Source organism: Sceloporus occidentalis, unplaced genomic scaffold, assembly GCF_023333645.1.
Source record: "Sceloporus occidentalis isolate IW3139 unplaced genomic scaffold, rSceOcc1.0.p SCAF_11, whole genome shotgun sequence".
Lineage (NCBI taxonomy): Eukaryota > Metazoa > Chordata > Lepidosauria > Squamata > Phrynosomatidae > Sceloporus > Sceloporus occidentalis.
Window position 1 is genome coordinate 738069 of NW_028316991.1, and position 55407 is coordinate 793475.

The 55407-nt window shown below is 40.0% G+C and overlaps 2 protein-coding genes across 5 annotated transcripts; one reads left to right on the forward strand and one right to left on the reverse strand.

The window, feature by feature from the left end:
• Positions 1-5527: 5527 nt before the first annotated feature.
• On the reverse strand, positions 5528-16479 carry LOC149305402 (acyl-protein thioesterase 1-like). Of its 4 annotated transcripts, none has more exons than XM_089477175.1 (9): positions 16411-16479; positions 14058-14089; positions 13209-13274; positions 12409-12456; positions 9443-9513; positions 8796-8869; positions 7548-7649; positions 6231-6407; positions 5528-5581 (listed from the first exon to the last, which is right to left on the reverse strand). In XM_089477175.1, exons 1-9 carry the CDS (start codon positions 16477-16479, stop codon positions 5528-5530), a joined length of 693 nt encoding a protein of 230 aa, XP_089333301.1. The 4 variants fall into 4 exon arrangements, with proteins under 4 accessions (XP_089333301.1, XP_089333303.1, XP_089333304.1 ...); XM_089477177.1 differs by having other exon boundaries at positions 6231-6373; positions 7532-7649; XM_089477178.1 differs by lacking the exon at positions 12409-12456.
• Positions 16480-25654: 9175 nt separating this feature from the next.
• Positions 25655-34327, forward strand: LOC149305403 (large ribosomal subunit protein uL15m). The gene is made up of 5 exons (XM_089477487.1): positions 25655-25759; positions 26888-27045; positions 28342-28507; positions 32437-32560; positions 33990-34327. Exons 1-5 carry the CDS (start codon positions 25655-25657, stop codon positions 34325-34327), a joined length of 891 nt encoding a protein of 296 aa, XP_089333613.1.
• Positions 34328-55407: the final 21080 nt, after the last annotated feature.

The following is a 55407-nucleotide window of genomic DNA, read 5'->3' on the forward strand; positions in this document are numbered from 1 at the left end:
GCAAAACACTACGTCGCACGTTGATGTCACTGTATAGAGGCGCGTTTCCGCTTCCTGCTGTCAATAAGGAAGCGTTCACTACTGCAGGCGTTAAAAAGGAGGGAGTGAGCGTTTGTAAACCGGATTAAATCTGGCCTTGATCACCATACTGTAGTCCTAGACATGCGAACTGGGTGTCATGGTCGTGGATATGAGTATTTTCTGCGTGGGTTGTGTAGTCATATAATTAAATCTGGTTTGAGAAATATGTTTTTTTTTCTTGCACTTTAGCAGTAAATGAGGCATCGTATTTGTCTTAAACTTGGCCTTTATAGTTGGGTTAGGTTATACAAAAATATATTTCACTTAATTTAAGGGGCCCCAAGAATGTATATTTAAGTACATTTCTATTAATTAAATTTTTTAAAAAAAATCAATTAAATTATTTAATACAAATATAATCACAAACCCTTTTAAGAGAGGCTATAGTTCCAGAGCTGTCCTGCATCCAGAGGTTAACTCGATCCATGGGAGTGCCTTCTCCATATGCAAGTGGGGAGTCCACTAGAGAAATTAGTTCACCAGGTTGCCTGAATATAAATTTTTCCATTATTACTATAATATTAAATCTAACATTTAAAAAAAAATATATACAAAATAATTGTTTATTATAAAGCTCCAGGTGTATATCTCCAGATCTGCCTCACTGAGGCTATGGCTCTTGTGCTGTATATCTTAATGTAATTAGAGTAAAACAACATAAAATGTACAGAAAGAATAATAATGACAAATAAACACACAAAAAAGCAAGAATTCTGCGCATACCAAGTAAATACTATTAAAGAGCACGTAAAGCATAACTATTGGGGATTCTGTCACACCAATTGGCTAAATAATTAGTGGCTTTTTCGATTTTTGAGAATGACACAAATATTAATTTTCACAAAGTCTGTGATTTAGATGATGGCAATTTGCATATACTCCAGAATGTTATGAAGAGTGATCAGTCCCTCTTTGCCATGAAAATGAACTTAGTCCCCAAAAAACATTTCCGCTGCATTTCAGCCCTCCCCAAAAGGACCAGCGGACATCATGTCAGTGATTGTCTCGTGAACACAGGTGGGAGTGTTGACGTGGACAAGGATGGAGATCACTCTGATTAAGTTGGAATACCAGACTGGAAGCTTTAAAAGGAGGGTGGTGTGGAGCTTGGCATCATTGTTCTTCCTCTGTTAACCATGGTTGCCTGCAAGGAAACATTTGCTGTCATCATTGCTTTGCACAAAAAGGGCTTCACAGGCAAGCACATTGCTGCTAGTAAGATTGCACCTAAATCAACCATTTATCGGATCATCAAGAACGTCAAGGAAAGGGGTTCAATTGTTGTGAAGAATGCGCCAGGACTGGCTCCTTAAATTCAGCTGCAGGATGGGAGGGCGCCACCAGTGCAGAGCTTGCTTAGGAATGGCAGCAGGCAGGTGTGAGTGCATCTGCATTCACAGCAAGGTGAAAACGTTTTGAGGGACAGACTGATATTCTGCAAAAGGTACAGGGACTGCCAAGGACTGGGGTAAAGTCATTTTCTCTGATAAATTCCCTTTTCAATGGGGTCATCTGGAAAAAAGCGTATCCGGAGAAGATAATGTGAGCGCTACCATCAGTCCTGTGTAAAGCATCCTGAGACCATTCATGTGTGGGGTTGCTTCTCAGCCAAGGGTGTGGGCTTTCTCACAATTGTGCCCAAGAACACAGCCATGAATCAAGAATGGTACAAACACATCCTTCAAGAGCAACTTCTCCCAACCATCCAAGAACAGTTTGGTGACTAACAATTGGTTTTATAGCGTAATGGAGCACCTTCCCATAAGGCACAAATTGTTACTTATGAAATGCTTGTAATTATACTTCAGTATACCATAGTAACATCTGACAAATATCTAAGAACACTGAAGTGGCAAACTTTTTGAAGACCAATACTTGTGTCCTTCTCAAAACTTTTGGCCACGACTATCCAGTGCAGTCCCACCTATTCAGCTCCTTGGCATGCAATATAAGATAGTACTCTCCAAACTTGGGATACTTTGAGGCAGTGGCAGGCTAAGCAGTATAAGGGTAAGAAGTAATAGGGAGGGCTTGGAAGTCCAATATTACTGAATTACACAGCCCACATTGTTGAAACTATGTTGCATCAATACCAAGTGTTTCCATTGATCTAATGGGGGGGGGGGTTACTTCCTCGTCAGTGATTGGCTGATAATCTTCATAAAGACAGTAGACTGTCCATTTAATATAGCTCCTGAATCGTCTTGTGTTTTTGGAACACAGATTATCTTAACAATATATATATTTTTATTTTGGGAAAAATCATTTTTACATTGAGGTTTTTGTCTGCATGTTTAAAGAACAAGTGTCTTGCCATCATTATTCAAGAACATTAATAAGGTCTGAGTCTTTAATCTTGCTAGAGTGACCATTATAAAAAAAATGTACAGCTATCTTGAATCTGTAATGAATTTTTTTTTTTTTTTTTTTACTGTGTATCCTTCTACTGAATATGTTAAACTTCTAAATTCCAGATTTTGGAGACCTTGCAAGTGTCACTCTTTTCTATCCTGAACTAAGGGTAACTAAATCAGTAACGTGAGGCAGAGTCATGGAAGGGGGAAGGTACAGTTTTTAAAGCTAAATCAACAGCAAAATGCCCACTTACCGTCAAAAATAAAATACACTGTTGAATATAATTGATAAACGTCATGCCCTTGAGGCAATTTACGTTACAATCTGGAGCCAATTTTACTATGGTTACATACACACCGTGTATTGTTGCAAACATCAGGTAATCTAAATGATACAGAACCTGTGTCCGGCGACAGTGTTTACCGCAGCATGGATACCATGTTGATTTTGCATGATTTTCAATTTCATTTTGAAAATAAGGCAATTCCCACTACGTTTAAGTTTTTCAACAACAAAATAAGTCAGGGTCATGTTGGAATATATTTGTGCCAACCTGTATGTAGTCATGGACAATTCTAGGCCATGTTTTTCTAGCGCTACAGCTGAAGACAGTAAAGGTTATAAATAGTGATTAATACTTGCTTGGTAGCCTCAAGTGAAAAGTTTTGAAACATATTGATATATATATTTTAGAAGCATATGTTTGGTTAATGTGAGTACAAGGTGTCCTACAGTGTATTATGATGACTACTCAACCATTCCACTTATTGATTCCTTGGAGGAATGTTTTTTTTTACTGGTTCTGGGGTCTGCATTAGGTCTGATTTATATTGCCATATCTCTAAAGCATCCTTTTACTACTGGTTTGTAATTGTAATAGCCTTTTCAAATGCCACTTTTTACTTTTCACAGCATTTCAGCTCCGTTTTTTTTTAAACTATGGTAAAATAATCTCAATCATCAAATATGAGTTTGGTTTATCTTCCTGACCATGGTTGGAACATATTGGCCATTCCTGGGTTATACATTTCACCAGCTATGAATTGCAGAGAGTTTCTTCAAAAGTTATGTAGGAACAGTTTAATTGCAAAAGTAAAGCAGCAACACGAGTTAACGGTGTAAGATGTAAAGCCAGAAATACCCCCCCGCCCCCCACATTTTATTTGTGACAATCAGGGGGCTTTCATATGGCAAGTTGGGCACAAATTAAACACATTTCATGCAGATTGTCATAGCTGCCCTAAAAGAAGGCAAATTCTAATGCAGAACTAGAACTTACCCCACCATTAAAGTCTGCCAAACATCCTTCAAAAAGGCAATTTAGCCCCCCCCCCCCAAAAATATGCATAAAGTTCAGTTAAAGCATGAAAACTTAAAAAAACCCAAAACACAATAGTCATTTAATATGCAATTTTATTTGTCAATACATATGGCTTAATCAGTGTCTTAGAGTGTATAAGTTGCACAAATGAAATGCATATTGGCTAGAATGTGCAAGAAATGCTTCTGTAGTTTCAGTGCCTCAAGAAATGGACAAAAAACAAACATAAAACTGCATTAGAAAGTCAGGTTTTATATTGAGATCAAATAAAACAGATGTTTTAACACCAGAATTAAAAGTGGTCTTACATTTACATACTAAAATACACTTTTAAAGAGAAATAGAATTTCAGCTGTTAGAAACCTAGTGGAAGCAGCACTTTCACAGCTATACTTTAAACATTTTAAAAGGTTTGAGATTCATTACAAATATCAGGTCCATTCACCAATAACCAATTTTTCTTTTAAATTACAAAAGCTGTTGGCTAAAAAAAAAACCCAAACACGTTAGTACCTAACTGCTTGCCTGGCGGAGAATATTGATACTAGTAGTGAGTAATCATTAGAAAGAAAACAGTGTTGGCATTCACAACTTTGTACTATGTTCTTTGAGTTTCAATGTAAGAATGACAGGAGATTCAGTCGCAGAGGAGAATGATGATGAATGTGTAGCTGCATCTTGCATCTCTGCTCCTTTAACAAAAAACCTCAACTGGTCAGGAATACCTTTTGCAGATTTTCCATCAGGTATCACATTCTTGTATCTCTGTCCTATGAAGTTACAGCCAACTACAAAAAGACTAGTTGAAGTAATGTCCACAGAAAATGACATTTTCCAACCCAACCTCTTACGATGCTTCACAAACGTGAGAAAACAAAAAAGGCTTACTGGGACATTTATAGTACTGTAAATACAAACATATGACCATGAATACATAAGTTAACCTTAAATAAAACCATTTTAAACATATGATTTTGGCTACACAATGTTTTGATATATTGTATTTCCTTTAATTATTGCCAATTTGAACTGATGCACTTCATTGCCCTGCTGTGAGCCTGGCTTAAGAGTTCAAGCCTTGTTGAAGGCTGGAGCTGTAATCACTAGATGGAAATCACATACAGTACAGTTTTCACTTTTTTTTTTTTTTTTTTTAAGTGAAATTATTTCCAGTTTTATAACAGTTTTATAACATAGGCCATCATAAAAAAAACTAATGTTAATTGTTTAGATTCAGAATCATTATAGATGTTTATATTTTCACCTATCAAGGTAGGGGCTCTTTTGGATGTATTACACTACAATTTAGCTCAGTTTCTGTAATGCAGGTTGTTTAATAACGTTAAAATTATACCATAAAGAGGCCAGTTCTAATGATGTATGTGTTCTATATCAGTCTCATGAAAAATTGTTTATATCAGCCACCAACACAGTATATTATGTGGAGAACCAAATGGCAGAAAAACAATGACATAACAGCAAACAGAATTGGGTTTATGCCCCATGGTTCTTTATGGTAGATTAATGAAGTCTCAGCTATGAAGTGTTAAAGACATTTTGTTTGAAATAATGGTTATTAGCTTTTACACAATTTGATGTCTGCTTACAATCAATCCTAATTCTACATTAGGCTTGGACATCCTCTGTTCCAGTGGACAAAATGGGTTTCCTCCACCGCGAATGATTTTTCCAATTTACTGTCTTGCTTAAAAGGTTTAGAGTATAGTGACCGTCGCTGGTATACTTTTCAAGAAGGCATCTAAGAGAAGATCAATTAGTGGGAGGTAGTTGTTTCTCAATAAACTGTTTAATGTCTGCCATTTCCTGTTGGTGGGGGAAAAAAAAAAAAAAAAGATAAACAAAATTGTACAGCAACACAAATGGTTACATTAATATTCAGTAATACTTTTATAGATATTGCCATCCTTAAAGTCCTAGTGACATTGTAAGAAGTACAGCGGGCGAGAAGCTTCTACACGAGATCAATAATTTTATCTTCTTTCTGTTGAGGCTCACTTTTGAAGTGTAGGATTTAAATGCACAACTTTTTGTCATCATTTAAAAGGCCCTCTAGTGCATGTTTAATCAGTAAAAATGACACTTGCATAAGCCTCACCGGAAAGAGACTTGTTTAAGTAGCGCCACCACAAAAGGAAAGACTGGGACTTTGGCATTTGGAGATATACAATGAAAAAGTTCTCGGAATACATAGGTACGACAAGATGGAAAATCCTGACAACGCTTTGGTATCAAACATTTTAGCAGATTTCATTTTACAAGTGCCAAGAATAAAAAAAAAAAAAAAAAAACCCACAACATCTCATCCTGTTATTAGAGACTAATCTATGCAATGGTGCTTACGCTTGAAACTGAATTACAATAATCTCTGCTTCAACAAAAATCTTAGCACTGCTGAACCCCAATACACAGCAAAGTTGTCCTGGATGCAATTCAAAATTAAACAGTTACTCACCTGGGTGCACGAGCTGTGTGTCAACCCCGCATATGTCTTGAAACTGACGTGTGTTGGATTTATTACAGTCTTTAGTTTCTCTGACGTTAGAGAACCAAACAAGAGTGGAACCAGTGGATCACTTTCTCCATGACATTGAAGAACTGGTACATCTTTGTTGGCACTATTTACAGCAGCCTAAAATATTAAAGTACTACTAAAAAAATAAGATAAAACCATTTACAGTACTACCAGATTTCCCTCAGTATAACAAAAATAAATAAAAAGGACAGGGGTGGAATTAAAAGTTGTCTACCATGTATATTATGGGGGGGTGGGGTTCTCGTGGAAATAAAAAAAAAAAAAAATCTTTAAATATTAGAAATGGTTTCTTCACGCACAAAGACTTCTTGGATCCTCATTATTAAACATTAAATCGTAAGATGGCTCAAGACTAAGTTAAGGTCCCAACATGGTATGAGAGATATATAGGGCTTTAGCGTTAATGAAGCTTGCAAAAGGCAACCGATCCACGGATGAAGAGCTAGTCCTGGACATGGTTATAATATCTATGGGCATGGGTTTACCTTCAGATGACAGAAGGGGGGGGGGGAAATCTCTTGTAATCCAGCCCATTGTGACCTTCTGGTTAACCCTTGCTTATTTAGGTAAGCCTCAATAGTCAAAGTCTGAACATTTAACATTTTTTAGATGTTCTCCTCTCACCATCAGGACCAATGTACCTTGCAAAGAGTTGATATAGCGATGATCTTTCTAGTTGGTCCCTACTACTTGGATGGTCAAGGTTTCCCTTAACAGCTCCTCAGTCTCTTGTATGGTTGTCTATATATAATACAGCTCTGGGTTGGCAATGACACTTCCACCTGGAGCCACTCACTGCTTAACCAACTTTTAGATGCCAGGACATGTCCTGAAACCTACACTAGTTGTGCAGCTGTACTGCATCCTGTCACCTAGCGACATAGTGGTGTGAAGACAAGGCTCAATGCATAACGCTACATGATGATGAGACTATAGACTAACCACCTGGCCAGGACACAGAGGAGGGAAACCTCTACAGCGCAGGAACTTTGAAAGTATCATTGGAAGGCATCATGTGTTCTACTCATAGTTGTAAAATTAAGATGAACAGGCACACACTGTCACTATGTAACTAGGACCCCTGTAGGACCATGCATTTTTCAAAAGAACTTGTTCATGTAAAATATGCATCCACCCCTGAAATGCCCTATAACAGAGAAGCATTGTACACTATGTTACTCAATCATTTTAATACAACACATATTGTTCATGCAAAGTACAAACATTATTTGATACCTGAGGAAAGGAAGACCTCAGTGGAAGCCAACAGCTCAGTGCAATAACACCCGCTAGCTTCTGACTTGATGTAAGGGCAGTGTACAGTGACAATGCCCCCCCCTAGTCATGGAAAATAAAGTATTAGAGATACACTGAAGCAACAGACACCAGCTTCTAAAGCATACAATACATTTTTCTTAAATTTACAAGATAAAATATAAAAAGAAAATTTGTTTTTTGCCCCCATCAATTGCAAAATCCTACTCATTTCTCAATCAAGGTATCACCAAAATCCTAATACATGCACAAATCATTTAACTTCTCTAACCCTCTTATTGGGACTGTAGATGTTCAGATTTCCCCAGTTGATATTGCATGCATAAGATTAATTTGCCTTAATCATCCAAGGCTAGTCCCCTCTGCCAATTCCTCTGCTGCTACTATTTGCCAAGACACAAGCTAAGATAATCATACGATGCAAAACACGCCCCCCCCCCCCCCCACAATTCTTGAGAAGTTTAAATTTTTATTTAAAGTCAAACCAATCATACATTGCATTTTGCACCGGCTTGAAGGTTTTGTGGAACCTTTTGAGGTACCTTTACACACTATATGACCGGTGTTTCAGCCACATTGCCAACAGATGTATAAATTCAGGCACGTCCATAGAAACATTCTTGAATAGGTCATACTGAAGGTATGCTATAGCATACCAAGACAGTTTAGACAACTGTAAGCTTCCACATTTGTGGCAGCAGTTAGGGAAAGGCCCTTTCCAGTTCAGCAGGACTATGCACAAAGCAAGGCCCATAAAGACACAGTGCGAGGAGTTTGGTGTGCAGGTAATAATTCCTCCACAGAGCCCCGACCTTGACCACATTGAACGCCCATAAGATAAACTGGGACACCGATTGCGAGCAGGGTCTTAGTGTCCAACATCAGTGCCTGACTTCACAAATACTCTTTTGGCTGAATGTTGGATTAGTCCCACAGACATACTCCAAAATTTGGTGCAAAGCCTTCCCAGAACAGTTGCGGCTGTTATAGCTGCAAATGAGGGGCCGACTCCATATCAATGACCATGGTTTTGTAGTGGGATGTTCAACAAGCTCATATATTATTGTTCCGGTGTCCACATAGCTTTGGTCATTTAGTGTATTTATATATCTCATAGTTGAGTATAAACCACAGATATGCTTCCAGCATGACAGCAAGCACAGACACCCACAAAGCCTTCATGGTACACATAAATAGCTTCTCTCCTACCTGAGAAAATCCTCCCAAAATAATTCTGTTTGAAGGGATCCCATTCTTGACTTCTTGGTCTATTAAAGCTTTAACTGAAAATAAGATTTTGTTATATATGTTACAAGTCCAAGAAGGCAGGCACAAATACTGTGAGCCTCAGAAACCATACACTGCCCCCATAAACAATCTTTTCTAGGACAAGCACTGGTTTTCACATAGGCCCAAACCCACCACAGTGTTAGATGTTGCGGTAGTCTTTGTTAATATACATGCACAGCCATGAAAAGGTAAATCGAAACTGTGGACGGTTGCTCTACAGTGATGTTATGTCTCAATATAGTATACAGCATGTAATCCTTCAAGCATTAAACTAAACATGACAAGCTGTATTACAAATCATAAACCTGTTTTACTAGCAAGTGTATACCCCAAAAAAATTATAGTATTAATGTCTCGCCAGCTGGTATGGCACAGAACTATCAGTTCAAAATGAAGAACCTGCAGGCATAATAGCCAGATATAAGCATCATACTGCTCACAGGTTTTAACATAGGTAGAAAACAGACTTATGTAAAGTCAATTGATATGGTACATCAGAATATGGTTTTATATCCCCGATTTTAATTTTTGATCTATACACAAAATTAGCCAGGGAAAATACATACTGTTCTCCGCAGCCCGTCTGATACCGGCATCATCTTCCTGCGCATCGGGGGACAGCCCATATATGTCAAACCTAAGGAGCATTAGATTATTAAAAATGAGAAACTGTCACCTACCTAACCTTTAGCACCTTGAAATTAACTTGCATTAATATTACTCATAGCAAATGATCATGTTCTTTCGGTCAACGGGTTGAGATATTTCCAAGAGTCACTACTTGGAAAGCCACCACTTGGCAGAACCAGCATTACTTTTGTTTTTCATGTCCTCAACTACCCTCATCCTCTCCAAAAAAAGCCCAAAATAAAGATACTTTTACAAAAAAAGGGAGAGAAATAACTACTGTCCAGAGTCATTTAAGCACCAAACCCTTAAATGATTTGACGAATAAACACCCAAAGTATTAATTGCACTCGTGTGACATGCTCCTCAGGATTTTCAACAATTATAATTATGTCAAGTAAACGCAACATTACTATGCTAAGATGTGCTATTCTAGAAGGCTCGAGGAACCGTGAAATTTATATCATGGTGTTTCCAGACAACGCTAAGCTTGGTTTGCCCTGTGGACACCATAAATTTTTAATTACAGAGTCATTTATAATTTAATTAGCGGGAAGCAGATATGCTTAAGTCTCCTGGTACTGCTGCAGCAGGAAGAACATAGCTATCAAGGAAATTAAACGGCTCCCAAACAGAAACGTGACATAATAAAAGACCAAAATTCCAACTCTCCAAACAAAGCAAGCGTGGAGTACAACAACCGTTTAATTAAATTAGAAGGGCTGGATTTATTCTCATTTTAAAAAAGGCACAGGAAACCCTGCTATGCGATTCCCTCAGACAATACAGAACAAAGATCTCTTCTTTAATAAGTCTCTGCTATAATTAAAGGCAGGACAAATTAATACTAGTAATAAATGATTAAAAACGCACCCTAGCAAACACATATTTCTAGCTTTGGGATATCACCAATTGACCACGCCAGCCACTTATTCTGCGATTGACCACGCCAGCCACTTATTCTGTGATGGGAGATTAATTTAGATTTTAGTCGCTAAAACGTTGCACGGTATAGCACATATGTGCAGATGCAAGAGGTTGTAACAAACATAATTCTCGCATTGCATTTGGAGGCATTAGTTATCTATGACAAGGGCCTGAATAAATGCCAAGTTAATAAATACAGTGGCATATGGCAACACTTGCTAAGCTAGCCAAAAGAAAGGATCACTAATACTTGGCCTACATTCAGGAAAGAAAGCTGTAAAATAAAGCTCTTCTGATGCCACTCTGAAGACTGCAACCCCAAAGCCAGGCATTTAGGTCAACATGGACAATTATACGCGATACAACATTCAATACTAAATTTTTTTAGTAACCACTTGCAAATTTATAGAGGAGATTAAACAGCTAAGAGGACTGTGCACAGGCCAGCAACCAATGTTACATTTTGATGTTAAGATTCCTTGAAGAATAAATGATAATTCAGTAGAAGTGTGTGCAGATCGATACAGCAACAATAAAACGGTTTCCAGGTGGCATCCAGTGCATACAGTAGGGAAGACATTTTAGCATCCAAGTGTGCCACTCAAGAATACAATCGGACGCCAAAGAGCACAGAGAGATAAAATGTATTCCAGCAGCATAAAGTATTAAATAACCGAAAAACACAGGAAACGCAATGTAGTTACAGGCATAAGGATGGGGTAAAGAGATGTATCTGCAGGTCAGAAATCAGAAGTTTAAAAAGGCAAGGAGTCTTAAAGTGAAAGTTAGAAAACTAAACGTAAAAATCCCATAACACACAAAAAATATTAAAAATGGTGAACCGTGTAACAATATACAGAACTAATGTGCCATCTAGATTGCAAGCTTGTTTGAGCAGTTCCTTCCTCCTGTCAAATTGATTTTATATATTACTTATGTCCTGTGTACCTGTTGTGCAGAGCTGTGGAATATAATGGCGCTATATAAAACAGTAAATAATGTGACTAATGACCTCGTTTTATTTGAGGTATAGATTGCCTTTTCAGTTTACATACCAGATTTTTGGCTTTTCGGTGGCCTTTGAGTGCCATATTTTCAGGCTTAGTCGCCTACCCTGCTTTATGTTAGGATTGCGTGCAGCCCACTCAACAAAGATCAACACATGCTGCATCAGCTTCATCAACACATTCACCAGCCTAGAACACGGCTTTGGGGGCAGTGGAGTTAAATCACACACGATATGCAAATTACAGAATAAGGAGTTTATTTTTTCTTAAGATATTTCAGTAGTCCATGCCAAGTCTATGCAATCGATGGGCAGTTATGTGCTCTGTCAGACCACTTTAGTTGCCTTTGACAGGGAAGGCAACTAACTGGGAAGTGTTTAGGGTAAGAAGAGCTCACAACATGACACAATGCTATTTGGGTGCTATACTATTAATGTTTATGGGTCCCTGAGGTGGATCAATTGGAGAGCAGGGTGGGCCAATGCTCCATTCCCCATTCTAGTGGGAAATCCATGCCGGCTTTTGCAAGAGACTAGAAGGCTGCAGGATCCAGTCCAGGATTCCTATGAGGCCTGCATTAGGCACAAGTGCTTGCCAATAAAACCCCCTGGATGATCAGGGAGAATGTTGTGGGAAGCGGAAAATCCCTGAGCGAAGTGTGGAAATACCTGCCTGGATCTTTATGTGTTGTCTGGGGGATGGTTTCCAGAGCTTAGCTTGACTGGGTCTTAACAGGGAGGTCTAGTTAGTGGGTGTTTGGGACAGATTTTGTTTTGTGGCCCTAGAGGACTGTGCGTCAGATCCCTAAATGTGACACTTATGGCCCTTCTAGCAGCGGTAATTGTATAAGGATCTGCCAAGCCCCCCCCTCCCAAAAAGAGTGTTACTTTGGATGCAGAGGTTCTATTAATCAATATCCTCACCTGTGATCAAACACGATGAGATGGAAACAGGAAGGGAAAAGTACTCACCAGGAAGGCATAGCCATATTCATGTTTAAGGAAACGGGCATTACGGGTCTGGAACATCAAACCAACAATTAATACAAAGCTGCATGTTTTGTACAGAAAATGATACACAAGGTACTTTAAATATTATCTACTACTATGGTATACATCATAAATACGCTTATTCCTTTATTTTAAAAAAACCATCTCGCTGCATTTTCTTATTTGAAAGCATTTTGGCAGGGCCTCTTAATCCAGACAATCTCCATCATCACAGAATGGGCAATACCTTCAAGGTCTTCTAGTTTAAAAGGTACCCCACTCACATGACACATCACACCCCATCGCTATTTATTATGATCTCTAGTGCTTTCCTGTACCCTGTGCAGCAACAGAAAACAGCAGGTGGAAGTAGTAGCTCCTGGGGTAAGACTGCTGTGATGTAATACGCAGAGGAAGGCTTTGGAGGAACAAAAGGACCGTTTCCAGGCAACTTTAGTAAATCAATATATTTTCATATGACACAGAGCATTAAGGAGAACAATAAAACTTATCTCTACACCTCCTTAAAAGAACGCTCCAGCCTTCACACGCAGTTTAATGAATGCAACAGTCAGAAATTGGTCACATTGTAAAGTATCAGGACAATTAGATATTAAAGTTACAAAAGCAGTTAAATAAATGAGGCAATGGCCTTGATACATGGAGCAATAAAAAGTAAAACAAGCAGAAATTAAGGTTATTTTTGGAACACAACCACAGCATTAAAATAAATGTAAGTTTGGAACAGCAGTGAAAGCTACATACTAAATCATTACACTTACGCATGCGGACAAATGTACTTGACATGTGGACTCCTAATACTTGCCATTGCTTCTGCCCAGCCATGCCTATCGAATAAATACATTAAAAAAAAAAAAAATTAAGTTAGTCAAACTCAAGAAGCATCCCTAAATCTACAGGAAATATATTTCAGTCACAAAAGACCATATTCCTAGGAAAACTATTTAGATGGACTTAATTGTTTTGTCTCCCCCCCAAAATATGGATACTTCACGTGGTCAAGTGCAATCTGATATTTCAAGGATACATGAGTAAACCTACGATTGTTGATTTTTTTTCTCTAAATACCAAACAAGAGTTTCGACTATAGTGACCCTTTATTATAGCATCAAGCGTACGTGGAGTACGTGACCAATGTGTGCTTGTAGGCAAATATGAAGTCAACTACAACTACAAAATAAACATTGCTTCCCTGTAAGCGTTGTGGTTAGTTTTAGAAAGATCACAAATGTTAAGACATTTTTCACCATTAACACTTATTTTTTTAAATTAATACAGAATAAAGTGTTTATTTAGTGCATCAATATTTTCATCTATATGCTCCAGGGAAGATAACTCCAACATCCCAAGCAGAGGCTGGTATGATGCAAAAAACCTGCGTAACCCAATAGTGCTTATGACGCTAACTTCATAACTTGAAACCAACACAAGCACGTCTCCTATGTCACATATGTGCATTTTCATGTCTGCTCAGATTAAATATTTACTTTATTAATATAATAAAAGAATATAACTATCAGCTACTCAAAAAGGTACACAATATGCCTAAAAGTAATAAAAATGTTCATGTCTTGCTTTTGTAACAGATTGTAGCCAACATAGATGCATACCCAGTATCTCCCAAGCCGTGCAGGAATATAACCTAGAATGAAAAACAAAATAATGAATATAAAGACATATTAGCATTCACATAAATACATTTATCAAAACGGTTCAGTCTATTAAGGGTAGTCAAGTTACTGCATGGCAAATGAATACAAACCAGGTTAGAAGTTCCCCTAAACATTAGGTAAATAGTATAAGGGGACTACTAATACTTCTCTCCTATAAATATCATAGCCCGCACTGCAGCGAACTCTGCAGGTCCATCAAAAATGCAGTTAGCCAGTATTTTGAAATAATATACAAATTATGGCAGAATATTATTATTGAAATATGTAATTGTGTATAGGTGTGGGTCAGCGCACCACGTCACTGTTGTCTGCTGGTATTGCTTCTAGTTGTGGGACACAATAGGAGATTTGGAGCTGCTTTCCATACAATGGACGCAAAGTCTACTTTTCCTTTTATATTATTAAAATATATGGTTAATAAAACAATGAAATGTTTTGGCATAATTCATAATATTGCTATATTTTCTTTTGTGTGATCACCTGTCCTTTACCATAAAGAATACATTTACAATTGTCTTAAGAAAATCCTCGATTGGTCTGGCCAAGCAAATGTGTCTGTGATAAACAGAGACTACTCATAATTATTATTACAGAAGCCTGTATTACTCATTACAGTATCCACGAGGCAACCAAGAAGAAAATCGAATTAAGCAATTACAGATTCAAATACCCTATTTCAAAAACGGAAAAAAAGGGAGTCAACCGTGATACATTATGTGTTCTAGAGCCCACAATACAATTTAAAGACGGTAAATATGCAGGAGCGGTTTCTGAACATACCCTGAAAGAAAAAAAAAAAAAATACAAAAGCAAAATATGACATCACAGCTATCCAAGTTCATTGTACAAGCCAAAGGGCGTGGGTCAATACTATACTACAAAACGGAAGAGCAGATGGCTCAGTCTTCATTTTAAACCTCCAATTCTAAAGAACGTGTAACGAAAGACAAATCTCTTCACCATCTGTCTGTAAGAATAAAGAGCCGGGAGAAAGAGTAAAAAGACGTAGCTCGTGAAAGACTGTTGTGGGGGAGAAGGTGACATGTTTTCGGTAGATGTGCGAACAGGCGTACATAGGTAGGTGGGTGATTAATAGACTTTGTATTTTGGGTATACCGGTTTAAATTAGACATTACCCCCGAGGCGGACGTTCAGGGGGTTTGCACTTGTATGGTACAATGCGATTAATGGCGGGTTTTAGAATTGTGAAGGTGGTAAAAGACTGAGTTTTCTTTTCTCTCTCTCTCCCTCCCTTCTCCCTCAAGATTGTAAGCAGGACCCTCTTTACCCAGTGTATTATCTTTTATATAGCGCCAACAATTTATGCAGAACCCAACAAAGACAAATCAATACATTAGGGGTCTTGCTCACAAGCTTACAATCTAGAGGGGATGGCTGTAGAAGGACACAGGGCATGGAGGGAGAGCGAGCGCGAAAGGATCATAGACGAACACGTAGATCGCGTTAGCGGCAGATAAGGCGCTTCTGATGGAAGAGATTGTACGCTTCTCTGATATAAAAGAGAGTTCTGAGGTTTTCCTTGATCGCCAAGCTTGTCTTAGTTGGTCGGTTCAGGTTTCATCTTTATTGTAACTCTGACTGTATCTACCGTAAGAGCTGCATATGATCGATTTATATCGCACCGTTATATTCCACAGCGCTGTGTTGTTGGAGCTATATAAAACTATACATTAATGTATTCATGCAGTAACGGCTATAAAGAAACCTCATGAAGTATCAGAGGAGAAAACCTCTAACCTTGTTTACAAAACACCATCAAATGTTATTTAGATCTCCAATGTTTAGTAAACAGCATATTACAGACCATAGAGTGTTTTTTTTTTCTCTATGGAGAATTCTTCAGAGCAGTTAGATATTTTCAAACACACGAATGACCTTGTAACAGTCCCCAGCGTGATGAGGACACCGAAGTGCTGGAGTTAGAGCTACAAGATAGGCAGAGCCACGTAAAGTACACGAGAAAGCCCTAAACAACCGGAATGGCGAGTACAGGGAAGAGTGCGGTGTTCATGTACAGAGACACCTCTCCGCGTGACAGCGGAGCCCGCACCGTATAACGCATGACTTCGCATCGGACCGCAGACTTCCCCAGCTCTGTAACCGGTGGGCATGTTTGGGGTCCCCTGTAGTTCGCGAGGCCGCCGCAGGCGGTGTAAAGGGGTGTGTCAGTAATGGCAGGCGCTCCGAGGGAGTATGTGCACTCTGAATGGGACAGTGCTGTGGTAACGAAAGCTGCAGAGCGGGGATATCGGTATACTTTATGACTTACCGCGGCCGTGGCCTTCCTGACGGCGGGCACAATGGCAGGCAGGGGTGCGGACATATTGTTGCCGCACATACACCGGGTAGACCCAGACTCCGACTCGCACTCCGGGGTGTCTCAAGCTGTAGCAGCAGGGTCAGGGCCGCGCGCCGCCCTTATCCTTCAATAACCCTCGGCGTGCCCGCGCATGAAGGGGCGTGGCCTGTACGTCAGGTCCCGCGAGCCTAGTCACACACCTTCTATCCTTCCAGTCAGTCAACGAACTGAATTAAGACGGGACACTAAGGCGGGAGGGGGTTGTTTGACGTCATTGTGTATTGGTTCATGATTGGGCGACGATGACTGGTGCGTGGGTCGATCAGGACCCTATTCGATCTTTAAGTTTTCTAGTGGTCGTAGGGATGAGTGCTTGACGTCGTATGACAGGAGGTGCAGGTTGTGGCGTGCTCTGATGCGCTCAAGTGTACGACGCCTTGGTTGGTGTAAACTGACTAAATCCAAAGGCTTCGTTATGCGGGAGCTTTTCTTCACATAAGGGCTGAACTGGCTCTGTCATTACAAGGTTTTAGGATAATGCAGTATATCCTAAAATATCAATTTATTCAAGTAGATAAATTGAAAGCCTATAAAGTTCTATGGTAAAAGTGCGTTTGTTGGGTACAAAACATGGCGTCAGTGTTACTACATTGAAAGAATTGCAAATAGCACAATGTGGAATGTGCTGTAGGGGCCAATGTAATCCTGTCTGGTGCTACAAGTACAACCACTTGGTAATCTACTTCGGGTGCTACAAGTACAACCACTTGGTAATCTACTTCGGGTGCTACAACCCTGCATAGTCCCACCTCCCGCTGATCCTCGGTCTGTCTCTGGTACCGGAGTGCTCTGTCTCACAAGTGTTTAGAACAGGGTGGCTACTGGCAACAACAACATAATCAGTGGCGACTCTAGAAACAATATATAGGGGGGGGGGGCACACAAGATACCACAGTCAAACTGGGGGGGGCATTCATAATTTCCAAAAGTAATGTGCTATGGAATTATACTTTTGTTATTGGGCTAAAATAATACTTGATCATTCAACATGGGAAGCCTGAAGCCACAATTGAGTGCGACTAATCCTTGAAATAAATATTATAACACAATAAATAACTTTTCCACTAAATGATTTCAGGGCCTTGAACGTTTTGTCCCCTGAAGTCACTACAACTTCAGGAGGGCATTTTATCTCTGGATAAATATAAATTAAATAATTCCTACTGTAAGTTAAGTGCCAGGAAACAGATGACCAAACACACACACCAACACAGGCTCTGTCACACCAACACCCAGACACACACCAGGACAGGCTCTGCCTCACCAACACCTATACACACACACCCGAGGACAGGCTGTGCTACACTGATAACCAAAAACACACAAACAGCAGGACACAATCTACGTCACATCTACATCAGGATGGATTTTTTTTATACCCCCCCTTAGTGTTTTTGCCCCTTGTGTATTGATGCCCCTGCTTCCCATATATATTAATATTAGCCCCAGTTGCCGATAGCAGGTATAGATCAACACATTAACACACAAACCAAGCTTTGCATATATAGATCAGCTGCAATTCACTTGTGATCTCAACACTAAAGGTATATATCAAATAAACAGAATCAGACATACAAATCCTGTATTTGCAGGTATACAATAGTATACGAAACGTAGCATTGCAGGTATAGATCAAATAAATACATGGAAACAGCATTGCAAGTATTAATCAACTGAATAAGACATACAAACACTGTATTTGCAGGTATACATAAATAATGTATGGAAATATATAGATATGGATCTACAGAATAACGCAAAAACCCAGCTTTGCAGGTATAGATCAATTGGAATTCACATTAAAACTCTGTCACGACTAGAGGACCAGCAGTGCAGGAACCTGGTATCATCCACCGGTACGGGAGCAGAGCAGTATATTGGTTGCAGCAGGCAAAAGAGTAGTCGTTACACGGAGCCGAGGTCGGGAGTAGGCAAGGACAGGATAATCAAAAACAAGCCGGGTCAAACACAGGCGATAGACAGGAACGTCAAAAACAAGCCAAGGTCAGAAGCCAAAATCACGAAGTATTTAATAAGCACAGCCAACATGCACAAGGCACTATCACAGGCAATGAGCTAGTGCAACAGCCAGGTTTAAATAGACCTACTAATCGTATATCCCGCCCCGCATGAAACGGAGGCTTGGAACGCATAAGTGTAGTGTCTATAAGAGGCCACATGGTGGTGCGCGTGTGTACAGAGCCAGAGTTCATGCAGTCTGCGTTCAGGAAACCTGCCAGCGGCTACAGGCGACGAGGGGCTTCAGTAGAACGGCGGTTCGGGGGAACGGAAGGTAAGTACCCCGTAGTTACACTCACGTCATTAAAAGGTATATTTAAAACCCCCTAAATTACAGGCATAGATCACAGGTTGCACACCCCAAAGCCAGCCCTGGCGTCCACACAGCAATCACACTCCTATCATACCCAGGCAACCAGTAAATGCTGGTACCTAGGCATGATGGGACTGTGCTTGCTGTTAGCAATCACACTCCTATCATGCCAGGTCAGCCAGTACATGCTGGTACAGGGTGGCTGTAAGTGATGTGTAGACCCCATACTGCTGGCAGCATCAATACACAAGGGGGCAGCTAGCTAGGTTTCAGCATGTACTGGCTGACTTGGCATGATAGGAGTGTGATTACTAACAGCAATCAAAGTCCCATCATGCCTAGGTTCCAGCACTTACACATCCAACCAGTAAATGCTGGAACCTAGGCATGATGGGACTGTGATTGCTGTTAGCAATCACACTCCTATCATGCCAAGTCACCCAGTACATGCTGGTACAGGGTGGCTGTAAGTGATGTGCAGACCCCATACTGCTGGCAGCATCAATACACAAGGGGGGCAGCTAGCTAGGTTTCAGCATGTACTGGTTGACTTGGCATCATAGGAGTGTGATTGCTAACAGCAATCACAGTCCCATCATGCCTAGGTTCCAGCACTTACACATCCATGCTATCACACACACACTCATTCATATACTCATTCATTCACAGATTAATTCCCTCAATCACGCATACTCATTCAAACACCCTCCCCACCCCCTTACCTGCACTGCAGCTCCTTGATGCCGCTCACAGACTTCAGCAGAGGGAGCGCCCTCCCTCTGCGTTCTCTGGTACTGCACAGAGGAAGCAGGACTGGAGAGTCATGTGATGTCACGTGAACTCTGCTAGACTCCGCTTCCTCTATGCAGTACAGAAGACCCTCCCACAGGTAAGTAGCAGGGCTCGAGGTGCAGCCCGCGTAAGATCGGTTGCCCTGGCTGCCGATCTTACGCGGGTCGCACCCTCTCTCTCCTCCGCATAAAAAATAAATAAATAATAAAAAAAAAGATGGGATTTAAGGTCGCATTGCAACTTTATTCCAAATTTGGCAGGGGGACAACGGGGGTGGGCAAGGATTAACCTGGGGGGGGCAATTGGCCTCCCTTGCCCCCCTGCAGCGACGCCACTGAACATAATATTGTCTTTTTTTTATATGGCACTAACAGTTTACACACCACTTCTTACAACACATACCGTATTGGCTCGGATATAGGCCGCCCCCGTATATAGGCCGCACCCTAAAAGTTTGGTGCTTTTTTAAAGAAAAAGTTTTTTTCTTTAAAAAAGCACCAAAAAAACATGCTGCCACTCTGCCCCCCCCGAGATATGCTGTCACTGTCCTCCCTCCCCGAGATATGCTACCACTGTCCCCCCCCCGAGATATGCTGCCACTGTCCCCCCCCGAGATATGCTGCCACTGTCCTCCTCCCTCCCCGAGATATGCTGCCACTGTCCTCCTCTGCCCCCCGAGATATGCTGCCACTGTCCTCCTCTGCCCCCCGAGATATGCTGCCACTGTCCTCCTCTGCCCCCCGACTTACCGGAGCTGACTCCCGGGTGTCTTGCGAGGCCGGCGGGGGACATCTACGCAATACGCGTATACAACTTCCGGTGCCGGATGTGCCGGCACCGGAAGTTGTATACGCGTATTGCGTAGATGTCCCCCGCCGGCCCCGCAAGACACCCGGGAGTCTGCTCCGGTAAGTCAGGCGGGGGACCAGAGGTAAAACGCATCGTGCGGTTAGACAACCGCACGATGCGCTTAGACAACCTCCCGTGCCGGCACCCCCCCCGTGGGAAGTGCTGGTAGGGGAGGCTGTCTGAGCGTATCGGGGAGTAGGATACGGGTCCCCTGCACCGCTGCGGGGGATCTGTATCCTAACCCCGCTGCCTGCCCGGCGCCCGGGACTGCATGTCCCGGGTGTCGGGCGCTAGACCCCGAATATAGGCCGCACCCCCACTTTAAAGACTTAAAGTGGGGGAAAAAAGTGCGGCCTATATCCGAGCCAATACGGTATATTCAAAGGGTATGACAAAACTTTAACTGGCAAAATAACCGATACAAATAGAGAGAAAAATGTTTTTTTACATTAATTAAAAAAGCTGATTATTAAATTTAAAGCATGTTTGTGGCACACAAAGGGTATCTGTAGATTGGTGTGTAGTAGGCACGTTTCTCTGGGATTAAGATCACTGAATCGCAGAGGCCTATGCCCACAATAACCAGGCCTTGGGTCTCATGCGTTTATGTCCTCGGAGCAGTGACTTTGATAATGGGGGCCCAATTAACTGAACAGGAGGCTGCACAGATGAATGGCGAAAATTCTCATTTTGGTCAGCACAGCTTCTGATGAGGGTTAATTACTTGCAGGCCTATATGACACCATCACATCCTCCAATCAGTGCTCAGTTGTCAATTACTTAACCCTTGATGTGCTGAGGGTTTTGTTGTGTGATTATTGGGCTTTGGCCCCTGGTTTGTCTTTTGTTGCTGCTAATTGTCTCCTACCTTGAACTCTCATTTTCTTCCCACGTAAACTAGATCTGGGCTGTACAACTGGTGACCCTCCATGCACTTGTGTGCAGCCTGTGGCAACCAGCAGGATACACAGCTAAATTCTTCAGGGCCTATCTGATTTGGATCAGCCCCATCGTGGAGGCTGTGGGGGTAACCTAATGTGATGTTACAAGACATGTTGCGTAATAAGACCTAGAAAAGTATATAGGACCTATATGTGTATATATATATATATATATATATATATATATATTGTGACAAACCCTATAGCTGGAGGGCCATACATGTCACTTTTAGGGGTCCTAAGCACAGTCCTCTAGGGCAATCAGTCTCGGAAACACCAGCTTGTAACAAAACAGATCTTTATTTTTAATTGCTGAAACCCCCAAAAAAACAAATCATAAAAAGAAAACCTAGCTCCCAATTGGAGCCCTCTCTAACTGAACTATGCTGGTCCAGACTGACCAGCCTAATCACCCACTAACTCAACCTCCCAGCCAGACCCAGCTACGCCAGGCTCTGGAAAACCTCCCCCAGACAGCACACAAAATGTCCAGGCAGGTATTGCCTCACTTGGCTCAGGGATTGTCTTCTTCAGGGCCTCTCCTTGCCCTGGGAGCTCAGGGAACTTCCTCTTCCCCCAACAGTCTCCCTGAGTATCAGGCTCCAGGGGTTTTTAATGCCCAGCACCTGTGCCTGACGCCGGCCTCATAGAAATCCCGGACCGGATCCTGCAGATTTCTTGCCTCCTGGAAAACCCGGCATGGAGTTTCCACAGAATGGGGGAATGGAGCATTGGCCCACCCTGCTCTCCAATTGCTCCACCCCAGGGACCCATATGTATAATCTGCATAGCAGCTGTACTCAGATGCCATGCCAATCATCTCCCTGGGGTTCACACGGTCACAATATATATATATACACATATATGGCCTATAAGTAATAAGTATAAACGGTGATGATCGAGCAGCAAGGGCTCAATGTAAGGGTGTGATATGTAAAGTTAAAGTGAGGATGTGAGTGCGTGTTCATTAGTGTGAGTGTGTATTTGTTCTACGATTCATGAGTCCAGCCCCCAGCTTGTTGGTAGACACTTCAAATGCTGCCTGTTTTTCTCTGTAGTGTTTTTCCGCAAGGAAATAAAATAGAGGTGAGTCGCCTCTTATTATCTGTTACACTACAACAATTTTAGATGCAAAGGTCTTGCAATTCCTTGTCTGCAGGGAGGTGTGGGTGATTGCATTGTGCTGTCAATTTTTCCTTTTGTCCCCCCCACCCCAGCATGAAAGATGCTTAGCTGAATTATTCAAGGGTGTAAAAATAACACAAACAATACATGGTTTCAAGCCATCAGCATGCACACATTTTTTTCAGAATGTGTATGCTGCGGTAATTTGGATGGAACAAAATTCCTTTGAGTGATTTAGGAAAACAAGTTCATGTCACATCTGTTCTGCTGATATTGCTCCAATCAGTTATTTATAACACAGCAGAACAATTTCAGTGCTAAATGAAGTTCCAACTATTTATCCATCATTTAGCAAAGTGAGTGAACAGAAGAAAAATCTAAATCAAATCAATATTTGGTGTGAACACCCTTTGCCTTCAAAACAGCATCAATTCTTCTACCTACACATGCACACAGTTTCATGTCCCCCAACTGTCACTACCTCTGTCCCGCTTTGCAGGGTGACAGACCTCGCGCTCTCACCACAGAATGAAGGATGGAGGAAGAAGGATGGAAGAAGAGGTAAGAGATGGGGAGAAAGGGGTGTAAGGGCAGTGTTTGTATGTGTGTGTTTGTTAGCTTGTAAGTAAGAGCAGTATAGGTATTTGTAAGCTGGTGTGTAAGGGCAGGGTATGTGTCTATGTTTGTGTAAAGGCAGGTGTGTGTGTATGGGCAAGGTATGTGTATATGTGTGTGTAAGGGCAGTGTATATGTGTGTAAAGGCAGGTGTGTGTAAAGGCAGTGTATGTGTATATGTGTGTGTAAAGGCAGGTGTGTGTAAGGGCAGTGTATGTGTATATATGTGTGTGTGTGTAAGGGCACTGTATGTGTATATGTGTGTTTATGGGCAGGTGTGTGTAAAGGCAGTGTGTGAGGGTCCTGGGAGGGAGGCTGACATTAGCCTTTTTTGAATTAAAAAAAAAATCTCTGTGTTTTTTAACTACTCTATCAATGATACTCAGCCAGGGAGTTGTTCAGAGCTAGCATCTACAGGTGTTGACTGCACTTCCCATGATGCTCTGGCTGAGCCTCATGTGAACTGTAGTAGCAAATGATGTGACAGGTGTTAGTTATGAATTATAACTCCCACAATGCCTAGTCATGGGGGACACCTGGCTGGCTGAGCATCATGGGAACTGTAATTCACAGCTAACATCTGGAGCTTTATCTACTGTTAACTGCACTTCCCATGATGCTTAGCCAGCATCATGGAAGTAGTATGTCTGTCTGAGCCTCATGGTAATTCAATTCAATGTGTTGGTCATTTTTAATATGCATGACTGTGCTGACAAAAATGAAACGTGTTTTACGTGGCGATGCAAGCGTGACATTGTAAAGTGCAAGTTCCGCAAGAGCGATTAAAACAAAAAAGTGTCCCTTTTTCACATTTTGAAATGTGGGGAGGCATGCAGTTTGTTAAGGAATTTGGCAGGTAGGTTGTAATACTACACTGCATTGATAATTGTAAAACTAGCGATTATCTGCATTTTAGTTAGAACATGTTTAAAGCATTGTTACTTACTAAATATTATCTTTGCCATTATTCGAGTGTAGATTTGTGTATTGGTTGTTAGTATATATATCTCTTGCAAAATACCACGTGCTTCCGTAACTAGCTGCTCAAATGCCATCTTGGCGCAGAGGTCAGAAACGGTTGCACTAAAACAAATCTGTTTGCTTTTGAGTGATCACAAGTGCTTTTGGTTCCACTGGTCTTCTGCCTTAAGCGAGTGTTTGTTAGCGTAAACAAAACTGTAAGCATTTTGATCTGGTGAGCGCTTTGAGTGTAATTTGGGTCGTGTATTTAGCTCCCGAGCACACAGTGACTCCATTTTGAATGATCTGTGAACACAGCTTCATAGGTTTACAGTTCTGTGCCTTACTCTCTTTTCTCACTTAAACATTTAAGTTACACTTTTTTTTCGTGAATTTTGGTTTTGCAGTCTCCGCTTGCCATTTTTAAAACACTGCAGTTATTGTAAAACTTGATGTGCAAATAACTAATAACTCATCCAAAATCACAACACCAGCATTAACTATAAAAGCTGCTCTAAATTATAATATAATCCTTGCTTGTCAGCAGGAGCATGAAGTCCACAGAACCCCTGAGATTTGTACATTTATTTAATAGAAAAGGCTTACTGAATAAAAGAAAGGGTACTTCATTAAGGATGTGGTGGATATGTGGAACAACCTCCCAGAAGAAGGTTGAGCTACACAGGACGTCTGAGATCTGTCATTTTAAAGAGGATTTACTTGAGTGAAGGGGTGGTGCATATGTGGTATAACCTTCCTGCAGAAATAACGTCCACAAAACCCTTGAAATTTTTATTTTTCTTGGTGGCCGCGCTTCTTCTAGAGAGTTCTGGTGAAACCTGTCAGAGTTACTAGGTGTGCTCTAGACCCGACCCTGTGCACCACCCCCTTCAGTCAGCAGTACATTGACCCCATGCAGCACCTTCTATTTCTAATGCAATTTACGGAGGTTGTAGTAAGCCGGCACAGATTGGGGAAAACAAATACCTCACCTGTTATTAGCCCGGGGGGACACAGCATGGGCCTACCCCCTGGCCTGGCAGCAAGAAGTCTACTGCCCTCCAGCCCAAGACACCTCATTTATTATGTATAGAAAGTTTCCTCAATCAACCCCTTGTTTTGTTGAACGTATTGGCGCAAAATGCCCATCGAAGTCCTTAACTGGGCCCCTTTGAGGGTCATGACACACTTGCACCTAAGCGGTGCAAATCACGTGTTTTATCTCATCCAGGTTAAAAAAAAACCCCATGAATTTGCAGAATTATCCCCAAGCGTTTCCCCGACCCCCGTAGAGTCACGACTCCAGAATGGCTTCAAATAACACGTGTCTCTACTAGTAGTGAACATATTCCTGAGAACCGTTCTATCATTGTCTGCACGAGGGGGAGAATACACCATGACCACATCTTCTAACACATTAACCCCCTGAAAACTTCCCGTCTCCAGAATGGCAGATTACGATTCTGCTGCCGTAAAGCAGAACTTGTGGGCGGGGCGTCGCGGGAATTTGACTTGTTTCTCTGCCCTTCAGATCTCAGACATGGCGGCCTCCGGGAGCAGCGGGCGCCGCGCTGGGGATTTGTTGAAAGGTCTACCCCGGGTGTCGCTGGCAAACCTTAGACCCAACCCGGGGGCCCGGCAAAGAGTAAGAACACATATTACCGCGAGTGAGTGAGTGAGTGAGTGAGTGAGTGAGTGAGTGAGTGAGTGAGTGAGTGAGTGTGTGAGTGAGTGTGTGTGTGTGTGTTCACGTGTGTTCTAGATGCGCAGCGTGAGAATTATTTTTGCGCAGTTATACTTGGGAATGTTACTTGAAGTGCCTATAATGTTGTGTTGTTGTTTTTTATGGTGTCTGAACTGTTTTGACGGGTGGACCTGCAATATTTATGAAAAATATTAAACTTTTAGAACAGAAGTAGTAATATGCTAATTTGTGTCTGTAAGGATTTTCCTTACAAATATTCCACTACAAGGGCTGCCGGAGATGTAAGTTGTTGGTGGTCTTTCAGAGTATTGTCAAGCTTCTAGAGGTGTTATAAAAAAAATTGAGTTAGGTTGACCTTTACAAGCATCCTGAAAATCTGATAATGCTTTTTGGTAACTTTTTTTTTATTGAATGATAACATGCTTTTCTTGGCTATTGTGAAGAACACAGTCTCCAAAAGTAAATGATTCTAAAATAAAAATGTACCTTTTAGACAGCTTGGGCTGTGGGGTTAGCCTTGCATTAGAGAATATATGGGCTCGTATCGCCAATATCTGCCATCCAGGGTGTCATTTTTAATACATTTGAATTATGATAAATTATTCTGCCAGCAGGTTGTGGAGCTACGGCTCCCATTCTGCTCAGCAGTCATCCAACTAGTAAAGTATGACGGTTTGTCTATATAGGAACTCTATTTCCACAACAATCGGAGACCTTCTAGTCTTTTTGATATTTGATTCTTCATTTAATCTGACGCTCGAGCTCTGAAAGCATTGTGACTTGGTGAGTTTTGTCGCGTTTGCAGAAATACCAGGCCAGCTTAATGCGATGGTTTCAAAAACTTTAGCATGTTAAAATAAGTTTGCAAGATCACCAAAAGACTTACTGAAAAGGCCAATAAATATGGTCAGAAAGGGTTAAGTAGACGGTGTACTCGTGCCTAATGTACAAGAACTAGTTGAAATGCTTTTGAACAAGTTAATACGTTTTGGATAATGTTCTGTTTGTGTCCGTAGATCTCAAGCGCACTAAAAAGAAGCTTCGTTTTGTATTGTGTTTATTTTTAAGGAAAGAAGACGAGGCAGAGGTATACATGGTGGTGGAAAAAGCGGCCGGGGTCACAAAGGCGAGAGGCAGAGGGGGAACCGTCCTCGTCTAGGCTTTGAGGGAGGTCAGACTCCTTTTTACTTGGTTATCCCTAAATATGGATACAATGAGGGGCACAGGTATGTGTAGTGGTGGCACTTGCTCCATAAAAACCCCAAAAAGATATTCTTCCAGATATTTGAGTTATTTTTTTTGGTGTAAGTCGGGCTGGGGAGTTGCCATTGCGTGTCCTTAAATTTGTCTCTGTGCATATAAGCATTTCTTTCATAAATATATTCGCTCCAATAAAATCCATTTGAAAAATATGACTCAATAGGAGTCTAGTTTAAACAGAGCAATGATATATGGTTGTCAGAAGCAGGTATATTTATGAAGTTAAATAATTTATCCTTGTTTGTAGTCTTGCTAGCCAAAGCTAGCTAAAAGCAATTACCTGTTTAATGGAATGAATATGTGCAGTGGTAACACATTGAAACTCATTTAAGTTATCGCAGCATGATGTAGAAGTAATCATTTACATTTTAGGCAATCAAATAAATAAATGTAGAGTCACATAAGCTTTCAGCACCTCAGATGTATGAAATGCAACATTTGCATATATAATAGAGAATGCCACCAAAATACTCAGCGAGTCAAACATCACAAAGAATAAACAGACAAAAACAGTCTCGCATTACATCAAAAGAGCCCTCTCGGCCCCTGAAAGCTTGTGAGACTACATCCCTTTAAATATTGGCCCAATAAGTGGTATTGCATTCAGTTGAAGACTTGACTTTTACAACTTCTAAGGCGTGGAGAGAAAGATCTACCGCTTAAAGGGGCTTAAAAAACATTTATGTTCATTATGCATTATAAACAACCAACGTTACCAAGCATCTCCTGGGCTGCCCCTGCGTAATGCATAGATCAATCGCTAAGATAACTTTAAAGAAATCTCACTGATTTAATTATACAGGCTTTGGTCGGCTATACCTTGGTATCTTTATTTAGCAATGGTAATACCTCTTTCCATCTTTTACCAAACTAATGTATTACTTTTCCGGCAGCACCTGTTTGCGATGTCTTGACAGCAGAATTTAATCTCAATTGATTTTCCAAAGCGTGCTAATTGCTTCATCTATTATACATTGTTCTCTTGTTATATAACCAGTTTACTGCTGGCATTAATAGATTGCATTGAATCTTATCTGTATATTATTCAGGAATATCTTTGGAGGCTCATGTCTCCAAGGAATGTAACTTCATTCAATTGGTCACAGAGTGAGACAATTCAGAAATACAGTATAATAGCTATTTTAGTTTATCGTTATTAAATGATCGTGTTCAGAGAATTATTCACATTGTACGAGCAACATATTTTACAATTATGGCTTTCTAATTAAGAATATATTTCAATATGTGATTGTTCTATCCAGCTTTCGACGCCAGTACCCACCTCTCAGTTTGAACCGTCTTCAGTACCTCATCGATCTGGGAAGAGTAGATCCCACACAACCAATTGACTTAACTCAGCTTGTCAATGCGAGAGGAGTCACAATACAGCCTCTTAAAAGGGACTATGGCGTCCAGCTTGTGGAAGAGGTAAGGCATACATTGATTTCTGCACTGGCATTCATGGTATCTCAAAATGATTATTGCAAAACTAAAAACAGCTGATACATGGCTTACTGTAGTTATGGCAGCTATTTGCTGTGTCCAGTGTCCCCTCTGTCAGCAAGATCCCGCACTGCTGGCCCTCAGCCGACAGAATCATTGCAATGGTGCTCAGTAGAGAAGCACACGATCAATATGGCTGATCGCACAAGCTGTGGTCAGGAGAGGTGAGTGATCTGCAGGTCAGAATGAGACAAACCATGTCTCTCATAGAAACACAGGAATTTAGTATAAAAAAGGTCCATAAAGTTCATCCCTGCTGTTGATCGTAAAGAAGAAAAAAAAAAAACATACCTTGAAACTATATTCAAAAAAGTAAAACCAATTAAAATGTAAAAATGTATAGAACATTTTTAAAGGGACCCTAGTGTTCTGACAGTACCCTATAGTTCAGGGCTTGACAAATTTGTTGTGAATCTAGGTGCCAGCTAAAAAAGTTAGGAGTCAGGATTTTTTTTTAAACTAACAGTTGGTTAGGCGTGATCTGATCATCAGCCCACTTATTAAACTCACAGCATTTGACCTGGAAGCACCCTGGAGTTTCAGGTCAGTGCTGTTTTTTTTTTTTAAATTTTTTGATATATATATTTTTTTTTGTTTTTTGTTTTTTTTTAACGCTTTCAATGCTGATGTTCCATTGGAGCACAGCATTGACTGATATTTAGTCCCCACAAGCTTGTGGGGACAAATGTTAACCCCTGCAATGCCATGAATGTGTTAGACAATTGTGGAATTGAAGGGCTTAACGCTGCACTGTCGCTCTCATGGAGCGATCAGGGAGCAGGGGGATGTTGTGTCAGGTCCCCACACTTGTGTGGGGACCCAATCAACACTGAACCCCCTTTCCTGAAACTGCCTGTGGCAGCTGAAAACGCTATTGCAGGTTTTCCTGCAATCGCGTTTTCAGCCTACAGGATCGCTCCGTGGGAGTGATCTCAGGCTCGGGGGCGGGCTCTGAGTGGCTGTGCTGTCTGCCCAGACTCCTGGGCAGACAGCAGCAGCAGCGCCCCCTCGTGGTGACGCGTGGGCATTTTTTTGTGGATGTAAGAGGCTGACAAACTCCTAGGCGCCAGGACAAAATTCCGAGTCGCCATGGCGACCTGGCACTTGTCGAGCCCTGCTATAGTTAGCAGAGAGAGATCATAGGGGTATACACTGCAGAAAAAGGGTTTAGAGTATTACACCTACCTTGTACACTTTCAGTAGAAATATACAATTCAACCTTATGTACCCCACCAACTCATAGGTAATAAGACATATTGAAAATAATGTGTAAGGGACCGTTTTTGAACTAAAAAAATGCTGCACATTAGCAATATCATAGAGCGATATCCCTTAACAGTGCCACTTATTTGTTGTGAAAGAACTACTACCCAAGATTTTTTAGTCAATCTTCACCCCAGTGGTTTATTTTTTATTCCTAATCGGTATTGCTGTATATGTCCATATGTGGCTTCAAACCAAAGCTAAAAACTGAAAATTTATAGTTGAGGAGCCTGAAACTGCCATGGTCCCCTATAGGTTTACGAGAGAATATCCAGTCGTACTGTCATCTGATGGGCAGTTTATAAAGATAAAAATCAGGAGAACATCAAAAAGGTTAACTTTTGTATGTCTTTATTCAAGGTAGAAAATACCTTTTTGGTACACTTAAACTACTTTAACATTAAAAAATGTCAGAAAAACAGTGGATGCGTGTGTGTGATATTGCTATATTTGGGGTATGTCGCTGGACATAAATTAGATATTTGCAAAAATAAAAAAAAAAATTGCTACCAACTATTTTTATGTGTGTGTGAATGTGATATCAAAAGCACTGGAAACATACAACTTTTACATAAACCCTTCAAAATTGTGAGAGTAAGGATTGGAAACAATCCTAGCTGTCTCAGGGTCCCTACCTATATAACATTTATTCTTACAAACTCTAATGTGACCAGGCTGGCTGTTATTTACATGCGTGTTGCTCGACCCTGTTAACTGCTCTATTACAAGTTAAAACAAAATAACTGGTCTATTGTCCATGTTTCACCATGTACACTGAGGTCCTTCAGGTGCCTGAAGAGAATGTTTACTTCGTCCTTGTCCCATGATGAGACTGCTACGGATTGTAACTATCATTCTACACGCTCAGTAAACTCTAATGACCACTAGGCTGCACTATCTACTTTTTAGAACAGACCATTCATTTGGGTTTATGGAGTTGGTACATAATTCTTACACTTGTACCTGAACAGCTTTTTATTTTAGGGTTTTAAGGTCATTTTAATTACAGGGATTTTATACCACCATTGGGGTTTATCAGATGAACATTTTAATAGTGATCACCAAATCAAATTGCATCTGAAACCTAAATTAGACAATGTGGTTAATTAGTACAATACCGGAAGCATGTTGCAACGCACATTGGGTGATTTTGTGTAATTTGAATGTGTGTAGATTTCATACGGTAATTGATATGACTTCTGGTAAAAAGTAGCGCTATCCAGAACAGCCACATGTAAAACGTAGTGGGATTCATTGATATTTGTTGAGCTGGAGCAGGCAAATGAATATGCAGATTTCATATGAGGATGCAGTGTGCAAAGTGTGGCAAAACCACCAACCCGCACACCAGTATGGAGGCTTACATGAATACATACATCACACTGGGAAAAAGCAAAACTATAGTACTGGAATGTTATACATGAGATATGTTTGTATGTATTCTGTGTTTTTTTTTCTGCTGAGCATAAAACCAGCAGGTTTATTCACTAAAACTGGAGTTTGCAGATCAATTGTGGTTTCAACAACAAATTATTCCTACTTGAGAGCCAACACTCTTGCTTTAAGGTCTAAGCTGGCCCTGTATACTGCAGAGTTCAGTTTTTGAGATGACTTTCAAAAAATATCCCTGATTTAATTATGCATAATACAGCATCATCCAAGCCCATCTTACAGAAGTTCACCGCAGACCCTTCATTGCATGGATAGTTGCCACTTCAGTGAATAAACCCCTATTATAGTTGAAATGACAATATAATGTGTGTGTGTGTGTATATATAACACCAAAACCTATTGCAAGGAGAGCACGTAAGGAATAAAGGTATATACAAAGTAAATCTTTATTAAACAATATTATTTAAATACATATAAAAAATATATATAATAAAAAAAGCATCTCGGCACCAAGACACATATAGGAAGGTACCTATGAACAAGGGCACAAGACTACAGGAACTAGGATGGAAATACGAAGCTCATTGCAGCGAAACATACGTTGGGGTTGGTACGTTTGGACTTGGCACCATTCATTACCAGGCTTTTTGCTGTTTTCAGCCTTTCTTCTAGGTTTGGTTAGTAACTTTTGAGCACCGATGTACCATTGCTGTATGTTGTTTTTTTTGTTCCTTTTCATTTTATCGCTGTGGTCTTCCTTGTGTTTCTTATTTGTGCCTTCATATACATGCGTATTTCCATCCTAGTTCCTGTAGTCCTGTGCCTCTGTTCATATGTACCTTCCTATATGTGTCTTGGTGCCGAGATGCTTTTATATTATTTATATATATATATTTATATGTATTTAAATCATATTGTGTAATAAAGATTTACTTTATATATACCTTTATTCCTTACGTGCTCTCCTTGCAATAGGTTTTGGTGTTTCTATATGTACAGTGCGCGTACCTCTACCATCATTGGTAGTTTGTTCGTTTTTGGTGATTTTATATATGTGTTGACAAAGACTAATGAGCAAGGTAAATGTGAAACTTAATATATATTGTCTTTATATATTTCCCATTTGTTAGTTTTGTTGTTACAAACCAGCAGTCTAAAGGCCATCATTTTAACTTGTTTTCTTACATATTTCTTACAAGGGTGCAAACATCTTTTCAGCTAAAGTTAATATCGAAGTCCAGTGGGCTTCAGAGTTGGCTATTGCAGCAATCGAGAAAAATGGTGGTGTTATAACTACTTCCTTTTATGACCCAAGGAGCCTCGGTGAGTATGACAGATTTATTGCCGCTAAACATAACCTGCTGTTTAGAAACATTAACAAATGTAAGAAACAGAACATCTTAGTAGGGCTGCAACTAACGATTATTTTAATAATCGATTAGTTGGCCGATAATTTTTTCGATTAATCGGATAAAAAAAACAATATGCAAATGTTTAGTTTATTTAAAATAATTTAATGAACTGGATGTTAAAAAACAACTTAAAATTTACATTAACATTCTTATTTTGTTATGATGTAATAAAAAAACAATATTTTCAAAGTACAAAAACCCAAACACAATATTTATGAAACAAAATAACCCCAAACATTCTGAAAAGAGGTGGACTATTACTGTTCAAGAAACTTTGCCCCAGCACTTTGCACCCAGCACTTTGCACTTTGCACCCAGCACTTTGCACTTTGCACCCAGCACTTTGCACTTTGCACCCAGCACTTTGCACCCAGCCCTGGCGCTTTGCACCCGGCCCTGGCGCTTTGCACCCGGCCCTGGCACTTTGCACCCGGCCCTGGCACTTTGCACCCGGCCCTGGCACTTTGCACCCGGCCCTGGCACTTTGCACCCGGCCCTGGCACTTTGCACCCGGCCCTGGCACTTTGCACCCGGCCCTGGCACTTTGCACCCGGCCCTGGCACTTTGCACCCGGCCCTGGCACTTTGCACCCGGCACTTTGCACCCAGCCCTGGCACTTTGCACCCAGCCCTGGCACTTTGCACCCAGCCCTGGCACTTTGCACCCAGCCCTGGCACTTTGCCCCACCCCTGGCACTTTGCACCCGGCACTTTGCACCCGGCACTTTGCACCCGGCACTTTGCACCCAGCCCTGGCACTTTGCACCCAGTCTCCAACTCTGCCCTGCACCCAGCCCTGCCCCCACACTCACACCCTGCACCCACTCTGCCCTGCCCCCACACTCACACCCTGCACCCACTCTGCCCTGCACCCACACTCACACCCTGCCCTGCATCCACACCCCCACTCTGCCCTGCACCCAGTCTCCCACTCTGCCCTGCACCCCCACCCCCACTCTGCCCTGTACCCAGTCTCCTGCCCTGCCCCCACACTCACACCCTGCCCTGCACCCCCACCCCCACTCTGCCCTGCATCCCCTGAAACCCCACCCCCACCCCCGCGAATCGCTCTGTGCGAACGGAGCCACTCGCACAGACATGAAGAATACTTACCTCCGGAACGCGTCACATCCGTCACACGGAAGCAGGGAACGCTCGCGGAGGTAAGTAAAAGGAGCCAACAACGAATCGATCACTCGATTAATCGATAACGGAAATCGTCGACAACGATTTCCGTTATCGATTATTATCGATTTTATCGATTCGTTGTTTCAGCCCTACATGTTAGTAACCGGTGGATCAGTTTGAGTAGATTATAATTATAGTTATTTTTACTTTCAGAGATACTTTGCAAACCAGTTCCGTTTTTCATGCGTGGAAAGCCAATCCCCAAGAGGATGCTCCCCCCAGAGGATTTGGTGAAGTATTACACCAGTGCAGAAAATCGTGGGTATCTGGCAAATCCAGGAGATATTGTGGAAGCTAGGAAACAACTGGCCAAGAAATATGGCTATATATTACCGGAAATCACCAAAGATGAACTATATCAGATACTGTGCACACGCAAGGACCCCCGTCAGATATTCTTTGGGCTCGCTCCAGGCTGGGTGGTCAACATGTCTGAAAAGAAGATCCTAAAGCCTACGGATGAGCAGTTGCTTAAATATTATAGCTCATGAGTACCGAGGGCCACCCTTTCGAAAATCAACCTTTTCAGATTGAAGCGCTGACATCTAATCTTTATAACAAAAAATATCTTTCAATGAAAGTGTATTGCACTTATGCTGCCCTCCATTATTTACATTTATTACATCCATTCATTTGTCACAATTAAAATATATCAAAATTAAATGTGGTTTGTCTTTTACGTGCTTCCATTCTTGCAACAGCAGCTTTATCATAACACGTTTTAATTGATTGATTGTTTGGCTATATGTAGCATTAACAAAAGTCCTTCTATCCAGAAAGGTTTGAATACATACTTGGGAACAAGAGCTAACGTGCTTAAGCGCACAGTAGTTTTTCTGCTTTGTACATTAGTAAGCTTGAACTATTAAAAGAAATGGGCTATAGATTACTTTAGAGAAATTAGTAACTTGGCCAAGTGTTATGGAGCTAGTTAAGTATGATGGTAATCTGCTGTCTATAAAGAAACAATTGTGCCCCTTTTCTTGACTGTTCACATAACTAGGAACAGCACAAAAACATAAAATTTGATAAGAACTATTTGTCCCATCCATAGTCTGCCCGTTTTCCTCGTGTTGGGCCAAACCTTAATCAGGCTTGCTTAGATTCAAGATCACATGCATGTCAGAATGAAATCGATTGAATGCTTGTTTTTTTCTTTCTTGACGAAGGCTTCATTTTTAATTTAATTCTTAAAGGAAAATATTCCCCTTTAAGAGGCAGGCATAGTGCTTGAATGTTTTGTGCCAGGCATTTCTCTTCCTATAGTCTGTTCCATCTTGTTTAATTGGCTGTCTTTGCACCATGGAGGTTAAGGCCTTTTGTAGTATTTTGTTTGCAGTCACTCAGAGGAACTAGAAACTTGTGTATAAAGAATTTAACAATCTTACTGGCTTCCTTAAATAAATACATTCAGGGTTCAAAGAACTTGGGCTAAAACAACTGATATCTTCACATGCACATGAGGAAGTGTGCATTTTTTTATTTTTTTTTAGAAGTGATATCACCATTTGGAATAAAATGCTGGCACTTTTCACTGAAGAAATGATAAACATACTGGTGTTGAATAAAGAGGCTCTAATGAATGTTTGTTTATGCTGGCCGCGGAGAAACGCAAAGGTATTTGGGGGAAAAATGCCTAAATTCCTATGGCGTTCCATAGCTTGTCACGGAATGCAGCGTGGAAGTGTGGTGCGTATTGAACAGAGCCATTTAATTCACTGTAATATAGCGTTATCTAGAGTGCCGGTTTGCATAAAGTACTATGACTGAATCAGTTGCATTATTGGGACAAACTGTTCTTCATCGCTGAGAGTTTGTTGACCTTATCTGCTCAGCTTTCCTCAATATGTTTTACTGGGGCTGAAAAACAATTAAAAGTAGAGATATGACTGATTTAGCTGGCACTGTCAAGGATACCATTTTAGTACCCTGCATGTGTCTGACTGACCTTTTACCAGATATCAGCCAGACAAATCATTAACCACCCTCCTGAGTGCATTTACAGCTATCATATACTATACATGTTTATATGTAAAGAAACTGTACAGCTTGGCCAAACGGTTTCCATCTTTCAGTGTATATCCCAGTATATAATATATATATGCATTGAGAGATGAGCTGGGAGCAAGCTTAAACAGTCCTTTCAAGAAGAAAACAATCTAATTACAATTCATATTTTAAGAACATTATGTTTTGTATCCTGGAAGTAGGTGCTACAGGAAGTCCACGTGACTTGGATTATGTAGCACTGAAATATTAGAAAGAAAGCAACTTGTAGTATTGCCTTCCTATGTTTGTAGCGATTTTCATTTATGAATGTTTACTATTGTCTTTTCGTTTGTAGTATTCTTGCAGGAAAAGGTCGCCCAAACTGCAGCTAGAAAGGAAGTCTGTGACCCAAGAGACCAGACAACACAAGCACTTTAAAAACTCGTTCTTATCAAGGTGGAGTTTGTGTGGCTAAGAGGGACCAAATTTGGATTAAGATTCGATAATGTTGCTTTTAGGGTCAGGAGCTTCATTTTACACCCTTTCAAATCAGCTTACACTCATTTAATTATGCAAGAGTGTCTGTGTTATAGCAAGGATAATTACCACACTTTAGATATGTTGTCAAGTCCATCTTAAGAAGAGACCCCTGAGCCTGTGGCTCTATACCTGTTAAATGTTGACCTGAGTAAACGATACGGCATTACCTTCGACAAAATACTTTGTGTTCTCTTGCACCAATGCCACTATATTAATTTATATAATTAGATAAGGATATTGTATGAAACTACCTCTGATGGGCAATTTATAAGTGGAAAGGTTGGAGATTGAAGGAGGAGGACGACTGGGTAGCAATATCCAGGTCATAAAATGAATACCTTTTCAAGGGCATAGCAGAGGTATATACATGGTCTCATTGGGTATTTAGAGAGACAAAGCCTTGAGTTCATATTCCATAGTGTATATCTGAAAGCATTATTTAATTATTTGTAAAATACATACTCTATCCACCTATTGTGCTTGACCCTGCCCATGTACCTTCTAGTAATAACTGTAAGCAGCCAAATATGCCCCAAGCCCCTACCAGGGCATTCTACAATGAAAAATGCCCCTGGGCTCATAGCTCATCACTACTGTAGCAGCTACATGTCTTAAAAAATGTAGATAATGCATGTTCCAGGTAGAGGCACACTTGGTGTTTCCAGTCCTGTGATAAGGACCAGATTTTGTTTCCTAATCTGTTCACAGAAAATATTCAGCCTGTGTGCATACAGCCAAAGGCATTTACGTCATATATGGTGTTTTTGCCATTTGTGATAAACAGGGTTAAATATGTACAACACGTTCTTGAAGAAGAAAAAAAAACACATTCCAAAGTCAGTGCAAGTATCTGCCGTCAGTCTCCAGAAGTCCTTACAGGTGAAAGGGAAACGTGATGGTAGGGATAACATAGAAGGTATGAAAACAGGAAACAGATGTCTGGTGACGTGCAGTGATTGGGTAGGATTTGCTCACTGAATGTGCTTTTAGTCAAAAGGCAGCTGTATCCTGGTCTTGATATTATAATGCTTTAGATATCTTCTGAGCCAAAACAGCCACGTTCCCTGAGATCCGGTCATTCTCATTTTAAAGAATAATCTTAAACAAGGTGATATTTTATTTGTTAGTATGCAACTAAATTGACTTATATATTCAGTTCTGCCAACCCTGACTGTCATTTGTATTTTTTTTTTCTTAAAAAACCCCAAAACATTTTGTTTACGGTTTTGATTGTGATAAGAATTTCCCATTCTTATTTGTCACTTGGCAGTGCCAGCATCAGAGTTGCTGGCTTCACAATCTGCACTGTCCAGCTCATTATTAATGTGGCTGTCTTTGTAATGGTTCCATTCTTTGTCCACGGTCCACCCAATCTTTCAGGTACATTAAAGAGCGATCTGAGTTGGAAGGGATGTTGCTACTATTTTCCCATTTAACTTTGAAATCTTAACATTCTAGTGCTTCAAAGATCAATGACTGATACTTGTGAATCTAAAATACAGTAGATTACCTTTGGAGTGGCAAAAAAGTAACATTTACTACAATGATGTATCGCAATAAATATATACTTTTTGTTGAGAGTGTGGAAAAGCCGTACTAGGTCTTTGTGTTGGTACCAGTTGGGTATTTTCACTTAAAGGGAGAGCTGAGTTTAACCTCCTCCATGTCACTATACATTATGAGCCAACCCCAGTGAGCTTCGGGGCAGAAATAGCTTGGCTTGCCCAGTATAACATATGGTTAAGTCGATGAGATTTCTTCAGTCTCTTCAACAATCGAATTATGCATTATACAGGGCCCGCTCAGACCTTTACACTGGAGAAACTTATTTGTGTTGGTCCTTTTAACGAATAGTGAAATTAGTGAGTCAAAACCACAATTCTATCAACTCTACCTTTGTTAAATAGACCTCGTTGTATTAGCAATAAAGATACTTTTGGCATATTATCAACAAGTATTATGAAGGCTGTTACTTCCTTCTATAATGAACACTTTCTCCTAGCACTCACAAGATTTGTCAATAAAAATCCTTTACCTGCATCATCATCTATTGTTACAGCTGCAATAAATCCAGAATTAAAGAAAAAAAATATAAGCATGGTGGACAAAGACAGTTAGGCTCACATGTTTGATACATAAGGGGTTATTTAAATTAACCCCTTAAAACCTTCATGACTTAGAAGTAGGAGCCTAATAAAAGTAAATAAAAATAGAAGTTGTCTAGCAGCAGTCTACAACTCTGTGAACAACAGTTTCTGGGGTAGGGGACTGCCTTGCAACTAACCGACATTCACACTCCCCGCGTCAGAAGTCTTATGCAAACAAGCATCCTTTGTGAGTGCTGCTTACCGATCAGGAGCCCCAGAAAACCCACTGAAAATCCACCCACGGACGGACTGTAATTGCTCCGGAGAGCAACCACAAGGGCCATAGTGTGTAGCGTGTTGCCTCCCACTTTATACTTAAAGTAAAATGTGTGTGAAAAAAGCACAATACTGGGGCTGTGGTAGAATGGTGGTAGAATAAATTCACGGAAACAGTTGAAATGCCACCATTTCAAATAACCTGGGGTGTCTAGTTCAAAAATATATGGTTTCATGGGGGTAAATTGAATTGGCCAGCTTCAAAGATGTCTCAAATGGGACATGAGGGCACAATGACTAGATGTCAAAATTCCAAGTTGAAAAACTTAATTGCCTATGTCCAAAATGTGGCCTTTTAGCCCCCAAACAGCTCTACAAACCCATGCAAGGGTAGTATCACTATACCCTGGGAATGTTGCTGAACACATATTGGTGCTCTGTGTGAAAGTGATATATGCCAGTAGCTGAAGTACAATTTGTGTGAAACCGCCCACAAAAAACATACTACCACAAACTTTGGCAAAGGCTTGTGATAAAATTAGTGCATGGAAAGTGTTAAAACACCAGTATTTGAAATACCCATGGAGTGTCTAGTTTTCAAAAATATATGGTTTGATAGGGATAAGATCAGTTGGCAGGCTTCAAAGAAGTCCCAAACAGGACATGGGGCAGAACGACCAGATATATGAAAATGGTTTTGAAATATTAGAATAGATTTTGTCTTTTAATTAGCTTTTGTAGATGAGTAAAATAATTTTCAAATAAAAATCAGAAAGTTTTTTTTTCATTTTCGCCATATTTTATTTTATAGAAAATTAGATGATACGATCAAAATCATATTTGGCCTAAACAAAACAATATATAACTTGTATGGGTACAGTAAATAAGATAACACGAGCACCCCAAAAATGTTAAAACTGCCTCAGTCACTTAGGGTACAAAAAGAATATAACAGTCGGTCCTTATTCAATGCTACCTGACCCTATGTAAAAAAGTAGTTTGCCTTACTTACTAAATGAACCATTTAACCAAATTTAATTAGATACACTAGATACACTCAGGCATTATTACTACCAGTCCTGTTGAATCTAAAAATCAATAAAACGGAACCTGTCTTGCAAAGTGAAGAAGGCTAAAGGGTCTCAAAAAGCATCACATGATGCTTTAATCTCAAGAAAATAGTGGTGAGCTACATCTCCAGTGGTGACTGGCCTACCAAAATTCCAACAAGTGTGCATAGACGACTCATCCAGGAGGTCACAAAAAAACCAAGAGTAACATGTAAAGAACTGCAGGCCTTACTTGCCTCAGTTAAGGTCAGTGTTTATGATTCCACAATATGAAGGAGACTGTGCAAACATGACATCCATGGGAGAGTGACAAGGTGAAAACCACTACCAAAAAAACCCTGTCTCACATTTGCCAAAAACATCTTGATGACCCCAACACTTCTGGGAAGTGGAACTTTGTGGAAGACATTGGTCCTGTTACATCTGGCTTAAAGGTAATAGCATTCTACTATAAGTACATCACACCAACAGTCAAACATGGCAATGGGACTGTGATGGTACTGTTTTGTTGCTTCAGGACCTGGGCTACTTGCCATAATTGATGGAACCATAAATTCTGCTGTCTACTAAAAAATCCTGAAGGAGAATGTCCGGCCATCAGTTTGTGACCTCAAGCTGAAGCTCTAGTTGGCTTATGCAGCAAGGCAATGATCAGAAGCAGACAAGCAAGTCCACCTCTGAATGTCTCAAAAGAAACAAAATTAAGGTTATGTAGTGGTCAAAGTCTGATTTGAATCTTATTGAGTTTCTGTGGCACGACTTTAAAAAGGCAGTTCATGCTTAAAAATTTAAATAATTCTGCAAAGAAGAGTAGGCCAAAATTCCTTCACAGCAATGAAAAAGGCTCATTGCCAGTTATCGGAAACATTTAATGTACCTTTAATAAACGAAATGATCATTTAAAGGCTTCATTTTGTGTTTACTCATGCTGTCCTTGTTTTATATTAAAATTAGTTAGATGATGATGAAACATTTAAATAAATACAAATGATAAATGACAAATAAACAAAAAAAGGAAGTTGGGAGAATAACGGCACTATAGATTAGAAAAATAACTTATCAAAATGGTGTTTAACCTTTCAGCACAGAGACACATGTTCCACGGGGCAAGAGAATCAGCTGCCCTAGGCGCTACTTGTTGAAGGACTATCATTCAATACCCTGCCTCAATGGCCCTTCATTTCTTTGTTGTTCCATCTGCTATGAGGTGTGACATCAGGACTGATTGGGACCTCTGACTGCCCCCATACTGCAAAATTGTGAGTAACGACTCTTTGTTAGTCTGTAAATGAAAATAAAAATCTATTGGTGTAATTTTTTTCAATAGAAAACCCTTGTACTGTTGCACAACCCTTAGCTTAGTTGTAGGTTCTGGTAGTATCTAAATTCTTTAGAGGCTCAGTCACACTGACAGACATGAATGCTGGGTTTCCTGTTTGTTAATTTATTTATTTTTTTGCAGGGGAAATTTTCATTTTGTACAATGTATTTCAAAACAAGAATAATTGCAATGCCATAACAGGAAAGTCATTTGACGGGCATGAACAGGATAAAACCATTCAACTATGAATTCTACTTTTGAATGGTAGCTATATATGAGAAGTTGTGTATTTTATCAAATTAATGGTTTCCTATAATTTGGCCAAACTTAAATAATGCATTTCAGCCAATTGTCTATAGCAGAGGCGCTAAATAAATAACGAACATTTCCTTTCATAACCTAAAATGTAATAACAGATTCCATGTCAATGTGTTTACAGATCCACATAAAATGCCTTGTTTTTATACTATATGTACATAGTTACCAAAACTGAATACATAATCTTAAAATGTTATATCGTTCGCTCCAGGTATAAGGAAAGATTTAGAGAGGTTTAGTCCGTTTACATTTTTTCCAACATTTTAGGTGTCAAATCAGGATACCAGTGACGGGGGTGAGGGGATGAGGAGGACCGGCGGCAGGGCAAGGCTAGAGGTATAGTCACGCGCCTACCTGCTTAGTTGCAGAGCATCTTAAGTTGGCTTTGGTGGGACTGCAATGGAAGTCTGTGCTGTTGGATAAAACTCTGTTCTACAGCCGTGTTTCACAATCTGGTGTGGTCCTCGGATACTTTCAAGGGGATACTTTCAAATCTGTTGTTGATAGGAAAAAAGGCTACTTACTAAATGGTAATTTAAAACTAGAAGTGCTTGGTTAGAAATGTTCAGAAATGCCCACATTATTCTACTGGTGAGAAGATAGATTGAAGACCCTGTATATCTTTTATACGTGTATGTAAATACTCTGCATTCTCTGAGTTTTGCTAACTGATTAAGTTGATAAAATAATTTTGCACATTTTTTAAATTGCTTATTTGCAAATATATTTTATTCACAGGTATATGTAAGGGTAAAGAGCGGAAAGTAGCTTTGCAGCATTTTATACTGGTAAGGTTTCTGGAATGACTTTGACTAGAAATTTGCACACCTATAATATGTCACCTATTATAGCTATAGTGCACTTTGTGAACTTTGTGAACTTGCTCTGAATCTTTAGATGTGCTGAGATACACTCATCGATTTTGACTTACTGTAAACTGAAACTTCCCTTCTTATCACAAGATATGACCTTGTATCCTGGATGAAAATGTTCTCTATTCAGTTATTTGTAATGACCTTGATTCTAATCATATTTTGTATAGAATTAAAATTCAGAACGTTAGTAAAATCTGCAATTTGTACTTTGGCTGACAGCTATTTTTTTGATACATAGCTGGCCCAAAGGGCTAGAGTGACAACTATGTGCAAATGTATGTAATGGCTTATGGTGGTCATTTTTCCTGAGCCAACCATAAGCCACTTTACCTCTTCCAAATGGGCTAGAGTCCCAAGCATGTATGTAGTGGCACGCTGTGATGCCCTCTCCTCAATCACTACACATTTATGTTGGGTAAGCTTTTCTACCTGCTCCAGGATCGATACTTCCATTAAAGAGGAAAGCTGCACATTTAATGGTAAATCTGCGGGCTTCCTTTTAACAAAGGAGAATGCCACAGTTTGGTAATTTGCCACTGATAGCTCAGTCCAGGGGTAGGCAACCTTTGGCTCTCCAGATGTTGTGAACTACATTTCCCTTGATGCTTTGCCAGCAGTATGACTGTAAGAGAATTATGGGAGATGTAGTCCACAGCATCAGAAGAGCCGAAGATTGCCTACCCCTGGCTTAGTCTGTTACATTAGTCTAGTGCCTTAAATTATATTTTTATTTTAAAATGCAAGTTGGAGTCATTTTTCTATGGAATCCAATGCATTTTAAATAATGGTATCTAAAGAAATCCCTTCTTGTCCTTAAATAAAAAAACATATAATTTGTGTGGGCACAACTAAACAGCAACACCGCAAAGGGTACGAAGGGTACAAAAATTTTATTTTTTTGTTGTGTAGATGACGATTGGTCTTAAACCCATACATCAGAAATCAACTTCCATATATACAAAAGCATTATGGAAATATCAGCCAATAAGTTTACCTTAAATGTTTATGAAACTTGACAGATTTTTTTAACACTTAAACAATGCAGGGATTGTGTAAAAATGAGTGTAGTGACTTCCTCCACATGACAAGATGTCAAATTGCTTTTGTGTGTCTTAAGTCTGTGCTTGAATGTCTCCTTGGCACAAATCACATCACTGGGGATGTTTAGAAAGGGAACCCTTGTTGTGTGAAGTCACCTCCTTGTAACTCACAGTAGATTTCTGATATTGTATCACAGGAAATTCCTGATGGTCAAAAATATGGTGTGGGGGAACACAGCTGGTACTGATAGTACATCAGCCCTGAGAAACCAATGGCTTTCAGTACAGTGCAACAAAAAGGGGCACCTGGGTCCTACCAGACATGCATTAAAATACTCTGCTGGCACTGAAGAAAAAAAAATCCACTAAAAGGTCAATTAACGATATTGCGTCCTCTACCTTGAAGTAAATAATAGAACACAAGACGTACTTTGTCTTGGAGTGAAACATTTTTTGCAATGTACTAATTATAAATAATAATTTATAATTAGTTTTTTCCCATTTTTATCACAATTAATTAGTAATAGAAGTCTGTGCCAATTTGGGATGTTTTTTGTATTTTAGATCTGAATGTGTCTTTCTACTTAACTTTTTTGTTTTTTATGTAGCAATCTCAACTGGAATATTTATCTAGAGTATTATATTCACGAATCATCTTATTCTCATTTGCCCAATTGTGATCCCTACAAATGTGGAGATAGAAAGGTAATATGATTATGTACCATGTCATGTAACAACATACATATTTTATTATTATTTATTATTATTATTATCTTTTATTCTTACAGTTAGTACATTAAAATGGTATGACAAAACTATAATTGACAGACTGCCTCTGCCTCTACCTATGGACGGCTCTGATTATTATATTAAAATTATCTGTTTTTATGTAGTGTTACCAAATAAGAACACCTACTAAATATAATGGAGTCAATTCAATGCAAAATGTAGGCTTTGACTATTTAAAATGGACACATAGATTTCAATAGGAAACAACTTCACCTAAGTGATTCAGTGGGGTGCGCAAAATATAAGCATATCTTAAATAAATACATTTAGTCAGAAAATTAATTTTACTCTTTATAGAAAGGTAACACAAACGCCTAGTACACTAGCAGATTAATTAAAACACATGTACGGTGCTTGGATTTGTAATATTTACCCCTGTAGATCATACGAACAAATACTCTTCATAGATGTCTGGGATTTATGCCAGAACAATATCACTGCTCAATTAAAATAACAAGTTATTCAATTGAACTTCTGCTACAAATGTAACAGTATTAAGTGTCTTTGTTTTCACTGTTTGACATTTTCTAGTGTGAACCTGAAAATATACAAAACAATAGATACAAAAATGGTCAAAAAAGTGGTTTTTCCAATTTTAGGCACTGATGGTGAACTTGCATTTAGTGGGCAATTTTTAAGACAGGTCATTGAATGTTCCCATTACCTAAAATAATGTTGACTATAAATCTGTATGATGAAAGTTTGCCCTGATAAGATTTAATTTCAGTTTAAGTAACTGGCTGTCTATTGCTCAACCCAGCAGTCAACAGAGAAAATTTAGGATTACCGTAGATGCTAATTGTAAATCCCTGGGATTGGGCATAGAAATTTCAAGACATCAGAAGAAGGAACGTCCAAAGTCTTAAAACGTATGTATCTCTCTATCTTACACTATAAATGATGGCCCACAAGGATATCACAAAATCCTACCTGAAGTTAAAAAGTTTAAGAAAAGGGCTCAAAATATACTAACTATATCGCTAAAAAACCTAATAGGATGATGATAAGGAGTGCCAAAAACAGCTGATAGATCTTCAAAAATCAGTTGGCAAAATTAATAAAAAGTGGTCTTATCACCATAGCCGCCAATTAAATGTTCTGGTTGAATAGAGCAATTCTTTAGTAGCTATGGAGGTACTACCACATTTCACAATTGCTTTTTACATACAAACTTAATCAAAATTATGGAGGTAATTTGAGGAAAGAAAGGTAAACAAGCTGACATATACAGAGTATACGTGGTAAAGAGGCAAAATGAAGAAGCATGGGTCTTAAAATGCTTGGAGGCCTAATTCCAAAAGAATGATAATAGTTAATGAGATGGAAAGAAATGGAAGAGGAGAAAGCATATAACAAAATAAGTTGGGGTCTAAAGAGCAAAATTGGGTGTTCAGAATCAAAGTGAACATATATCTCAGTTTAGGGTTATATAACTGCAAGATAGTAATGGAATTTTGTAATGCCTGACATGTTTCATGACTGCCTTATCAGCTATTACAGGAAAAATAATATCCGTAATGTAAACAATAATTGAACAAAATGTTTGACCCCAGAATTTCTCTGAGGTAAAAGTATTTAATTCATCCTGTAGGTCACCTGAGTGCCAGACGGTCCATATCTCAACAGGAAGGAAGGAACCTATTGGGAGCAATGTTAAGATATTTTTGGAATGTGTGATATGTCTGGCATTTCCCAGAATAGCACCCAAGTCTCGATAATTGATTTGTGCCAGTTATGCAGCAACATAAATAATCCATTGGAGCAGCTCAGTTGGAGAACAAATGTTTAACATGAAAACTGCTATTTGTGTGTATAGTTTGGGTAAAAGTTCAATGGTGTGTTTTAAAGGACATACTCATCGTTGCTAAGTTTTTAGCATGTTAGGGCAAGACAAGTTCAGCTTAAAGTGAAAAATATCAAAAACGATATATTTTTGCTTTGATTTTTACACAGCTCTATACTATACATCTATGATCCCATACCTTTTAGTATGGGGGGAGACATCATTCCATATTATCCCCAATTCTTATTGTGATATCCAAAATATTAAAAAAGCAGTCTTTTGAATATGCTGTAGGACCAGGGCTGCACTGGAATGCGTTATTTGCTCTCTGTAATTCCCACCAGTTTCCCCCCTACATGCGGGAAAACACACCAATTGAAATCAGTTAATGGGGTCTTGTTAGACAACCTGTAAATCTGGAGAGAGTCATCGGCAGAGCTGGCTGGAGGCGAGTACCTTACTCTTCCATATTGCTGAGCAGGAGATACATCTGGTTGAGAGTATTTACGGCAAGACAAATGCTGGTGCATAGGGAACCATTCTACATGCATATCAATGATTCTGATGAATCCCTTTATGTGCTTGGATTAAAAAACAAACAAACAAGAATTACAAGGTAACACTAAGCCATCATATGCATTAACAAGAAACAAAAATGATAACTGATTAAATAGCTTGTATATTTTGCTGGATTATTCAGTTATGATTTTATCTCAGATGAGACAGTTCCTCTTTAGGCAAAAAAAAACATTCATGGAAGAAACCCATTTTGCTGGATGTTCTACGCCTGAGTTAGTGTATTGGATGTGATTTATACTGCATCATAAACAGAGTATCAGGACAAGTTATTCAGCTCTGTGTTGGGAGTACAAACTACCTGCAAACACTACGCTTATCTCAGTCTAAATATATCAATGAGAGGTCACTGCAAAATAGTACAAACTTCTCACCCTTTGAGTGCTAGACGAGTAAATGTATTCTCTTGTTGTAAGGGCACTGGGTTCCAGATCAGGTAGGAGTCTCGATGCAGGGGCACCTTCGGATTCAGAGAATGGCTGTAGGCAGGCTGACGATGTATCCAGTTCAGGGCTGCTCTCCACTTTAGCCTTAGTCTTTTTCTTGGGCGCCATCTGTAGGTAGGAGCACAGCTGGAAGCGCTCTGACAGGGCACACGGCAGGAGCACGGCTGAAAGCCATCTGGCACGGGACACGGCAGGAGCAGGCCTGGAAGCCCTCTGGCAGGGCTCATGGCAGGAGCACGCCCGGAAGCACTCTGGACAGGGTACCAAGGGACAAATACTAAAATGAGGTCAGAGTCTAAAGCCAAGGGTCAAAAACAGAAGACAGATCAGATGCAGCAAAGCAATAGTGGCCTCAGTGTACAAGGCCAGGAACACAATGCTCTAGCACTGAGGTTAGGATAATGTCCTGTTTATATTGAGCCTTATTTACTTGAACGAGGGGCAGGTGTGTCAAGAGCATGCAGGAATAACATGGCCAAGGAGAGGCAGAAGGAAACAGCAACCCAAGATCCACCTGGTGGAGTAGTGGATAGGTGATATATCTGGAATCCACACGGTTGCTGTTTAAAATTCCTGTGGATCCCATTCAGAACAAATCAAATGTGGTTTGAATAATTCCTCTACCCTCTTGTGCCAAACAGGTATGTGATGCAATGTTGTCTATGAAAAAATAGTGAATGAGATAAGGTATCGAACACATTATTAGGTGTCATACCCATGTGTCAGATCAAATATTTACAAACTTTATTTTTAGTACAGTGTAATTCATTGATCGGACCTTTTAAAAAACATAGAGTTACAGCCAAGCTACTTATTTCATCATACACTTGTGAGGTTCATTGAGCTTTTAGGTTGCTCTGCATCCACCCACAATACTCTTTATGTGTGCAGTCACATAAGCATATATTCCCTAAACACAAAAGCATGTATTTACCAGATTTCATGCTAACCTTGCTTTAAAAGCTATAAAACTATGTGATAAGCTGAAAATGAAAGCTTTGTGTTTTAGCACAATCGTGGGTTGTCATGACTCATGAAAGCTTATTACTATTTAAGGAGTACTTGGCCATGAAGTGACAACAAGGTGGAGGCAGATTGTTCTGCTACACAGTGCATGCCACCAGTGCATGGACACTTGATAGCTAGCCTAGTGTTTACTGCTAGTCCCTTAGTCAGTCCTCCGCTCGAAATACCGAGGTATGTGGTAGAAATATGTCAGGCCTACAATTCCCAAACTCATTCAACTTACTTAAGAATATTGGTTCTCAGAGTTTATTTACTGCCAACCACCCATTAGTAACAGGTATTACAGTTAGACTCAAATGGTATAACATCACGTTTGCAACAGCAGGCCTTTGTCCCAAGATGCATATGGAATTAGCGAAATGCATCATGGCACCAGGATTTACTATAAACGCCAAATGTCACTCATATTTGCTCAATTGTTCTGGCAATGTTGTGCTAGGAATTCAGTGTTTTTTATTACCAACTCTATGTACCTCATCTCTTACGCCACCTTCTCCCGTAAACTTTGTTTTATTCCCTTGGCTTCCTTACTGTTTATGAACCTGTGCTGACCTCTGGATAGTTGCAGGCCTTGATTCTGGATTTTGCCTGTGCTGACTTTGTCTCTTTGACAGCTCTTCTAGTGAAATATTATATAGGTAAGCATTATTTCTGCGTTGGAACTCTAGCCTCACCACCATACCTGGAAACTCTCCAGGTTTCGCCCGGAGGCTTCGGAAGAAACTCTGATTCTCTGCTCACGCCTCTTGCATCCAACAAGAGGGAGCACCAGGTAGCTGGAGTCAAGGACTTTCAAAGGACCACTGGTAGTCACTATGGGTGCCCCACAATATGTTCAAGTTAGCCTGGTGCAATGGAAGTTTCCATGAGACTGAAATTAATATGGAGATTATGGAAGCTTGATGGTAGACAATGGTGTCATACAGTATTTTTGCCAACATTTAGCTGTAGAAATGAGAGCAAAACAGAGATGACTCCAGAACAAACAAATGCTTGTTAAATGCTCCTTTTTTGTAGATGTCTCTGCTGAATTACTGCATTTCAACCGTTTATCCTTTCGCCCCAGAAAGGTAACATAACCAGCTGTGTCAAAACAGTGACTCAATGTTAAATGTTTTGGATATGCCTAAATTGTTGCACATCTTTGAATTGGCATTTGGGAAGTTCTACGTGTACTTAAAAACAACATTTCACTCAGGACCTACTTATCCATCTTTAAACCTTACTGTAGGTTCAAAATGATCACGATAGTAAGACATAAGTGTGTTGCTTAAAAAGACAATATGTTTTTTTTTTCTCCATACAGGCTTTATATAGACACAACCTCATTTACGATGTGTAAAATAATTTACTCCACTAGAGGGCAGTGTGGGTCAGTGTCTGAAACAAGCAACTTCTGAAATAAGACTTAAAGAACACGGTTTACATCCCTCCCTTTCTCCTCACCAGCTGTATGTATGGAGCTGCAGTTCTATCCTGCTATTATGTGCACTCTCAGGATACAATTTTCGATAGATAAAAAATAATCACTCAACACAGAATTACTTTTTGCACCTTTATCTTTAATTGTTATTTCTATGTTAATTTAGTTGTCCTGTCAAGACCAATAGATTGATGAATGTCAGGGTTTATCTTAACAATAAAGCAACCAAACCTACTTATAACACTGAATATTCCCTCTTAGTTGTACAGCATGGCATTTTAAATGCAACTATACAAATTACATTTACAGTGTTAGATGAATTGAGGAATGGCCTTGTGATGTGACTTAGGTATCCGTATCTCCCAATGTTTCACATGGCCAAAGAGGAACACTTTTGTTTTTGGTGATATGGTTAGACAAGTTGCTTGAGTTTAGGTGTTTCATCCACACAACCACCGTGCAGCGGGAGGTTCCTGAAATGGGTTTCCATGGGCGAGCAGCTAAATGTAGACTAAGTCCTGCAAACTGAATCTTTTATAGTCATTTCCAATTCACAGGGAAATATAGTTATCACTATGTTGCTTACACGTTTACTTATAATATCTCTAATTTTATGGCATGCGTCTTAATATTAATTTGTAGGCAGACATTGTAATACTTAGTTTTGATCTTTGTTTCTTTTAAGAAAAAAAAATATTGGTAGGAGCTATTCATCCTGGAAAGGAAACAGATGTTTACATTTCTAAAGGAGGAAACATGTTAAAATGGAATATAGTTTTTTTCCTTTCCTATTCTGCATTAAAATGGAATGAAAACATTAATGACCTAGCATGATGGTAATTATCAAATTAATTTACACTTACACTTTAATATATTATTGTTAACATCTGCCATGGCAACAACTTTTTCTACATTCAGTAATATGACCACATTTGAGATTGACCAGTAGAACCATTAACTATGACTAGTGTTATTATGTAGCACCAACAATTTCAAGGTACTTCACACAGTACCAAAAACAAACTTGGGAGTAGCTCCAGACCTGTAGTGTAGTGATCTCTCTCCCAATAGGTGCTGAAGTGTATGGGATCCGGTGCAAAAATCCACTAAGTACAAAGCATCACCAGCTGACACCAAGGAATATGTAAAATATATCAAAATGTAGTCAAGTCCATAGACCATAAAATCAAAACGAGGTACATAGACTGGAGACACAGGCTAGATGCTTCACACAGTACGTTGAGTGTGAGTTGAGGTGGTGCTACCAGCAGGTTAAGCAGCGGCTTAGGGACAAAATTAGCCTGTTTGCCTTTTTTAGAAGACACTTACACAAATGTGACATATGTTCCCCACAGTCATATCTTAAATTTGTATCTTTCTTAAAATAAGTTACATCAATAGCCAGAATTTTCAGGGGGTGCATGTCCTTTAGCATACAGTCATCTGCTTTATATGTGAGGTTGAACGCTATAAACATGTAGGATTGCATTTATCCAGCAGGCATCCACACATCGGTGATTTACCACACTTATTAATTTATATGTCACCAGAAATGCAGACACAAGAACATGGTTTTTGCAGAGGTAATAAATGACACTTTCTGCCAGTTTCCAAAGATGGACATTTTCAGCTCTGTTTGTAAACAGGCACCTCTTTAGCGTTCAACCTCACATATCCAGCAGGTGACTGTATGCTAAAGGACATGCAACCTGTCCAAGTGGTTTTACTTGTGGCTGGAAGAAAGCCAGTCCATGCCTGGATGAATATGTCACTAGCCTTGTAACCACCAGTTTAATGTTTGTTGTTACTTCCCTTGAAGCTGTCATAGAAACACACAAGAAAAGCAATTTTTTTTTTACTTACAATCTTAAAATCAAAAGAAAAAGCTTAAATTGGAAAGAAAAGAATATAAGGGTAATAGGCATATAATTGACAGGTTCAAATAAAATAATAATTTATGTATCTAGAATAAATGATTTGTTACATTAAACAATACTGAGAGAAAGTGTATAGAACAGTCACCAGACGATGGGTTATGCAGTAGACTTGTGCATTCGTCTTCGGGCGAACATGAAAACGAACACGAAGAGTGCGTTTTCGTGTTCGTTCCAAAGGCACGCCGAAGAGAAGACAGCGGCAGTAAAACGTAGGCGAAGACACACACCACGAAGATCTTCGTGATCGTCTTCGTCTACCATTCTCCCCCCCCCCCTTCTAACTTACCTTGTCTTCGCGGCATCGCGGCAATTCCCGGAAGAGGAAATCCGCAGGTTCGCCGTCACTGATTACAGGGCAGTGCGAATGAGCCTATTGGTCGCCTACAGGGACCTCCTCTGGCATCAACCAATTGGTTGATGCCAGAGGAAGACCCTGCAGGTGACCAATAGGGTCGCACGGCCTTTGTAAATTGTAAGTTAACCCCTGACAGCGAACCTATGGATTTCCGCTAGATAACGGGAGCGGAAATCCGTAGGTTAAAGGGCCGTGCAAGCGACCAATAGGCTCACTCGCACGGCCCCTTAACCCTTTAAAAAAAAAGTTAACCCCTAATAATGACATTTAACTGATAGAACAGGGAGGCCAGTGGGATCTGCAGGGTAAGTTGCAGCATTGGGGTTTTAAAAGTCTGTAAGAGGGACCAACAGAGTCGCTCGTACAGACTTTTAAAACCCCAATGCTGCAACTTACCCTGCTGATGCCACTGGTCTCCCTCCCTGTTCAATTAGTTAAAGACCAGTGGCATCTGCAAGGTAAGTTGCAGCATTGGGGTTTTAAAACCCCAATGCTGCAACTTACCCGGCACATCCCACTGGTCTCCCTCCCTGTTCAATTAGTTAGTCTGTGCCGGGTTAAATGTACGTACGAGCGACCAATAAAGTCGCTCGTACAGACATTAAACTAATTGAACAGGGAGGGAGATCAGTGGGATGTGCCGGGTAAGTTGCAGCATTGGGGTTTTAAAAGTCTGCACGAGTGACTCTGACTAATTGAACAGGGAGGGAGACCAGTGGGATGTGCCGGGTAAGTTACGGCACCAGGAGTTTAACAGTCTGTACGAGCGACCCTATTGGTTGCCAGCAGGGGGCTCGTCTGCCATCAACCAATGGCAGACGAGCCCCCTGCTGACGACCAATAGAGTTGCTCATACGGAAATTTAAACTCCTGGCGCCAGAGCTGTGTTAACCCCGTATTAACTCCTTAACCGGGAAACGAAGAAAAACCGAACACGAAGAATGTCCACGAATATTTGCACGAAGAGAAGACAGGAACAGGCGAATATTCGCGGAATACGAAGATTTTTTTCCTCCCGAAGACGAGCACGAAGACGAACACGAAGAGCCCCCTGGTGCCCAAGTCTATTATGCAGTTCAGTTTGGAGTAGTAACATTACCAGGTGGATCATGAATTATTAGACTCATGCAACATCACTTACACTACATTTCAGCAAATGCTTGAAAGGCAATTATATTCCAGTGCATTAAAGCTTTAATCAAACGGACTGGGGGAATGCCCCTTTAAGCAAAGAAAAAGAATGAACTAGTTTTTATTACAATGATTTTCTTACAACTTCAAACTTGCTGATGAGATCAAACAAAGACTTTTATAGAATTTACAGTGTAAGTCTTCGTATTTATTAAAGCATTTTACGTGACACACCTTATTTTTATCTTGATCTCCCAGAAGACCTGTGGGGAGAATGTAATATTAAATTAGGGTGCTGATGTTACTATAATATATATATAATATAATATAATATAATATAATATAATAAGTGTGATTTGATACTTTTAGAGACACATAGTCTCATGCTCATACTTGATGATGATGATGATGATGATAATGATAATTTTGTACAACAGGATTCTATTTTGTATAATTCAGTCAATGACCCCCCTCCCCTTTAATCTCCTGCATACATATACATCAGTGGGAGACTATGGGAATTCTCTTTCTCATCTGAATCAAATAGGAGGGGTTGTTTGGGGGAGACAGGAAAGCCTTTATATCCTGTATCCTTGTAGAAGTGACCCTTTAAGAGACAGTAAAAGAACGCTGGAATGTCCTCCTTCGTTCTGCAGTGGGACCTTTATCTATAAATACAGGACCCTTTGTCTAGAGTGTCCATACACAATATATAGTATATATTTTCCAGAAATCTACTGATGCTATTTAGTTTGTTGATTATTTCTTGTTGTTCCTAAGATGCTAGGTTTAGTTACCAGTAGTGCAACAAAAATGGTGAGAACATCACCCAGCTCTCATCTTCATCTGCCCCAAGTGTCCCTGTTTAGGAAAGCATGTTTATAAGCCCCAAATCCCTCTGGTGTCCCCAATGTCTGTTTTCTAGGGGCTCAGAATGTTTTATGAGTATGAGAGTATTACAGTGTTCTACAGCCCTAAACAATCCCAATTGTGCCATAAAATGTTAAAACTGAATGGATGCTTTTTATTGCAAAGCAGAATATACAGATATATAGTGGGTTATAATGATGTAATGAAGCTTGTTGATACAGCGAGAATCAAACTGACATTTTTGGAGTCAAAATCTCATTTTTAGAGGCATGAATAGAAAGTGGTTCAATGTGGAAATTTTGCCTTCTTTGGGTTCACCAGCAGGGGCCGTGATAAATGAAAGATCTTGATTGACCTTTTTTCTAAACGACTGTGTTGCTATGTCACAATAATGAATATAGAAAGTGCGGAAAGTGTGGTAATACATGATGTAACCAAAATGCATAGTTTTTCATAAATGTGTTGTCCATGTTCCAAGACCTGTGCTCAGGCTGTGATTGTAGGGTTACTGCTAAGAGGTCTTCAAGCCACCAAAAGAGGACATCCAAGTGTAAATATCTTCAATGCTATAAATGTATAACAAAATATCAAGTGCATATTTTATTAAAAGAAATTACTTCAGTGCATGCATTGTGCAATTAGCATTGGAAAGAAATTGAATTTGTTTTTGTATGCAAATGAATATATATTTGCACTCCGGTTTTGAAGAAGCTGTTCAACTCCTGACCTTAACACAAGAAACCCCCTTCACTTTCCTTTGAAGACTTGTCTATATACAGCGAAAGTTCAGGGTTATATGGCATAACTGATACAGGGACTCACAAAGATGGGTGTGGTGTGCTGATAGCATTCATGATTAAGTGCTTTCCTGTGTCAAATATAGCCTATAATATACTGCAAACAGGCAGTTGATTTTTATACAAACTGATCTGGCTGCCATTGGGTTCGCTGACATTTCATACTTCAACTTAAAATAAATCCAGAAACAGGAAAGAAAGTACAAAATTATTGTTTTAAGCTGACTGTGAGGTCTTATCTTCAAAGTGGCAGAGTCTCCATTGTATTTTGAGAAACTGCTTTGCACTACTGGCACAGATTGCTCCGTCGCTAAGACACCAGACGGCATCGCAGAGACTGATTTCAAACATGTGATTTACTCACAGCTGATGGAATGATGGATGGAGATCTAATAGTTGGAAAAAAAATATATATATATTGGGTCAAATGTGGAACTTCTAGCATCTACCCATACCCCTCCGTGTTGGGTACCAGCACGAGAAGGAGCAAGCCTGTTGTTAACATAGAACATTAAAGGAAAATAAGTGGCTTAGAAACTTTATTTCTCCCACATTTTCTACAATCCATTTTGGCTTTTGGTTTTAAATATCTCAACAACAAGAATTTAGTCAGAACTTTGGCAGGCAGGATGATCATGGTGCATGGTGTAAAGCTTTATCAAGCTCTTTTTTTTCATACCTGTCCTAATCCATATGATAGTTGAGAGATCCCTTTATATTTACATTCTGCAGAATCCCCCATTTTCCATGCAGGAGATCAGCCGACAATATCTCCTGGCACGGTCCAGCTCTGGCTCTGCTAATGCCGACAGGAGGGGGGGGTCTAAAGAGACTGAAAATTCAGCAGATAAAAACGTTGTTAAATTAAATTGCAGCCTAAACTAGAAAGTGCTTATATTATTTACGTGCTTGATTGCACTTC

Coding starts and splice junctions, on each gene's coding strand:
- LOC149305402 (XM_089477175.1), bottom strand. CDS start 16,479: ATGTGCGGCAACAATATGTCCGCACCCCTGCCTGCCATTGTGCCCGCC. Junction 8,870..9,442: donor CAGACGGGCTGCGGAGAACA/GTATGTATTTTC, acceptor TCTTATTTTCAG/TTAAAGCTTTAATAGACCAA. Junction 7,650..8,795: donor TTTTGGGAGGATTTTCTCAG/GTAGGAGAGAAG, acceptor TTCCATGACTAG/GGGGGGGCATTGTCACTGTA.
- LOC149305403 (XM_089477487.1), top strand. CDS start 25,655: ATGGCGGCCTCCGGGAGCAGCGGGCGCCGCGCTGGGGATTTGTTGAAA. Junction 27,046..28,341: donor GGATACAATGAGGGGCACAG/GTATGTGTAGTG, acceptor TGTTCTATCCAG/CTTTCGACGCCAGTACCCAC. Junction 28,508..32,436: donor GCGTCCAGCTTGTGGAAGAG/GTAAGGCATACA, acceptor ATTTCTTACAAG/GGTGCAAACATCTTTTCAGC.